General features: G+C 40.2%; 2 protein-coding genes and 1 long non-coding RNA gene across 3 annotated transcripts; 2 read left to right on the forward strand and 1 right to left on the reverse strand.

Moving 5' to 3' along the window:
• Nucleotides 1–236: 236 nt before the first annotated feature.
• Nucleotides 237–3,093, forward strand: has1 (hyaluronan synthase 1). Its single transcript, XM_022209999.2, is given in 5 exon segments — nucleotides 237–1,346; nucleotides 1,349–1,669; nucleotides 1,760–1,985; nucleotides 2,098–2,230; nucleotides 2,331–3,093. Coding segments are annotated over 5 exon segments (1,731 nt in total). The 5' UTR covers nucleotides 237–971; the 3' UTR covers nucleotides 3,007–3,093.
• Nucleotides 3,094–3,187: 94 nt separating this feature from the next.
• spaca6 (sperm acrosome associated 6) lies at nucleotides 3,188–26,464 on the reverse strand. Its single transcript, XM_051957444.1, has 13 exons — nucleotides 26,215–26,464; nucleotides 25,766–25,996; nucleotides 24,652–24,722; nucleotides 21,737–24,547; nucleotides 21,538–21,624; nucleotides 21,280–21,351; nucleotides 21,000–21,023; nucleotides 20,460–20,537; nucleotides 19,814–19,917; nucleotides 19,354–19,510; nucleotides 17,933–18,110; nucleotides 17,438–17,512; nucleotides 3,188–8,646 (listed from the first exon to the last, which is right to left on the reverse strand). The coding sequence occupies exons 4-12, from the start codon at nucleotides 21,948–21,950 to the stop codon at nucleotides 17,449–17,451; spliced, it is 978 nt and encodes a 325-aa protein (XP_051813404.1). The 5' UTR covers nucleotides 21,951–24,547; nucleotides 24,652–24,722; nucleotides 25,766–25,996; nucleotides 26,215–26,464; the 3' UTR covers nucleotides 3,188–8,646; nucleotides 17,438–17,448.
• A 9,822-nt stretch (nucleotides 26,465–36,286) lies between these two features.
• LOC127536608 (uncharacterized) lies at nucleotides 36,287–39,040 on the forward strand. The gene is made up of 4 exons (XR_007945700.1): nucleotides 36,287–36,439; nucleotides 36,861–36,958; nucleotides 37,442–37,571; nucleotides 38,741–39,040. It is a non-coding gene; the product is annotated as an uncharacterized LOC127536608 (long non-coding RNA).
• Nucleotides 39,041–59,978: the final 20,938 nt, after the last annotated feature.

The following is a 59,978-nucleotide window of genomic DNA, read 5'->3' on the forward strand; positions in this document are numbered from 1 at the left end:
ATAACATGACAGCAATGACAATCAATGATGAATTTAGAATATCAGAAAATATTACGTTATTTTATATTTTAAAATTGAATGTAAATAAGATGTAACTGAATACACTAAAATAAGTCAAATGTAATAGAAAGGAATAAGGTTAAGGAAGTTAAAGGCAAGTTATGCAGTTAATGCATTACTGATGGATTTTATAGGATAAAAGTAACTTTATAGTCTTACTTTGACATTAGCGTAACTATGATGGTAATGAATACACTAAAATCAGTATATAAAATGTAATATAAAGTCAATAAGTTAATGAAAGTTAATGCTGAATTTCGTTGCCTAACGAATATCTTATATTCTTACATTTCTTTTGTGATCAGTGTAAATAAGATGCAGCTGTCTTGCATTTCTTTGGTATTTGTGTGTGTAAGATGTAACTAAATTATGTAATAAGTAAAAGTTAATGTGACTGCAGTGATGAATATTGTTGCCCATGAAGTCATAATTAGTCCTTAAAGCTGTTGCTAACTATATTACCAGACCTTTTATATATCTTTTTGTACGTAAGTGAGATCGAGAGCTTTGAATCCGTCCTCATAGTTTCATCTGATATCAGTAAAACAAGAGAGAAACAGTTGTTAGGGAAACCTATTCATGGATTAACACCTTTGAAAAAATAGTATAATAGAGTTTAAAACATTTGTGAGCTGTACTGATTTCCTCATAAAAGATCTTATTCCATTTAAGACCCTTTTCTAGGTGTGATTTGATGCCACGGACTCCCTTATTTATGCTCTTACAACTCATACTTAAAGCAAAAGTCAGAGAAAAGCTCCGATATCTGCCTTCAAATGTAATTTAACAGAGCGACGTGCCAGATCTTCATCAGGCTCTGTCAACATTAAGTTGACTTTCATTTTGTTCATTTGTTTTTTGGCTCAGCATCTGTCAAAGATTTCTGGGTTTTTTCCACAAAGCATCCTAACATGTGTTGTCTCTTAGGTAAAGAAACAATGGAGCTGAAACCTTTATTGAAGAAGCTGCTCTCGGTGCTCCGAGCCATCTTCACCTTCCTCTTCGCTCTGGTGGTGCTGGGTGTCATGGTGTGGGCCTACGTTGCCGGCTTCCAGCTGGTGTCGTCCGCATACGGGATCATCTCCTTCGGCTTCTACGGACTCCTCCTCTCGCTCCACTTGTTGGTCCAGAGTCTCTTCGCCTTCATTGAGCACCGGCGGATGAAAGCCCGCACTGACCCCTGCACCTTCACCAAGACGATCAGTATGACCATATCAGCCTACCAGGAGGACCCCGTCTATCTCAGGGAATGCCTCGACTCCGTCAAGGCCCTCCAGTATCCCCCGAACTGCTGCGCATCATCATGGTGGTGGACGGGAACACGGAGGAAGACCGCTACATGATGGACATGTTCAGAGAGGTGTTTGCGGATCAGAATCCGGGCTGTTACGTGTGGGAGAACAACTACCACTCATGGGAACCCCCCCAGGTCCAGCAGGGCGCAGCAGAGGAGGGTTCTGATGTAATAGTAGAGGACCTACAGCGACGAGAAGTAGAGGAGCTGATCCAGAACAATAGGTGTGTGTGCATCATGCAGAAGTGGGGCGGCAAACGGGAAGTGATGTACACTGCATTTAAAGCACTCGGGTCGTCCGTCGACTATATACAGGTATTTTCTTTAGATTTCTCCCTGTTCATATTCCTAAAGTGTCTTCTTATGTAAGGGAAAAGCAAACTGAAGTGTTTTCTCCTTCCTCAGGTGTGCGACTCGGACACTAAGCTGGACCCTTTAGCCACACTGGAGCTGTGCAAGGTGTTGGAGAGTAACCCCAAGTATGGCGCCGTGGGAGGAGATGTGATGATCCTCAACCTCAAAGACTCTTACATCAGCTTCATGAGCAGCCTCAGGTACTGGATGGCTTTCAACATCGAAAGGGCCTGCCAGTCCTTCTTCAACTGTGTGTCCTGCATAAGTGGCCCTCTGGGTAAGCAAATTTTATACTTTTTTTTGTAGTACAGGTCAAAATTAGCACTAGTCCTGGTTTAAATGCACTCTTACTAACATTTTTTTGCATTTTCTTGAATTTCCCCATCCAGGTCTATACAGGAACGACATCCTTCAGCAGTTTCTGGAGTCTTGGTACAATCAGAAGTTTTTGGGAACTCACTGCACATTTGGCGACGATAGGCATCTCACCAACCGTATGCTGAGCATGGGCTACGCCACAAAGTACGCGCATTCATGATTCATTGATGTTAACATGCCCAGAGTGCAGGAAACCTCAAAGGATGTTGCAATGTCAAAATATTTAATTGCTGTTTTCCTTTAGGTACACAGCTCGCTCCAGATGCTACACGGAAACGCCCGCTCAGTTCCTTCGCTGGCTCAACCAGCAGACGCGCTGGACCAAGTCCTACTTCCGCGAGTGGCTCTACAACGCAATGTGGTGGCACAAACACCACCTGTGGATGACCTACGAGTCCATCGTCTCCGGCATCTTCCCTTTCTTTGTCACCGCCACCATCATCCAGCTCTTCTGGACGGGCACGCTGTGGGACATCCTCTGGGTCCTTTGCTGTATCCAGATCATCGGGCTGTTCAAATCGTTGTACGCCTGCATCCTGCGGAGAAACATAGTGATGGTGTTCATGTCGCTCTACTCGGTTCTGTACATGACCAGCTTGCTGCCTGCCAAGTACTTTGCGATCCTCACAATGACCAAAAGCAGCTGGGGAACGTCGGGCCGGCGTAAGATTGTAGGAAACTACATCCCCCTCCTTCCCTTGTCGGTGTGGGCGGCCCTTTTATTAGGTGGGCTCGCTTACACTAGCTACAGGGAGAGTCAACCGGACTGGTCGACTGATGAGAAGAAGCTGGAGACTCAGTTTCTTATCTTTGGGAGCGCTGCCTACGTGGCCTACTGGCTGTTTATGCTTCTCCTCTACTGGATTTGGTTCCGCAGATTGTGCAGGAAACGCTCCCAAAGCTATTCATTGAATGTGTAGGTCTGAAGAGGGATGATAATTTATTTGGACTCAACTGTTTATTTCATTCAGTTGATTATTTTTATTTATTTCTTTTTCACATTACTGAGGGACGAGGGCGGTTCACACAGCTGCTAAAAAAAGAACAATCAAAAACCAAATGGGAATTGGTGATATATATTTTTTAAATGGACAGCATCCATATTACCCGAGCCCTTTTGAAAATGTGCCAAAACTCATAGAAATATAAAAGAACAAATGTTTTAGTCAGAGAGATGTTGTTGCACATTTAAATGAAACTGTACTGAAGGCTTTTGGGGCCCATGCACTTCTCAGGTTGCTGTAGTTTATCAGATGATGGAGGAGATCCATCAGGTATTTATTCATGTTAGCCAAAGATGGAGAACTACATTGAGAAATTATTTTGTATTAAATGCTGTGGGGTCTGAAATCTGTTCAATTCTTTTAAATACACAAAGAGGAATGTGTGTGTTTTGAATATGAACACGTGTGTCCTTAGATTACTTTCACAATAATTCCAACCTCGGGATGCATAACGGTGTCAGTTTCATCATTACTTCACCATTGTTGTTATTGTTATTGCACTGGATCCTGGGCAGCACCTGCAGCACTGCAGACTTACTTGAAAAAAAAAACAACTGAAAATTGTGGTTTTAGTATGTAACAGTGTGAAACGTGTGCAAAAACAGGAAAGAAATCCTGACCGTCTTTGAGAAACCAAAGCATGGAGTCACTTACTGCAAACAATTTACAGTTTATTTAATTACTGTATATATTACATTGTTTCTGCGTACCTGCTCTTGATATGTGAAGTGTCGGTGTACTTTGTAAGATGCACTTTGTTTAAGTTGTATTACAGAGATTTGTTCATATATATACATTACCAGTCAAAAGTTGGGACTTGAACAAGTTTCTCATTAAATGCTTTTTATTTATTTGTGATATTTTTGACTTTGTAGATGAATACTGAAGATGAACACTTCTTTGTTTACAGCAAAATTTCCATATACTTTCTTTTATGGTTTTGATGTCTTCAGTATTAATCTACAGTGTATAAAATTATTAAATAAAAACCATCGATAGAGAAGGTGTGTCCAAACCTTTGACTGGTAATGTAAATATATATATATGATCTTTTTATGTTTTATTTTTCTAAGCAATACATTTGTAGTAATGTGTGGAAATTTTCTGAAAATGTGAAAAATGAATGATTTAGGGAAATGAAATGAAGAAATAAAAATATTTTTGTAACATGAACAGTTCTTTCAATCCCATTATTTTACAGACAGCAACAGAAAAACTGACTTAGCTGACACACAACCACCTGAAATACAAAGCCAGTTTCAAAATCCTTCTCCTCTGTTAGTATTTTCATAGTTGGTGACACTAGTGCGACAGTTAGTGTCCACACTGGACAAGACCTCTGCTGATAACAAAACACCAGAAGAAAAAACGGTAACTGATAAAGATTACAATAACAGTTTAAGTCAGAGATATTGGTGAAAAGTACATCCAGGGTGATAAATCACCAGAACAGTGCTTACCTTACTTTAGCTTATCTTAAGTAGTTTGTGTCTGACAAGACCACTGCTGTTCCTACGCCTATAAGGGATGTGGTTGGCAACATACGTGTTGGTTTAAATACAAACAGAAGAGAAGTGGAAACAAGGGTGGACCTTTCTTTGCAATTTAAGTTTCTTACTGGATTTGCAAATCATACAATATGCTAAAATATCATTTCTTAACTCCCTTTTTCCTAATAATTTAGCTTGGGTATTGCTATGTTACATCTCTTCTACTCGATGTCCCTGTGAGGACATTTCTCTGATTTCATGAAGACTTCACATTATACAGTACAAATTTTAAAGCACTGAGAATATTCTTTTTGATAGGGATATTGCGTTGTGTCATGATTTTTTTTCTTTGATTTTTATAAAGCACTTTGAAGTGAATTTTATGGTTTCAAGAAAACCTGTAACCTGTTTTACATGGAAATATCTTTTACATAACATACAGGGTGGAGGTGCTGTTTCAAACTTATTAGTGTAAAAGTGCAGAAGGAGCGACTTCCCCCTTTTTTACCGTTAAATGATCATGGACCTGTCATTCATTTGCTAAGAGGAGTGACGCTGCCACATACCTACTGATCATCAATAGTAGGATGCAGGATCAAATAAACAGGCAAATCCTTTGTTTTCATACAAACATAACATCAAAAATAAGGTGGTTCTAGTTGTACAAACATCAAAGTTGATCTTGACTGTACAGCTCAACACCTCAAGAGTTTTACTGCAAGTGTCAAGCACATATTTGTCAATCATCTTTATGTTTCTGAGCTGAAGTATGACGGATGCTCACATTCTGATTGTGGGTGTGGAAGACGAAGATTTTCAATGGAAATATTATTTTCAAACAACTGCATGGAACTAGAACTCAAACTATGTGTGACATAAACATTAAAAGGATCTAAACTGGGTTTTGACTCTTATATTAAATTATAGAGAAATACGTAATGCACACATTATTTATTTTACCTGACCCGGACCCACGGGGTTGTTGTAGCAATAAAGTAAGGAATGAGAAAACATATTTATCTAATATGTTTATGCTCAAAATAAGGTTATAATACTTTTAAATTAACAAAAACAGACAGACAAGCAACCAATAAACACATTTCAAAAGAAAAAGGAACCCAAACACTTAACTGCTAAAAAGATAAAATACATTTAAGGTTAGAGGAGATAAACAGGTTGATCTTGAGCCGTTGATCAGTTGTGTCCACATTTTCTACAGATCTGAAGTCTGAAGGGACAGACTTACAAAATCAAGCCACAAATATTAACTTTTGTTTTGTCACTACTGAGCTCATATTGTGGGCTCATTTTTCATATCAATTTAAAGTCCCACACCTCTATAGAAACGGCACAACCACAGCTAGCAGTAGACATAACTCAAAAAAAAAAAAAAATCAACACATTTCTGAAGAGGAATAATGCCAGAGCCTGGAAGCTGACAGAATTGGCTCCTTACGTTTGCCATGCATGAAACTCCGAAACTCTGTTTTTTTTTTAAAATTGTCATCAGTACACACAAGTGTCAAGGGAAAAATTGTCAGCAGTTGTGATAACTACTGTTTTTACTCATAATGTGTCTTCTAGCACATGATGAAAACAGCATACAGAGATGTTTAACGAGGTAAAACACTTAGAAGAAGTAAAGAAGAAAAAGTCCAATTTACTGGTAGAGATAAAGTCATTTAGGAGAAAGGTTTAGTAGTCAGTGACCTTGTAATTAAGAGGACAGAGATTTGCAGGGTTTACTCTGCCAGCTATAGCACTTGCTTTAGTAGGGAGGGAAGAAGGTGACCAGTTAGGATAATGGTGTCTAATGGTAGTATGGACAGGAACACATGGAGGTTGGACAGCAGTGTGATTATTCCATAATGGGGAGCTGGTGGGGGTAATCCTTACAGGTGTGCTAGGGGCAGGCCATGGGTGTGTCTGTGTTTTAGATCGATAGGCGTAGACACTGTCGGAAACTGAAGCCAGGGAAGGATAGTAAGGGGTGCTGGTGCTTGCAGCAAAACCTGACATGGAGTCAGCAAAGAAGGGGGAGGTCCCAGGTTGTGGAGGTTTAGCCGCTAGCATCTGGATACCCAGGCTGTTGGGGTGAACTCTGTCAGGTTTAAAGAAGAAGGAACGATTCCAAAACAGATTAAAACTGTCAATAAAACCTATGTTGTGGACTCTAGCAGAATGAAGAAATGCTTAGCATTCTGCTGGAGCGCCACAGGCCAGTGTTGAAATGGGGCCAGGAATAAAAACAGACTTTCCACAGTTACTTAAAAAGTTTAAAAGGTCATTGAACTCCTTCTTGGTCAGGTCAGACTGCTGATGAGCTGCGTCATTAGCACCCACATGACTTATCACTCAGTGAACAGAGGGTGGAAGGGAGCGAAGCAGCCCCGGGATCTTATCCAAGATGATTGGGACTCTGGCTCCGGGAAGGCAGTATGTGACTGCGTTGAAGAAGCAGATGTTTCTAGTGATGGAGTCTCCAATTATTAATGTGGTTGGAGAGAAAATGGGACAAGGAGATGACCAAGCAGACTGATGTGGTGTTGTAACTTTAAAAAAATAGTTAGTCTTTCTCCTGGCATTGACTAGCCTAGCCGTGCTAGACAACCCACGGCAACGAATTTAATTCTCTGCCAGGGTGGGTCTAGTTACCCTCCATAAGGCTCGAGGCTGGATGCTCCTAAAACTGGCCGGACGAATCACCATGAAGTGTAGAGTCAGAAGGCGGGCGTAACGAAGTGACGACAGAGGCGCCACGATTCTGACAGAAACAACCGGCGCACAATAAACAGTTATCTTTCGACTCGGCTTTGGCCACAGCCCTTAAAGATTTGAGGCTAAAATTCAACTTGAAAGATAAAGGACGGCACTGAAGTGTTTCATTGAGAAGAAAGACGTATTTGGACTTATGCCGACGGGATATGGCAAATCCTTAATATACCAGTTGGCTCCGCTGGTTGGGAAGCTAATGGGACTTAGCCACAATCCGCCGGTGCTCTCGGAACTACGTCAGCCTATTCGTTGCGTTGATTGGTTGTATACCTACCCAATTGCTGCAGAGGGATTTGATAGACAACCTTTTAGCCCGCCTCCCTCCCTGTTGAGCGTTCCTAGACCCTTGTGCCTTCAGAACATGGGTCTAGCGCGGCTAGGCTAGGCATTGACTAAACCCCTAAAAATCCACCTCTATCAACCAGACTGGACGAGGAGATGACCAAGAAGACTGGTGTGGTACAGCCGTAAGATCTGAACAAAACTACCCAAATTTATGAAACACGATTAAAACTAGCTCCACATAAACAAGCAACAGTGCTACTTTTGAGTGGATGCAGCTTACTTAAAAAGCACTTTATGCTTAATTTAGAATGGAAATACAGGATTTTTGAGTGCGACAGAATATTCTGATGAGACTTTGACGGCTTGTCAAGATTTTCATCCTTATCTGTACTTGTCGTAATGTCTCCATTCGGCTACTGTTCAAAAAGAATAAAAGATTTTAGTGTGCAAATGGAAACTGAGTGACCATGAGCGTAGGAGGCCATCAAGGAAACACTCCTGACACTCTCCAGCATCTTTCTGAATATCTGCCAGTGAGTCAAAACCACTGGTGGAAGTTAAAACAACTGTTTGGCACAACTAGAAGATTTTCACACATGAGTAAATGCGTCTGGATTTGCTCAACTGCGGCATGAGTGTTTCTCACTAGATTTCCCAGAGATACCTGATATGTCGTAGCGACATCCCACCCAAGTGCACTTTAGATCTCAGAGGGGATTTATTAGAGGAAATCAGTTTCTGTACATTGAAAGCACCTAGTGAGTCAGGGAAAGGAGAAACCGACGGTATGACGAAGGCAAACATCACTTCCCTTCGTGTCTGTTTTCAATTAGCTCGTCCTCCCACACCCTGTCTGGGCCTCCTCCACTGACATCAGCTGGCACATGTGTTGGGGAGCACGTTCGGTCTGCTAGCAGAAGTGTTGTGTCACCTCAAAAACACGCTGTGATCCTGATTGCTATTTCCTCCATTGTGGGTGCTGCATTGGCATCATGCAAGATAGAAGCTGCAGAGAAATAACAAGAAAGAAATCAGTAACAACATCCTACAAGTTTGTTTCCCCTTGTTTGTTGGTGTGGCTTGTGGTTGGAGTATTTTCCACATCGAATTTATGGTCTACATTTTTATTTTCCTTCCACTCCTTTCTGCACCGCATACAAAAGAAAGACCTCCAAAAGAGGGTGAGGGTGAGAGAACGGATCGTATAGAACAAGAAATGGACAACTCCGTTAGATCATTTAGTTATTCCTGGCAGCGTTTAGACAAATTAAACTGAGGGTGTTCCCCACAGTCTGCAAGCTTTCATCTGACAACCTTAATGTCAGCGGCAAGCGTGCGCACTCATACCGACGGAGATGCCGTCATTTACTGGAAACTGCGTAAAAACACATAGCATAGCAGCGGAAACCAATCAGTAATTCAAAAAAAAAAAAAAAAAAGCCACTTTGTTCTTGAGCAGAAGTGTAGTTCCGCCTCGAGGGTCACAACAGTGAGAGTCATTTCCCAAAGTTTTGTCATGACTGTGTCACTGTCTAGAGTATTTTATGAAACGTACATGAGGAAGGAATATAAAGTTGGCACCGTTTAGGAAAAATTGTCAAATCATGCTCAAAATTTGTGAATTCAATGGAATGACGAGAAACATTATGAAACACAATCCAGCAAAGGAATGATGTACTCGAATGGAATCAGATCAGGCAGCAGGATAAAGTATACATTGTCGCACATGCTTGTCAAAGGTCAGCGGTGGTAAAAATAAACCTTAGAGGATAAAAGCTTATGTACATATTTTTTAAGTGTTAAATTATGATAAATTGCAAATAAGAGGGTCACTCTTGTGTGTTGGTATTGTTACAGATGTAAACACTGTAAGCATTAGGAAAATCCTCAAGCAGTTCAAAGGTAAAGGTTGTCCATAGGAATAACTCCTTTTATCCGCATCGAATCCTGAAAGAAAAGAAAGATTTCTGGCTCTGTCAGGAGCTTTTTGACGTAATGATGCTGTTAATCTCAGAGCCACTCCTCTCTGTTGCCGGTTTAGATAGGAGAATGAGTCGGGGTCCAAATGAGGGAAACTTGTAGAAGACTCAGCAGAGGCACAAAATGACTAATAGAATCCAGAGTAATGTGCACAAAAATCAAAAAAATCTGATGCTATTTCACAGCCACAGACCTTACAGTTTCTGCTGTTAGTCTTGTTGCAATGCGTTGTCTTAGCAACTGGGCAACCCGGTGGAAAAAACATTCATCCCATTAAATGCAACAAGTGTTGAGTCACGTCTGACTATATTTAGGTACTCCACAAGTGCTTTATAAAGCTCGCACATCCCTCTCTGTCCTCATTTTGTGTTGTCTCCAGCTACAACCATTCATTTAGGGGGAATAACTATGGATGCGGTTTCTTTTGTGTTCTTGCCAGCGTATCAATACACTGTTGAACTGGCATGCTTTTTATCTATTCCAAAAACAGTGCAATAAAACACATTCACTGAGTTACATGGCAGAACAGACAAGATAGTCAAAGGTGAAGAAAAAATGATAAAACTGAACGTTGAAACTTCCTTTCCCACATGTTTTATTTGAAAATTTAGGTAATAGCTGTTAAATTCAACATGTTTTTGTTGTTTGTTGATATTGAACGAGACTATAAAATGAAGGATGAGAACTAATTCTTGCTTCTTGATGCTCATGTACGTCACTCGAGGTATGCCAAACTCATTTGATGATTTTTTTTGGCAGATTCAAGACAAGCAAAAACAATTTCTGGTCTTTTTACTCTACAGTATCTCAGCTGAGCTGTGCCTCTGTGTTTCCATAGGGAGGCTCAAACTTTAAACTCCTGCCAACATCTGATGTCTCAATAGTCACTTTGACTTCTGACTCAATATTTGCAATTAAACTCTGTATGTCTCACACCCAGAGTCTATATTGAGTTAAAAACAATAGTAATCATATATATGATGACCAGACCTTTGGACGCTCTGTAGAGTTATCTTCTTGGCGGGGTTTTAATGGTTCCACAAAAACTGGCAAGAAGATTGTTATTTCTTAAAGACGCCCTTTTGATTAGAAGACTGCAGAATTAAAGCAACACAACCTCAGCAGATAAATTATTTCATATTATGTTGCTTTTTTACAATAAACATGAACATTTTTAGATGGTTCTTAAACGAGTGCTAATGGATGGATATAGTACGTCAGGTAGGGCGCCAAGTTTTGCATTCCATATGGCAGGAAGTGTGTCGTCAGTTTTTTAATTTTTTTTTTCAAAATCATTGTCAGAGACTTAAAAACCTTAAGACACTTCTGTCAAATACCGCAACAGCGATACTTCCATACACTCACAGCTTACTTTACTAGGTACGTGTTCAACTGCTTATTAATGCAAATCTTGAATCGACCAAGATTCACAGATTCAAGAACAGGTGCGAAACAAAGTCAGTGACTTTCATCAGTGTGGAAACGGTTACAAAGCCATTATCTGAGAACCATTATTCACAAGTTGAGAAAACATGGAATGGTGATGAACCTTCCCATGAGTGGACCAACTACCAACATTTCTCCAAGAGCACATTAACATCTCATCCAGGAAGCCACAAAAGAACCCAGACGAACATTAAAAGACCTGCAGACATCACTGGCCTCAGCTAAAGTCCGTCTACATGATTCAAGAATAAGAAAGACTCTGGGAGAAAATGGATGCATGGGAGAGGTGGAACTTTTTGGAAGACACGGGTTCTTTTACATCTGGTGTAAAGCTAATACTGCATTACACAAGAACATCATTGCATGGCAGTGGTAGTGTGATGGTTTGAAGACCTAAACAACTGGTCATAACTGATAAAGCCAAGAATACTGCTCTCTATCAGAAAATCTTCCTGGAGAATATCCAAGAATAAATTCAGGGAGTTAAGCTCAAGCACAAATGGTTTATGCAGCATGACAATGACCCAAAGCTCAAAATCAAGTCCACCTCTGAGCAGCTCAGAAAGAACAAATTATAGTTTTGGAGTGTTTGAGTCAAAGTCTGAATTTCAATCCAATTGAGATGCTGTGGAAAGACTTTAAAAGGGCAGTTTGTGCTCATGAACAGAATTAAAATTATTCTGCAGCAAAGAGTGGGGCAGAATTCCTCCATGGTAATGTAAAAGACTAATAAGAAGCAATCACAAACATTTAGTTGCAATTGTTGCTGCCAAGGGTGGCCCAACTAGTTATTAGGCTCAGAGGGGCAGTTTCTTTCTCACAGGGGTGATATAGGTTTTCAATAAATCTTCAATAAACCATCATTTCATAACTGCATTTTCGGTTCTGTGGATTATCTCTGTCAGAAATTAAATAAATATAAACATTAGTTTGATGATCTGGAACACTTAAGGGTGAGAAATATACAAAAATATTTTAGGGGGGCAAATACTTTTTCAAAGCACTGTAGCTATCGCCCATAATTAAAGGCTCAAATATAAAACCAAATCAAGTCATTCTCATTTCATATTCATGTCATATTCATACAGTATGTTCAAAGATCTTGTTCAAAGATCTTAGAGATAACTCATACTGCTTAACCTGCTTTTACATCACTGGTGCTTCATAGTTACATACAAAAAACACACAAAAGTAATTGACTGTGCAACACAATTACTGGCACTCAGTTCTCAAATAAAAAAAGGCTGTTGGTCAGATACACCATATTGTTAAAGCTGCTGAGTCAAATAACATTTTTCTATCCTGAGGAGTGAGATTGCATGGACAATATTCATTCAGAACCCAAAGACAGAACAGGGAGTTTACAGCCTGTCCAGGTTAACAGACATGCAGTAGCAGGAGGTCATGTTATTGGCATCTACACTGCAATGAAGTAATGGCTGCAGAGTTTCTGGGATTGTCCTGTTATACTCTACTTTTTCACAGCGATGTGTATCTCACAGTTCGTGTGCAGCGTTTGCTTAAAAACTGAGTGAATAAAAAAATAGGAACCGTTTAACGCAATGCAATATCATACAAAAGCATCGCAAGAAGCATCCAATAAAACTTAAATTCTAGCAATTGAAATGATTCTGTATGCATCCACTCAGGCCTTATTCACATTGAACCTCAACAACAACAACAGCAAAGGTAGCAGAAAAACGCATTAAAAACTGTAAAAACTGTAAAAACAATGCCAAACATCTGTACTATAACTATATTTTTAGCTGAATTTAACATGATAAAATTGTGTAATTTTATGGTCAATTGTTGCAAAAATCACAATTTAAATGTTAACACAGTTAAATTATTCATCATTCTACATTTCCTTAGAATATATGTTTCTTTCATATAACGAATGGCAAATATCTGTAAATTCTTAATATTTTTTGCTAATTTGAACATATTTGAACATATTAATAATGACGTAATTTTAAAATACATTACCATAAAGATTTTTGATCTTAACGGTATTTACAGTTTTAATCTGCTTCTTTTACTGGAAACATGTAATGTAACAAATTAGGAAAATCTATAAAATTACAGTAAATTGCTTTGAAAAAAATAGTTTAAAATGTTGAAGATGTTCATCTTTTACAGCATATTTGTGAACAATAAAGTTTGGGGAACATGTAAGGATATGCAGGTATAGCTAAAGAATGGATGGATGGATGGATGGATGGATGGATGGATGGATAGATGGATGGATGGATGATGGGATGAAAGGATGGATGGATGATGGATGGATGGACAGATAGTTGGATGTTTGAATGGATGGATGGATGGATGGGTGGATGGACTGATGTTTGAATGGATGGATGGATGGATAGATGGATAGATGGATGGATGGATGGATGGATGGATAGATGGATAGATGGATGGATGGATGGATGGATGGATGGATGGATAGATGGATGGATGGATGATGGGATGAAAGGATGGATGGATGATGGATGGATGGACAGATAGTTGGATGTTTGAATGGATGGATGGATGGATGGGTGGATGGACTGATGTTTGAATGGATGGATGGATGGATGGATGGATAGATGGATGGATGGATGGATGAAAGGATGGATGGATGGGCGGATGGACTGATGTTTGAATGGATGGATGGATGGATGGATGGATGGATGGATGGATGGATGGATGGATGGTAGCAGTATGGATCAACCTTCACATGGTGACTAACCTGACCGCATGGGTGGAAAAATGGAAAAAATGGAATTACAATTACATTTTCTTGAGCTCATCTGAATTAATAGTAGATTTTAGTGCTTTTTTATGTCAAAAGTTTACATTTTTTCTTTTCCTCTTTATTGTTAACTCAAATCTTTTGAAGCCATAGAGCAAAAAGCTCACTCACTCCTGTTTAATGTCAAGTATAAATGCGCACACACACAAAACACAAACATCACTTAAGAACAGGATCTTTGTCCTTTAATAATGCTAGCAATGCCAAGTGGCTAGGCTTTGTTGTATCAGAAACTTCTGCTGTGCATCAACATTTACTTACTTATTATTTTTATTATTTGTCATAATGCAGAAATGGAAAAATGGCAGCAAAGTAAAGGATTTGTGTGGCATATTCAACACAATCACTCTTTATTTTTTATTAAACTGATGTGCATTTGATGTGTGTTTTCTGCAATCACTCAGTTGGTTTATTTGGAAATCTAGAAAAATGAGAACAGATGACAAATATTAATTCACTCGAAACGACCATTACACACACACACAAACACTATCACACCGCTTTAAAGAGTCATTATCAGAAATATAAGCCACTAAAGTTTCACTGAGCGTCAGGCTGTGTTCCAGTGCACTGTGGGCAGAACTCCTCTTTGAGATATCTAAAACATAATTTTGGGTCAACTCAATCTGATTAACTGAGGGCAATTAAAGCTATCTTTATGACTACAATCAGATCACAACGTCTAAAACTGGAGTTTATACGAGTCGTTCGAGTGCAGATATCTGCAGCTGAGTTGTGGATGTCGGTAATTAGAAACCCCACACACGAACAGAAACAGTGACGTCATTTGTCCTAAAGGCATTTGCGATATGGATATCTGAACTGTAAATAGAAATAATGCCCCGGCGGACATCTCCAATCTTCTTTTTGACAAGGAAGAATTGAATTACGTACGTCTGCAACACATATCCAGTCCAGGTAATTTTTTCTATCCATAATTGTGTATGAGAGGGGATTTCATGTGAATGTACCTGCGTGAAAGCGTGCCTTCGAGTGTACTTTTGTGTTCGTCTGGCAGAGGGATTTGTCTCACTAACCTGAAGCAAACCAGGTGTAACCTGCCACTCCTTTTCTGAAGGGGAGACAAAGTGTACACTCATTAAAAGAAGATATTGTGACTTTTTGGGGGTAAAAAAAATCTTCACAGGTCAAAGGTCTGGACAACGGGACAAGCAGAATCAGTTACATAAGGCCTAATGACTTCTGCTGTACAGTCTTTAGTGGACGACAAAGGCAGACTCTGACATCAGAAGGGTTTGGGTGAGGCTTTCAGCTTTGAGGGCTTTTTCAGAAAACAAATATGACTACAGTCATTTGTTTTTGGCCAACATGCGTTTTGCAATTGATTTACTTCCCTATCCTCGAGTATGAATCAGTTTTGTTTTTGGCAATGTTGTCCTTGGTTTTAGCAACCGCATTTTCTCTGTGCCACAACCCTGATGTGACACACTGTAAATGGAATAACAAAGTTCAATGCAAAGTCAAGTTAAAGACTGTGTTCTGATCTGGTTTGTATGACTTCTTGTTGTTGTGGTTTCTGAGGAAACTCGCTGTGATCTACTGTCCCCTTGTGGTTACCAAGCTGTACTGTTCCAGTTGGCTGTGCGCAATATTTTAAATCACTATGGTAATGTATTGTAAAATTACATCATTATTAATATGTTCAAAATGAAATTTGTGTTCTTACCATATAAAAGGAAATATGCTAATATTTATAATATAAAGTAAAAACTAGGCCATATTTTTAATTATTTAATGGTATATCTATAGTACAAAATCAGCAAAAATAATAAATATATCCACAAAATAACAGGAAATATGTATGTAAAATGTAATAATTGTAATTAAAAAACAGAACATTTATATTAATTTATGGTTCAGCTAAATACCAAACAACAAACAATGTAACTAACTAACTAACTAACTAACCAACCAACCAACCTATGTCAACAAAAATATTTTCTACAGTGATAACAGCTCTTGTCAAAAAATTTTTTAAAATTTAAAAAAAAAAAATCAGTTGATGCATTCTCTTGTCCTGTCTTTGTTTGTTTGTAGAATTGTGATATTTATTTTTCTTTCTTTATTTAGTATAAATAACAGAAATACAACATATTTAATTTTTTACGATAAATATTTTGTTTGCAAAATTTTCTGTAAAAATGGAGACTAAATTTGAAAAATTGAAAATTTTCTGTATAAAAACTGAATTAGAATAACTTGAAAACCTTTACATTTCTATAAAAAAGTAAAAAATAAATCTAATAAAATAAAAAAAACATTACCAATGCATGACAACAATTACATACTAATATTAAAGCAACTCCAAAATGTAAATAAACCGAAAAAAAACCCTCTGAATCATAACAGTTTCAGCTGAATATACAGTCACACAACTATTAATAGGCAGGTGTTTCCTACATTGTAAAATATATATGTTTTTCAGCTTTTTTATAACATCTATATGGAGTTCATCTCCAGGCACTTTTCATCCAGCTCTTTTCCAGACACTAAAAGTACAGGCCACAATGTTACAGTCAGTCAGTTTTAACTTATCCTCCCTTTTAATTAAAGCTCTACCTTCTGTCCTGACTGGTACTGACAATAAAGTCCGTTCATGGTACTTCCACTCTCCCTCCTTCCAAAATGTTCTTTAACTTCCTCCCTGTCTGCAGCCAAAGGCGCCTTAGTGATCCTTCATTACTTTTGGCTGCACCGTAGATAAGACCTCATTATTATTATTAACAACAAGCCCTGTTCTGAGCAACTCTTGATTTTACAGAAACCATCCAGTACCAGACAAAAGCTGCCAAACATTTTATATTTGACTCTAAAGTAAGTCATTAAGGCATTTAATTAAATATTTCTTTGAATTTTTTTTTAAAAAAAGCCTAATTTTTGCTTTTATTGTGACAAAACTAAACAAGGAATTGCCCTGTGACGTATTTTGTTAGATCTGAAATGAGAAATAGCAACAATAAAAACAATCTATATCAAAATAGTAACATTCACTTTTCAGATTAGTCATTTTTTAAATTTTCTTCTCTTTTTTTGTCTATTTATTTTATCACGTCACTGAATTATTATTTTCGATGCTTCAATATGGATGCAGCTTTTCTATAAGGCAACCTTTGCCGCTGCTATTTGACACGGAGCCGCTTTTACCTTCATATTATTCAGTGTGCATAGTTCACTGTGCAACTTTGATTCAGATTTTATCATTTTTATGATGGAAAATGTAAACATGCACATGAACAGGTAACTGTAGCTGTTTGGTGACTGTAGCAGAGTGAAAAGTACAATATTTCTCTCTGTAATGTGGTGAAGTAGGAAGTATAAAGTCACTCAAACATGTTTTAACAGTACCCACAGTATCAGAGTACATTCAGATGTTTCTACTGCTGTGGGTCTTGCATACAGTACAGCGCTGACTGGCTGCTGCTCATAAAGATGTGCATCCTGTCCTCTAGTGGTGGAAGGAGTCACACACAGGTTTTCTACAAACTATGACGTAACGCTCTGTAGAAGACCAGAGGCTTGAAGCAATGCCTTTATTGCTCTTTTCTCCAGCTCTCACCTTTCTTCGTCTTAACTTTCATCTGTTTCATCAGCATCACCTCTTTGCTGCGATACTGACGACCAGTACAGAGCCCTGAAACAGCCGAAGAAAAAGTGTGAGATCTACACCCTCTAATGTACACTACCGCACAAAAAGTTCGGTGTCACCCAGACAATTTCGTGTTTTCCGTGAAAACTCACACTTTCATTCATGTGCTAACATAACTGCACAAGTTTTCCAATCATCAATTAGCCTTTCAACACCATTAGCTAACACAATGTAGCATTAGAACACAGGAGTTGGAAATGCTCCTCTGTACCCCTATGGAGATATTCCTTTAAAAATCAGCCATTTCCAGCTAGAATAGTCATTTACCACATTAATAATGTCTAGACTGTATGTACAATAGTGTATGTGCAAGAGGCATTTAGCATTCATGACACAGGTGTGCATTTCCTGACCGTTAATGTCTTATACTGTGCAAATTAAAGCCGCTTTTTTCCTTCTTTTTACCCCAGGGAGAGGCACAGCAGCAGCAGTGAGGCGGTTAAACAGGCGGTGAGAAGCGATGGCAACCGGAGGACGGAGTTGGGAGGGCCACCCGGCGAAGAGAGTAACTGCCCTCCTGGGAGCAGAGAGAGGTCAAATATCTCCTGCAGCTCTGTGTGGCCTGCCACAACCTGGGGGGTCACTTAAAGAGAGGAGACGGAGAGTAATTAATATGGAGGACAAGTTGAACTCGCATAAAGGAGAAGATGATTTGTGAGTCTGCCATTAAGCTAAAAGAAAATTTGTTGGAGACTTTGGTTTGTCTTTGTCACATCTGTTCGGTCATTTGTAATTCTTAATTCAACAGATGCAGATATAATGCTCTCATTAATGATAGATAAAAACATAGACAAGAACTAAAAGAAAACAACTATGCACTATATAAGTCCATGTGTTCCAGCACGTATATATTTTGTACTAATACATGTATTTGTTCTTACACATGCAAAGCTGCATGAATATGCATAAATACACACACAACAGTAGTGAGTGAGCAATACCGTATAAACATAAAATGATTCCAAATAGTGTCAACTTAAATTTATTGCATTATTTCCAAGTTGAATAGTAGTGTTTCACGGTTACGCAGAATCAAAAATAATTACTTTAGAAAAACTATAATTATAGATAACGGCCCCAAAAGCAAAACTGAATGCAACAAAAATGAATATGCCTGTGATCACTGAAGCAAAACTGAGGACATGTGTGCTTTCCAGTTAGTCTAACTGCATGAACGTGGTGATAAAAATGAGCTGTGAACACCAGAACTTTCTCACTTTTGGACTTATGGACTGTGTCTCTCTGCACGTCTGCATCATGGCTCCAGGGATAAATGAATTGTCAGGTCAAACGAAATATATATGATTGTGAGACTTCACAACTAAGATCAGTCTAACCAGTCTCTCAGATGTGACCAAGACACATTTATTGGGCTCAGATGGAGTCCAGCATGTTCGGGCTACCACAATGAATGCATAATCCTGACAGTGAAGCACGCTGAAGAGAGTTTCTGAAGAAGCAAAAACTGAAAACTGCAACCTGGACATGCATGTTGCCTGATTTGAATCCAATAGATCTACTCTATCACAAAGCAGCTGAAAAAAGGTTGTCCCTGAAGAATAGCAGAACATCTCTCTGGAAATTTAGAAACACTGGTCATGTCCTGTCGTCAGTATAAATCATAATAAAAAGAATTGAAAAAAATAAAGTAATGAGCTGACTTTTGTAGCCTTTGGTTTTTACTGTACAGCCTGTTGCAAAACTCTGAAATACTAACGTTCAACTTCGAAGTAATGCAGCTGCTTTATTTTCTCTCCAAGTACAAATGACCTCCCATTGATCAATATCAGTCACAATCTTTAGTGTTTTTTTAGTGTCCTTGTTACCTGTGATGTAGTAGTATAGCCTGACAATGGAGTTTTGCCCCGAGTAAATCTCACACTGGTATGTGCCCTGATGGTGCAGGCGGGTTGAAGGGATGGAATAGAGCCTGTCCACCCCCACAGTCACTTCTTTAAACTGATCCAATTGCTGAGTTTTCACCTGAAGGAATAAATACACACACATTTCATGCACTGTAAACACAAATTATTTATGCTAATCTGCACAAATCTGAAAGGCTAAAGTGGCATTTCTACAGATTTGCTTTAAATTTATATCTTTTTAGTCTTTGGTTGCAGCTTCTTGGTTGCAGCCTCATGTAAAAACCTGCTAGCATGAGGCTGACGCCAATCATATCATCTACCTCTCTGCAAGAAAGCCAGTATGTGCATCTCAGAAAATGTTGGAGTGTCAGTTGAAAGGCACAGCAGTGACCCTGAATGATTCACCATATGCTGAGCCTACCTCCTCTGCGAACCTCCAGATCACTTCAATATCATTTGGCAAGCCAAATGGCACATCACACCGCATTCGACTCCTGCTGTTCTCCATTACTTTAATTTCTTCAACTGAAATAAACATATAGCCACCCACATGCACACAGGGAAACACACACACACACACACACACACACACACGGATAACATTCACAGGGGGGCAGCTCTTGCAGTCTGAGCCCTCCTTAATGATAATACTTAAGCCCAGTCTCTGAGGAGTGGAGTAAAAGTGATGATATGCTAAACAGTGGCTGTGCTGTACAGGGTTGATAGGAATACCATCGTGTGTGGGAGTCAACTGTCACCTTGCATAAAGAAGCCACGGACTTAAAGAGTACCTTGGGGGCTCTGTGCAAAAGATATAATGTGTGGAAATAAAACCTTTCCTCTGTCTCTTTTTCAAATCCTGACTTTATGCTAAGAGCATTTCAAGGATCAAAAGTGGAGCATTTTCAAGGATCAGGAGTGGATGCTTATGAAGTAGAAATATAGTTATTTAAGGATGTGTCAAGTCTGGATTAGTACATCTCTTTTTTTTTCTTTTTGATGCTTGAAAACTGTGATGTAACAGGATCCCTAATCCAACGTGTTATCATATAATTATTAATACTCACCTGGACAGTCGAGAGGGAATTCACAGGAGTCGTACTTGCAGGTGATGCAGTTGTAAACTGCGCCTGCACTCTGAAAACCTGATCGGTACATAAAACCGTGGGTTTAAAAAAAAAAAACAGCAATATTTTAACAGCAGGGTAGAATACTGTGCTTTTCTATTGTGAAGGACGTGTTTGATGTATTTATTTTGGCTGTTTAATGCTTAATTTACAGATTTAAGATGAACAATATACACATAATGATGATGATGAAGTGTATTTTGACAGATTATAAATTCCTATAAATATCATACATGTGTGAAAATACATTCATTTACCACTGTTGTTGCAAAAACCTTCGAATTTATGCAAAATATTTCCCTTAAATAAATCTAGATTACAGAGCCAATCTAATTTTTTGGGAATATATTTACTGTATTAAAATGGAATAAATAATAAGGAAATATCTGTAAAATTATGGCACATTTGCATTTTGACCGTCCTCTACAATTGCAGCTTTTCTGACATTATTACATACAAGAGTCCAATAAAAGTACTAACCGCATGGAGGAAAACATCCAGTCACTGTGAAAAGAATGACACTTAGATTACTAAATTTTACTTCACTCAGATAGCTTGATTTAATGCCAGCATCAACACATAAGAGTCGGTTCAACCTGACAGCTTCCTTTATTCTCCACAGGATTTGAAAGGCTGTAATAACATAACTAGCTTATTATAGAGAGAGGAGGCTACAGAGATCAGAGGGAGCTGTAATGACCCAATATAGGCCTCACTATAGATGAAAAGATGAAGGAAGGGGGAAGAAACCACGTCTCACCTCTAGGCAGTTTGGAGGCAGCAGCGATGAAATTGTCTGCTGCTGTCTGCAGCCTTTCCTCGTACACGGTGTCTGATAGATAGAAAGGAGGAGGGAGGCGAGGAAGACAGAAATATTTGGCTCAACACATCCTGGTGAATTGTATGCTTTAGGGCATCATTTCTTAAAAACCTCTCATTCCTGTTTCTGACCTTACTTAGCACTAAAGGCTCATTTAGTTGTGCAGTAAAATGTCTACTTGAGCAGGTGTTCAGTTACCGGGATTCAGCTTATTGTCAAACTCCACCACTAAAGGCGTGATCTCTGCATCCAGAATCGCCTTCAGCTGGGTGTCATAGCCTTGACCTAAAAGACAGATGCAAATCACACTAGACAACTTTCTCACGGTTGACACTTTCGCATGTAGAATTCCTTCTGTGTGTGGAAAAATAATACCAAAAAAGAACATTTTCCTCACCCACTCTACCAGCCTCAATCACTGTCTCGTTGTTGTTGAATATGCGGTCCAGCTTCCTGAAGCATCCGTCAACGTTTCTAACATTGTGTTCAGTCAAAACGTGACCCCAGCACAGGCGAAGGCTGTCTTGCACATCAACAAAGCACTGATAGCAGCTCAGAGAGGGGCTGAGCAGCAAGCTAACGCACAAAATCCTCAAAACAGATGTGCACATTATTCTGCAAGAGCTTCAAAACTCAGCAAATGCTTCCCTACAAAACTGTTTTTATTCAAATCCCAGTCTCATGGTGACTACAAATGTGGAAATTCCAAGGTTTCATTTTGCAAAAATGCTAGCCCTGAATATGAATTTTTATGTGCATGTGCCACAGGAGATGAAAAAGATTTTGAAAGTATCCGGCTCATGTTTTCTCAACCTGCTTGGGTTTGGGAGGAGAGCATCACAGACTCCCCTCTGTACTTCCCTCCATTCTATTGTCTCTAGTCCCCATTTCCTGCTGCCTCAATGCACCAGTTTTACTGCAGAGCACAGAGATGGAGCGAGCCAAGGAGGGAGGCGGCGTTGAGGAGGTGGGGGGAGAAGGGGCAGATGAAGAGGGAGTTAAATGCTTATGTACGTGGAGGGATGAAGTGGGAAGGGTGCCGGCGAGAAAAAAACCCAGGAGAAATATAAAATACACAGTGAATGAAAGTGGCGGTGTGGGGATGGGGGGGGAAAACGTCGAGACGGGGAATGAAACAGAAAAATAAGGGGGACAAAATCGATAGAAATAGTGAGCGGGGAGGCAGAGAAAGTGCAGCATTGGTGCCGACGAAGTTTAGAAAACCTGGAAAGTAGCAGCGAGAGAAAAGAAACCGAGGCCAGGAGAGACAAAGAGAAGAGGGAAGGTGCGAGAGAGGACACACAAGTGACAGACGGAGGCAGAGAACGAGGAAGAGGGAGCGGGACTACAAATCAAGTCGACTGCCTCATCACATCCTGTATCCCCCACTCGTCTCCCGTCCCTCCGACCCTCCCCTCCTTCTCCCCCGGTCCCTCACTCCTGGTGTATCTCCATGGCAACCAGACAGGGTGCCTAATACATGAACTTAATATATTTCCAGTGGCAGGGTGAGCTGGGTACTAATGCATTCATCTGTCTCCACACAGACAGGCCAATCAATATTAGGCAAGAGTGTGCTCCAGGACTGCCAAAGTCAGATAGCTAGTCAGATGGTTGGAAATCCCAAATAAGAGTGTGTGTGTGTGTGTGTGTGTGTGTGTGTGTGTGTTTGAGGGCATTTAATTGTGTCTGGTTGGTACTGCGTGCATTCACGCTTGGATAAAAAAAATTTCCAGCACATGAAGCGTCTTTTTCAGCTCATTCACAGCTTAATAAAACACCTATTTGTAATAAAAGACAGTCTTTTATTTATGTCTACAACACACTGCAAATTTCCTTTTTTTTTGGCTGTCACACATATAGAATAAATTTGAACAGAGTACCATTTATTGGCATTGCAAATTTTGCAATTGTGTAGGAATTGCTAGTAGGCACTCGGGTCCGGACAGTGAGTATGAGTGTTCGGTAGTATTTTTATGGCTCTGGGGTAGAAACAATTTTTCAATCTGTTCATCTGTGATTTGATGGACCCGAAACATATATTCACACACACACTACTTTTTTGTCATATTTTATTAACATATAGGAGTTTAAGCAACATTTCCAGTACAAGATAAAACAAACAAAATAAGGCCACAGACTTTGGAAGGTGACTTATAAGTCGGGGTCACAACCCTCGGCTGTCTTCCTACTGGCCCCCACTGGGAGCACCAACACAAAGCCAGCCAGTAGGGTCAGCTCCCTGAGAGTTTCTGTGCTGCAGCAGAAGCCCTCTTCTCGTCCAGCCGGAAAAGTCTCGTATCGTGACACGAAATAGTCTGAGGAGCCACTGAGATGAGAGAAACTGTGACTTTTCTTGCTATGAGAGTGCTGCAAGAAACATTAAAACGGATGCCTATGTGGGGAGAAAAGTCTTTCTGCATTTCCACAAAATGCTCCCCTCTTTCGTAGGACGTTGAAACTGAATGCAGCCCTGTTCCCGAGGACCTCACCTGTGACCTGCTTTGACCTCACAGGTTAAGGGTCTCAGGGACAGAGGGGCATACTGTGAAATTAAACTACAGCGGGAGGCTTTCATGCACACGTAAAAACCAGAGAGGAAATGCAATAAAAGGAAGACCCAGAGCGTCGCAGCACCGAGACAAAGACATGACCTCATCTGACATTTGGATTCTGCGGCACCGACCGGTCTCCTGGTTTCGCTGCAGATCACAGGCGAAGCTGATCAGTTCAATTAAAGCGCAATCGCCGCACGATCACGGCACGTTTGTCCGCATTTCAGTGATTTATTTTTTTTGCTTTGCAGTGCAGCAATCAGACGCAAAGTAACATTTTTCACAGCAGGAAACAAATAATCGCAGCAATGCAGCCGCTGAGCTTGTCGTGGAGGAGACACAAATTCATTAAGGAGGAACAATTAATTCTAAACTGTTGATAAACATCCTGGGCATTCTGAACGTGGTTTATTGAGCTAGCACTGTCAAATTAGTGCCCGATAGCTTTCTGAGAAAATCACATTCATAGAAGAAACATGTCAAAAAGGGTCATTTCACTTAAATCTCTATAATTGTCATTAATGTGGATGCAAGACACGCACATTGTAGGATCTTTGCCTAAATCATAACATATGGCATGGAGGGAGACTTTTACCTTTAGTTCTTGGTAACTGCGAAGGTGTTTCATTCTCAACAGCTTCCTAAGGAGAAAACTGAAATGTAGACACAGTCAAGGTGAGACTTTTTAGACAATATCTTTATTCAGTACTTTATTTACATGTTATGCTTGCAAGACAGGATCTATCCTCAGACTTACCAGTTAAGATGGAGCAAATTTTTGAGGATTATGGAAAAGAAGAAGCGCAGGACAAGAAGGGCTTCATCCACCTGTAAATGAAGTAACATAAAAGGCATTTTATACTCGTATAAATAGATACATATATATTATTATGAATCTTTTGGTGATTAAAAATGAAAATTCATTAGAATGCAATGCCACCCACTGGCAGACAGACAGCATGACACACACTGACTGGGGAAGACTGAATATGCCCGTACGTTAAGGGAAAAGGGAAATCTGCCTCATTTATCAGGAAAGCATGTTTTTCTTTTATTTTTCAATCAACGCCTCGGCGTGAATGTGAATGAAGGTGTAATGTGTCTGCGTCACGCGCTGCATCAAACTGAACTGCGTTAATTCACATTAAGCATTTACCTACAGGTTGACTTCATAAGCCAACAGGCCTCGAGATTTCCGAACACAGAGGTGTAATTTTAAGCTCGTCGTAGTTAATGTCGCATGTGACAGATGTGGCAGCTGGAGCAGACCGGCGGGGGGTGGGTGAGGAGAGAATAAGGAGACATTTGTCATAACTGAAATGAATAATGGATTTGTCTGCAGTATAGGCGGCATTTAAGGTGTTTAGAATACTGTCAGAAATTAACTGAGCCCAATCACACAGCAGGGCAGGGAGAGAAATTTTGTGTTGATCGCAATCAGTTCCGTGACAGTGTAAAAGCACACTTATCGCCAGTCATAACAGTTAAATTCCTGGACAGCTGCTAGTTTTAAAATGATAATTATGAGAGAAATTTTACAGAAGAAGTTGCTTAAGGATAAGGCAAAGTACAGCAAACCACGAGACATGACCTCGACAGCATCCAGCCTTGATACTAATTGAAAGGCTTATGCAAACACAGACAGTACGGCACGTAAATACTACAAATATATACACTAGAGCGCTCGCATGCGTGCACGTACAGCATGACATGACTGGTTGAACTGCTGTGAAAGGATGTGATGAATTAGTGGTGAGAAAAAGTTTCAGATTAAAAAAAAAAAATGCATGCAACCCCTGCATTAAAAACACATTTCTTGATCTACACCCACCTTGATATTGAAAATATACAAGAAAGAAAAAGACAATCACCTTCCGCTCTTCTTTTCTTTCCCTCTCGCAGCCAGAGTGATTCTCCCAGCTCTCTCTCTCTCTCTCTCTGATGGTCTCTGCCGGGGCCAGACAGGGAGCCCAGCGGCAGGTAGGTTACAGACAATAGTATTGATTCCATTATTCTGCTCTCTACCTACCTGCCCGACGAACATCTATCCAGCGCTCCACCTTTTTGTCTCCGCAGGGCTGCTGTCACAGACGCACGGGGGGCTGCAAATAGGAGGAAAAAATAAAGAAGGGAGAAAGACAGAGAGAGATAGAGAGAGAGAGAGAGAGAGAGAGAGAAAAGCTTGCTTACTTGTGCGTTCACATGCTCGCGTACACACTGTACCGCCTGGCACACACATGCTGTCCAACACTACGAGACGACACACACACACACACACATTTACCCTCCATGCTGCGCTCTTTTTTGCTTTTCATTGTACCTCAAAGTCTCCCTCTCTCTTTCCTTTCTCCCTCTTTTGCACTCTCCCAGTCGTCATCCTAGCATCTCCCTCCTTTTTCCCCTCACACGTTTTTCCAAAGCCTCACGTCTCTGCTCGCCCAGTAACCCCCCCTTTACCTCAACACACACACACACACACACACACACACACACACACACACAGAGACCTACACACACTCCAGTCTGCGAGCTACGTGGATGTGTGTGAAAGTGTGAGAGCTGGAAAGAGAGAGTGAATAAGAGTGCAGCGAGTGCATGCGTGTGTGTGTGTGTTTGTATGTGTGTGAAAGAGAGGAAGTGTGTGAGTGGGGGGGAGGTGGAGGGGAGGGGGTGAGGAGGAGAAAGAGAGAGAGAGAGAGAGGGAGAAAGAGAGAGAGGCTAGCAGAAAGTGAGGATGGAGGGGGAGGGTCAGAATCTCTAATAGGACGAGAATAGAGAGAAAATTTGAAGCCCAGGAGTGTCATGAACGTGAGAGCCTGACATTACTGCCTCCTCCTATGTGTACAAGCAATCATACCATCATCAAATTGATTACACGATTTATGGTGTTGCTCCAACACCACTGTAAATTGCAGCTGGAGTGACATCAAACGCGCTAAATAAACCCATCGCAGAGAGCTCTGCCAATTATGAAATGTGTCTCGATTATACAGCTTGACATCAGAGGTGAACAATGTGCAGTTAGTCTGCTCAGCACAACCCGATTCCAAATGGAAACGCATCGAAAACACCCGCCGCCCTTTGTGTTGCAGCCACAAACAAAGAAATTGCAACAGTTTTTTGTGGGTTTTTTCCCCCCCGCATACTTAATGTGCAATATTTTTTAATAGGTTTAATATTCCTGCTCAATCAGTTCACATGTCTCACGGCGGTTTTCATTCTAATATTTGTGCTCGTCTCTCAGTGTGAGAGGACAGAGAGTTGTGTTTGTCGGATAACAGAATCATACAGCCCCGAGGGAAATTCAGAAATGAAAGTAAATCTAATTTGGACCCGCTGATTGGCTGTCTGTTCAGCGAGATGGAGCATAAACACTGCACTTGATGTGTAAGCATCATTAATGGCCCTAAAGTGTTCTGACCATGTCGTACAACAGAGCACATCGCCGATGCCTCACACATTTAGAGCAAATGAGGGTAACCTGCCAAAGAAAATGCATCGCTTTTGGCCTCAAGGAGCGAGCAGTGACTGAGGCCTGTGATAATATGATAGAGAACACAATGGCCAACATGGAAAATGCTGTGAAACTAAGAAAAGCACAACACAGACTGACCTCATGCAACATTTCAAGAACAACTCATGAGGCTCCTTTCTTCATAAATATGAGATGAAGCTCCAACCTTTCAGAAATGTAGGTTAGAACAAAAATGCTATACATTCGTAATACCTCGTGAATAATCATGATGTATCTATATCGCCTCTTTTAGCAGCAGACGCATGCTCTGCACAGCCGAATTTATTTCCTGCTTTGATCCTATTCTGTGTAACTGTCTTATTCACAGCTCGGATGCACTACACCACTCTTAACATCCTCCTCCGTAGCTGCAATCACACAGTAGTGCCATGACACCTACATTTGCATAGAAACAACATGCTGAATGTGTTTACACTATCTGCTGCGATGCACCGCTTCTTTTGCACCCAATGTGAGGTTCCTGCGCAATATGTGCTGGTGCAGCAGAACATATATACTACCCGATCCCGCATTATTGTCACAAAGACAAACTCCAAACAGATTGTGAATAGATTATAGAGTGCAGGAGTGTGTGTGTTTGCCCTCCTCTTGCCCTCCTCTTGCCCACGTTAGAGCAGCTCTTTCCAGAACCGAGTCTACCTGGGCGCCATTTTGGCTCAAGAACCAGAAGAAAGCAGCTCTCCTTGACGTGAGCAACGTCCGAACCTGAGTGACAAATGCAGAATGTCACAGACAGGTGTGTGTGTGTGTGTGTGTGTGTGTGTGTGTGTGTGTGTGTGTGTGTGTGTGTGTGTGTGTGTGTGTCTGTGTGTCTGTGTGTGTGCGTGTGTGTGCCTGTGGCTGCACTCTGCAGTGCCACTGAGAGACAAAGCACTGGGAGTGCTCCACAGGGATGACATCATCAGTCTGGGATGGTGTCTGCCTTGTCTGTCTCTGGATCGGGATGCTCTAGTTCGCCGTTACATCCCAAGAGATCGCACACCGCATTGTTTATGGCAACACTCCTACTCATCACACCTGTTTTTATAAAGTGCGTAAAGGCACCAAAAAAAGGGTGCGATGTAGGAATTTTTGCACAAGCAGATGCTTCATGGAACTCCGTGAAGCTGCGGCATTTTCCTCATGATTCCAAGTCTGCAAAGACATCTTTAAAGCAGCATATGTGCATGTGGACGTATGAGAGCATGTTCGTATAACAATCTGCTTGCACATATGCGCCATGTGCAGCATCTGCTAGGCTGGAAAATGAGCCGGTCACTGGTGTAAAAAAAAATTAAAATCTTTGCTATATCAATCCCTGGCATAGATAGAGGAATATGCAACGGTGCTCCCCTCCCGTGTACATTATCCTTGCTCCTCACACCTTGCAGTATGTCTGGCATTCGAGTGTCTGTCCTGGCAGGAGAACAGCGTTGTGTGGTGGATGATAAAGAACGACTGACAGTGCAGAATCAGCACAATTCTGATATATGCTCTCCCCCCCCGCTCTTTTTTTTCCCCTCTCTCCCCCCTCTTCCAGTAGGGGAGGAGAGCCGGCTATAACGCACTGCAGATGGCTGCTGTCTCAACCAACAGTCTGACATACTGAGGGGGGGGAGCAGGGGGGAGGAAGCAGGTAGGTTGTGGGGTAATGAAAAGGGGGAAAACGATGCATGTGTGCGTGAGTTATAGCTTTAAAGCAGCACATGTGTAAAAGCATAACGTCCTCTACCTGTTGTATTACAGATATCACAAATTACTGCAAGACACATGGTTTCCACAGTGAGTCTGTATATAATGAACGTGGCTCATGCAATTTTTATGTATGTGGTGCATTGTGTTGCTGCTCATTGGGGATGTATGGAAATTATATGGAGGGTGTTGAAAGAAGGGGAAGGCGGGTGGCTTTTTTCTTTATTCTTGGAAAAGCATCTCAGACTTGCTTCGCATTTCATCTTCTCTAAATTCAGTAATAGTGTTACTTGGGTAGGCTTTTAAGATTTGGAAATTTAATAATAGCTTATTTAGCAGCTGTTTTCTATAAAATAGGAAGCAGCTGGATTGTATTCTGTGCTGATTTCTACAAATATTGTCTTTATTATTAGGGGGAAGACTACTGGAGCTTAGTAAAAAAGAAAAAAAGACATCCTAGTGATGAAATCAGGAATTAAGCCTCCCTCATATCTAGTAAAATGCTTTGCACAGTCTCTCCTCCTAGTTGAAAGTCAGTCGTAGGATAAAAACAGTTATTTCTGCTGCATTAAGAGCGACAAGCAGCAGGTAGTCGTCCTAACAAACGTGCCCAAATATTAACCCACAAAATAACTTATCAGGGGAAGACACTTCATGAGGACTTTGCCCCAAAAGAGAGAGCACCATGATTATACCTTGAGCGAATAAAAGACGTTTTGCAGCTGACAACGGACGAGTCGATTCATTAAACACCAGGAGGTCCTCTGGCTGAGTAACAAAACATACTTACCTCTCTGCTGGTGGTGCACTAGACGTGGCAAGGAGTGACTCCGCAGGGAAAGCTAGAAGGTTGTACAGTTATCTCCGTGCTGTTTATTATGCGAAACCATACAACCAACTACCTCACACTGCAGAGCACAGAGTGTAGAGCTGCTCTCCAGACAAGATCTTCAACAGCAGGTGTCTGTGTACTTTACACCTGTCTGCCTCCCGTCCTCCAGTCGACCAATTACCTCATGCCCCACTTTACTCCTGTAGCAGCACGTTCGTAGAACTAACGCCCTCCTCGCTGAATCATTCAGCAAGTTTTGATCCCGAGTCGTACAGAAGGGATTTGTCCTCTTTGATTTCAAGGTGTGCATGTTGTGTTGTGCTATAGAATAAGTTGGAAATTGATTCACAAGTGTCGAGGTGTGTGTTTGTGCATGCATGTGGTTGTAGTATAGAACTTTGTTTTAATTAATAGCGGGAAAAGAATGGAAAGCGATGCATGTTGTGGTTCTACAACAATAAACGGAGATTACGATCAAACTGGGGGAACTATTCAAAGTTGCACCCCAAGAAACGCTGCAGTGACACCACAGGACAAAGGAAGGTTATTTTAAGTACACACAAGCACAGAGACTCTCAGTTGCGCACACGTAGCTCAAGGATGAAGGTAATTAAATATAATGGAGCAAGGTGAGACAAAAGTCAGAACTTTGACAACTTTGGCACACAACTACGAAAATCCTTTGACACCAAAGCCTCTCATGCAGGTGAAACTACTACAAAAGCTTCATTTCCGATGTTCATTCACAGCATTTCCATTCATTTCTTAGGAGTTGTTGCCCTCTACTGGTGACTGTGCAAACTCCAGCTCACTTCACTTCCCCACTTCTCTCAGCTCTGGTCTTTCAGTACCAGCCGACTCTGCAACAGAGCAGATCTAAATCTATTTCTCGGTGCAAATCACAAAATCAACGGCCGAAATTCTTGTCTCCTCTTTTATAAATCATCACCATTAGAGAATCGTATTGTGCTTTTTCTTTTTGCGCTCATACATCCACACACGCAGGCTGCAGCACTTCATCCAAATCAGCTGTCCGATTGGACTTACTAGCTGACAGGTTTTCATGGGAGTTAAATGCCATCTGCCATAACTCTGTCATCGCCATCGAGCCTGCCGTCAGCTGTGATGTCTAAATCTGGGGGAACTTCTGCTTCACAGTAAAAAAATAAATAAAATACAGGAATTTCCTTCATGTCACACGCTGAGTAAGACACAAAAAAAGAGACTTCTAAATTAAAACTTTCGAGATCTGTCGGTGCTCTCTGAGGGAATCATAATCGCTGTGCGCTACACGTTTGCTGGCACAATGATACATTCCAACAGCAACAAGCCAGGAGTGTTATGTTACTCGGATTCAGACAGAACTGGGGCAAGATGATATGCTGTGTAAATGCCATTTGAAGACTTTCAAGAGACCCTCATCAGAACTGAAATGCAATAAGAAATGCCGTCAAAATAAAGATGGTGAACTGTGAATATTTATTCTGCGTTGCCGACAAAAGGGAGCAGCATGTAGGAGCTCTGCATTCTCTGCATGAAATCGGTGCTTGGCATGTGGGATTTAAGGAATCCATCTCCCAACAAAGAGGCATTAGAGAGAAACTAGATAGCCCATCTTAAAACCTTTAACTGTTAAAGTGTTGCCAGGTGAATTTGTGTAATTATGAATTTACTTCTCCTCCTCCTGCTTTCTTTTCATTTTTTGGTACAGTTCTTACCCACCTCTTTCGATCCCTATGTCCCAAAATGCACCTCTTTCCCTTCCCCTCCCTTCCCCTCCCCTCCCTTCCCCTCTTCTCCTCCCTCCCTCAGTCGCTTTTTTCTCTCCTTCAGCCCTCATGGGTCCCCCATTTCCCGCCTCTTACCCTTTTAACCACCCTCTGTCCTCATACCCGCCTCCTGCCCTCTTCTCATCCACACATGCCGGCTGCTGGTCTTTTTCTTTCTTATTTTTTTTTAAACATACCCACAACCTCCTCCACTTTACCCCGTGTCGGCAATATTTTCACAGTCAAATCACGCAGAAATGCAGTGTAATAGTGTCAATGTCAGCTATCCTTCACACCCTCTCGCTCCCTCTTCCCTTGTCTCGCTCACTCCACCCTTAAACATCGAAGCTGAGAAAAACTCCTCCATTATGAAAATTTTTTAAAAAAACAAAAAAAAAGCATCTGAAGCGATTCCTAAATGGGGTGGTGTCACTTCAAGTTCAAAATTCCTCACATACTTGATCATCATCCACATACAGTGACACAGAATGTGATAATCCTTAAAGGCATGTCAGAGATTTCACAGATTCGACAGCCGACACAAGACTATTTCGCTTTCAGTGATTTTCATACTGTAGGTGATGAAACGAGCATGATGCAACTCTGGGAAAGATGGGAAACACTCAGCGGCCTGAATGCGCAGCAGCACCTGATTCTGGTGCACCAAAAAAAATTCCAGTTGTTATAGCTAATATTAATGTAACCTCTGCTGCTCTTTTGCATCTGAATATTGCATGCAGCCTCTCTGAGGGTAACTTCATGTTTCAGTGTTTGTGATGTTAAAGAGCGACTGCCTGATCTGCAAAAACATGAATGCGTTTTGTTTTTGTTTTTTTCCCCAGGTGAAAGCAATTCTCTATCCTACACTAATCTGCTTTTGGTTGACGCCAACCTCATATACCAAGATGGCAAAATGAATGTTGCCATGGGAACCTTTTGCCTGGCAACCCCAACAGCCTGGCAACTAGCCAAACTGTTGCTATGGCACAGCTGTCAATTTGCGTATGCTGGAGATTGGTGTGTGACTGGCCTTTAGAAACGCCGCCCCTCACGAAGTTTCCAATCACGTTCACGATGGAAGAATGTGTCTGAAATTGAAGACTTAAAATTTTACAGTGTGATGGTGGATGTGTCTAATTAGAGGAAGGAAAAAAAAAAACAGCTTGTCCGTTATTTTGCCCCCCGATGAAGCACCACAGAAGCATCCTACTGTAGAAATGTGGATGATTTTATTTTGCATTTCGTACTATATCTAATTTTAGACAAGTCATGAATTATTTTGATCTCTCTACAGCGTCTGGTGAGCTGCATCACACTGGCTTGATAATTATTTCATATTTTGCTGACAGTGTGCGAGCATTATTGAATTTTTGAGATTTCTTGCCAAACAATTCAAGGACAAACGCTGTATTTTAGATACAAGGCCCAAAGCTCCTCAGAGCTATCACAATCTGCTATGCTTGTGGGTTTAAATTAAACACATATGTTTGTGCGTGTTTATATTTTTTATAGGGCCAGCATTTTGGCTTGCAGCGTGCCAAAGCATCATTTGAGAAACGGAGAAAATGAATGAATTTTGTGAGTAAGGACACTCTGGCTGAGCTATATTTAATTTATGTCCATTTGAAGTAAATCTGGAACAAGAAATAAATGTAATCACCATGGGGGACCTTCACTGATATGTGGACAAAGACAGCAAAATTAATATGAGCTCAGTTTCTAAATACATTTACCCAAGTGCTGTGATTACATATAAATTAAATCTCTTTTATTTTACTCCAGTATTACTATATTGTGCAACTTTATACTTCTCATTTCTCAGGCAAATATTCTCATCTTCATTCCAGTCTGACAGCTTTAGGTCTTTTCCAGATTACTATTTCATACCCTTTCTGTACAGCAAAAACTGCATGTCTTCAAATGTAGTGAATCTAAAAGTTAAACTGAAGGATGTTTCTTTATGGGTTGAGTAAATTCTCCTATTTTCTAAGCTCCACAAACTTTTCAAACTGCCCCTTGGGTTTGCTGAAAAATGCATAGTGAAGATAAAAACCGGAATATTTTTCGTGAAAAGTTTCCTTTTCACAGCAGCGATTCTACAAACATAGAAAATTAAGCACTGCTGTATAGGAAGCAACAATATTAAAAACATGATGTATTATAGTAACACTAATACTGACCATTGAACGAGGATTTTTATTTTTGATTCTTTGAGTAGGAAGTTTTTGAATGTAGGACTTTTACTTGTAGTGGCGTATATTAGGAAAGAAAGAAAAGGAGAAGGATATATATTTCATTACTGAATTACGGTGAGAGTTAGACGATAAAAAAAGTGCAAAGACTCAAAGTGCACATGACTGAAACTCCGAGGAATAGAACTTTATAACGAGGGTTGGACAAAAATCCAGGCTGCAAATGATGAATATGGTTTTGAGTGTAAATATGGGCACTTTTAAAAAGGGGCCTGCAAAAATCATGGAGATGCACTAGTTGAGGTTTATTATATTTTACAGATTAAAAGCATAGTTTGACATTTTGGTCACGAATCCTGCAGAATGTCTATTCCTTTGCTTTTTAAGCGATATATAACCGGGCATACATGCAAAAAGAAATGCCCCATCTTAGTGTGACTAATATCCTGATTAATCCAAGTCCTGGATGGATTTTTCTCCATTATTGGCTGCCAGAGGTATTCCTGCATCATCTGCTGATATTACATTTGGCTGTATGTTGAACAAGGACGGTGCAGATAAACACGACTGCCAAAGAGGAAGAATAAATGCAGCACATGTAATGCAAAGCAGACTCAGTGCAGGTGTTTATGGCTGCGTACGCCAACACATAATATGTGTGTGAATCATCTATTCAGGTTTTTAAGATAGATGGGATGGGTTAAATGTATAGAAATATTACCTTGAGATCACTCCTTTGTCAGCGTGCGCCAGGTGTGCCTCGTATTTGAACCGGAGGCCGACTGAAAAACAGACACACACACATCATGGTTAGAGGGAGTGAAGAGGGCCTCGTGAATAGAAAGACTGTTTAACCAAGAGGTCACAGGTTCAATCTCTGCAACAGCTGAAGTGTCAGAGGACAAGCTGCCGACTTACTCCTGAGCCGCTGGAGGGAACAGCATCAGCTCCAAAAAAGCAACGCACACGATCGCCTCCGAATTTAATTTAAAATGTGCAATCACAAAGAAAACAGAAGTGAAACGGTGTAAAGAGTGCAAACATGCAGAGTGTAAGGCTCCAGCTCTTTTGTTATGTACGTGTTTTAATATCACAATTAAGATATGAGGGAAATAAAGGATACAAGTATCCAGAGCAGGGGTCATGGTTGAGCACATAGAGGCAACAATAAACCAGATGACACAATTAGAAAATAAATTATCATCACGTAAAATGAAACGAGAGAATAATCAGAGGTTGTTTTTGTAATAAACATAGAACAGAGCGATTAATGCACACCGCAGAGTTAATTACATTCTAATTGGCCTCATTTTGAAAGCTGCACTTAAAGCTGAAATGTTTTGTGTTGTTTCATAAGTGCTGCAATTAATACATGTTTGGATATTTACAAAATGATCCCAACACGATCGGCGCTCGGCTTAACCGTGGCCACTTGCAGTTTGCTATGAGGGAATTAGTGAGGGTAATTCTATTTGACACAATCAGCGCTCAGAGGTATCAAATGCGGACTTTACTGGAGGCAACACTGTTACATAAATCCATTTTTATGCTCGCTATTCTGTCTAAGATTGCTTAGGTAAACATTTAAAGGGAGTTCAGATCTTGATATTTGAAAGCCATCTCATTGCACACATGCGTTCTGCAGTGTGGACAAAGCATTGCACCAGCTTGGAGTGCTAAGCCTCCTGCTCCGGTTTGATAAATATAACTTCAAAAGAAGCAGCCAAACAGCTTTAGCTGGCCGACTGCACAATGAGCATAATAACTCCCCACCTCCTGGGAGCTCCAGCCTAGTTCATTTACCCTTGCAGAGCGCTGCCATGTCTGTATGTGCACATGTGTCTTTGTTTCACCGGCTCTCGGAGGCTCCCCACCTTTTGCTGTGTACAAAGCGGATGTATGGAGGAACCTTTTGGGCCTAATTTTTACAGAGGAAATGCAGCCTCCCCTCCCTCCTCGCTGCCTCTCCTCCCTTCTATTTGCCCCTCACATGTAATGCCTGATTGACCACAGAGCCCCTTAAAGAGGTCAAAGGGCAGACAAAACAGTCTGGTGTCATGGCAACCTGTGTGCCACCAAACAGAATGGCAGGGAGGGAGGGAAGAAAGCAAAGGAGAGGAGAGGGGGGGGGTTCAAATGCGCTGTCAGTTAAACCTTTAAGAATGCTGCTTTGTGCTCAGGCTAATGCGAGCGAAACATACAAACATGTAATGCACCTGCGCTATGAAATGGACCCTCCTAATTTGCACTCCGCAGCCCAGAATAATCAGGCGCAGTCCCCCCGGTGCAATGCAGTTAAGTGTATCGGAGTGTCGGGTGAGGCGCGCACGCTCACAGGGGATGTGTGTGGCGTCGTGCGCGACGCTGAGCGCGTGCACGGCGAGACACTTCGGTGTAAAAGGTTCTTTGTGACCGCTCAATGCAGTGGCAGCAGCAGCAGCGCGATGGGGGGAGGGATGCTAACAGATAAATGGGAAGCAAATGCATTCAGATCAATACTGAGCCGAGAGAGGGCGAGTGGGGTTGAGAAGAGAGAGTGGAAGGTGGTGAGTAGAGAGGGAGGGGCCACGGAGGGACTGATTAATCATTCCTGTATTGTTATTGACTTTCTGTTAAAGGGAGTGAGTCAGACTCTGAATTATGTGCCTGTGTGTGTGCGTGTGTATATATATATACACACACACACACACACACACACACACACACAGACACACACACACACACACACACGTATATATGTGTGTGTGTGTATGTGTGTGCGTTGTACTGTATTCGTTGAGAACACAAAGTCATCAGTTACAGGTCCGGACTTCCCAAAGGTTTGTTGCCGGCGTCTCGCTTTTTGCATTCCCCGTGTGTAGTTACAACTTTTAGGCCGTTGGTTCACGTAGTCAGCACAATAACTGCCAAGCGTTAAATTATTCATGTTTTGTAAAAAGAGCTAATACGCCGTTCCATTTTGAACAGGAACAGGGAAGCGAAGGAGGCGAACAGGAAATCCCCCGTGAGGAGTTAACGAGGAGCTGACGACTGAACAGACACAACAGAGGAGCGAGGGAGGGAGGGTGAGGAAGGGTGAGGGAGGGAGGGGAGTAGACCTGACATCTGACCCTCTGACTGTGACCTTGTCCATTGTTTGAAAGGGCAAAGACTGGGCACACCTGAGGCCACGTGTGAGCACATGATTTAATACTACAGCAGATAATTCTCTCAAACCTGCCAACATTTGTTCCCCTCCTGCACCAAAAAAAAAAATCAAACCCTAATTAAATAAATAAAACCGGCATAATTAGTTTACAATTATAACAGCATGACACCAGTGTTGAACGACGCCAAAGGCGGCGTTTTCCTCTAATAGCAGTGCTTTTTTTTTTTAAAAAAAAGAACAACTTGTCAAAGGACGGAGGGCCGGCCTAAGTGAATGAAAACCCCTTTCAGTGTTACCTTGAACTTGAACAATGAGTCTGGTGTTTGCACTGGGGCCACTTCCTGACCTTTCCATCCCTCTGTGGAAGCAACCAACCGCAGCCTCTCCTTTCATCTTACAGATGTGACCCCGCCGACCCCCACTGACCAAAGAACAGCCGGCAACGGCAGGTTTTACTTCCACTATATGGACTCCTCAACCCTTGTGAAAGTTTTGCTGCGAGCAAAAGTTTGCGTGTTCTCTTCAAACAGGTGATGCTGACACATTTTTTTACTGTTACACTAAACTGCTAAGTGGAACTAAAAATGGGTTTTGACAGTTGATAGCACACTGTAATAAAAAAAAAATCTGAGAAACTGGCAGCGAGGGTGCCAGAAATAATACTTCAATGAAACGGTGGCATACTGTAACATTCAAAAACTGTGAAACAAAAGCAAAATATGAGTCAAATAATAATCTTTTGTAGTAGATTTACAAACCGTAAACAGAGTAATTTTACTGTCAAACAAGTAAAATTATTAATAGTAAAAATAGAGCTTTTTGATGTGGACATTATGTAAAGTTTTGGCCTGCTTATTTTACAGTTAACATGTAAATGAATAAAATTTTGTGCGATTTTACTACATGTTATGCATAAATTTGTAAAATGGGGAAAGTCTCTTACATAACAATAGATTGTTCAAAAACATCGCAGTTGAAATTGGTAAAGAACCATTCTTAGCTCCACAAAAAAAAAAAAAAATGTAGCAGGATCCTCTTTAAAAACCCTTGACTGTGAGCATTTCTTTGAAGAATCCCCAAAGATATCTCAAAGAGCCACAAAAAATGCTACTTTAATCATTTTTTGCTCTAAAGAACTGAAATACATTTGTAAAGAAAGTATTTTCAGGGTTTTCTGGTTCTATTTTTTATTTATTTCTTTATATGGTTTTCAAGCAAAAATGTAAGAAGCTGCAACAGTTCTGGATCTTTTCTGGTGAAATAATACATTTAATATTTTGGACTTGAGAAACTGATGGTTCATACATGAATTATTATTCTATGAATCAAGAAAGCAATTGATGATGAAAAGAATAGCTCGTTTCGCATGATTACCAGCTTCCAAATACCTCAATAAAAAAGGACCTCAAAGAGCTACATAAAGTACATGAACAACCATCTCCGAAATAAAGATGCTTTTCAGTTTGTCGTGGTGCTTTGAGGAACCAGAGGACCTTCTGGAGAACCTTTGTTTTTCTGAGACTGAGGTGTCGCAGTGACAGTCAACCTCCTGAACCACGAGGTTCATTTCTGAATGATTCACAGAGCAACTCACAAAGAATCCCTCCTCTTCTTCACCTCCTCCCCTCCTCCATCATCAAACCCTTTCTTCCTCCCGCTCCCAGTCTCGCCTTTTCACCCACTTGTCTCTGCCTCTCAGACAGCCTGCTTCTTTACACCTTCATCTTTATTTTCCGTTCCTTCTTCACACCACCCATCCTCCTCCTCCTCCTCCTCCTCCTCTTCCTCTTCCTCCTCCCTGTCTGGCACCACAGAGCTGGCACACTCGGGGGAGTCGCAGTGTGACGTGGGCACCGGTGACACCTCCGACACCATTGCAGAGCTTGTGTATCACCGGAGAGTGTAATGGAGAGCCTCGTGAACGCCATCAATATGGTGCCAGAGGAGATGTAGTGACACTTTAAACCGCTGTCAATAAACCTTTTACGCTTCCCGCACATATTTGGCATTTTTTTTGCTTGATAAATGATTTAAAGCATCGATTATCCGTGCCGTTAGTAACTTAACCCCTCGGAAACCCCAAAGGTGTGAAAGTCTTCAAAAGCTGTCAAAATTACACTGTCGATCTGATCCAGAAGCTGTAAAAACGGAAAGAATAGTTTGATTTTCAACGTTCTGACAGTTCTTGAATTAATAATGCGCCTTTCCATTGTCATTCACATTCTGAGTGAAGTGATTCTGAGCTTGAAATTGTGATATTTCAAAAAAAAAATCCTTTATTGCACATGTCTAATCTGAAAAAGTCACCAAGATTAACATGTTTGCACTAAACAGGTTCCAAAAAAAATTAAAATTCTGCGTTCCTTGCCTTAACTGTAAAGCCATTCGGAATGTAGCTGGGACTAACAGCCACGCGACAAAAATTTTGAGACTTTTTGCTGAACTGCAGGCAGTGTTTACACAATGCAGGCAAGGGGGCAAATATGGGAACAAATTTTAAAAATATAAGTAGTAAAATATCAACAGTATTAGAGTTATTAATTATTTCCAGTAGTGGTAACAACTGTTGGCACTTGCAAAAAAAATATTCTAGATGCTGATTCAATTTTTTTTCTTAATTCTTTTTTTTTTTTTGCCTTATGACTTTGTCATCCTGCACAGTAAACTTTTTAGAGTTGTTGCTAATTCTAGCCATGGTTGTACTGTTGCTGTAGAGATTCAGGACTTCATATTAGAGAGAAAAATTTTCTTACCATAAGTAAAAATGTGACCGGAGCAAAAAAATACCTAAAAAACTTCTTAGGCTGCAGAGGGTTAATGAGGTAAAGCAAATATACCTAGGAATTCAATTTCTTCAAAAGAAAAGAGGGTTGACATTTAGCAGTTTGTTAAATTTAGCAGCTAATCTAGTTTTTTAAGGTAACAAATTCTGCCTAGCAGCACATTTAATGCCATTAATTTACATGTTTTTGTTAAATGCATTAAATAAAATGGCTGACTGACTTCCAGCTGTAGCATAATATTTAATACACAGATATGAGAGTGGTATCAAACTTCACCAGGGAAAAAATTAAAATATGTTATCAAGGATGGAGTTTCTGTGATGGTGACTTCGGTCCTGATTTTACCTGAGCAACGGTGCCAACCCTAACATCTGACTCCCTGGTTCACTGTTGAAGCAACTGATGAGAAAATATGAATAGACAATGCCTGACGACATCAACGAAACCCGCTCCTCAGGAATCTACTCCATAAATCATACATGACTGATGTACTGAGGAGGACACGAGGCCAGGAGGAGAGAAGAGAACCCTGCGCTAACATTATCACACTCGCTCACAGTTTCACTATCTCCTGCCTTTTATTTTTTTTACCCAACCCCCAACTCCTGAGGCTCCTAAGATGTCTGTGAGACATCTAAGGAGCTGGAGAGGAGAGGGGAAATGGTGAGGATCAAAAGTTGAGCGAGAGAGAGAGAGAGAGAGAGAGAACGTAGAAGAGAAAGATGTGCATCAGGAATGAGACGGCGGTGGGAACGTGGCGATGAAGACGAGACAGAAGAAAGAGGAGACGGATGAGGGGGATGAATAAAAAGGGGGGGATTGAGATAGTTAGACGAGGTAAGAGGCAACGCTGTGACCTACTAATGCAGAACTGAGGAATTCTCACTGCTGACTCCAAACACATTCCTACAGCCTGCAAAAATTAACCCCCACCTCACCACCTCTGCCTGCTTCTGAACACACAAGGCAGCCACCTGGCCCCTCCACGAGGAAACCACTCACTGATATCAACTCACGTACTGGAAAAGACTATCACTGTAGTGGAAGGGAGGTAAAAATGTCGTCCTGGACACAGTACAATGCAACTACTCTGTACATATGGCAAGAGGTAATTCTGTTCTCCAATATGCAGAAATAACACAGAACCATCATGACAAACTGGTCAATCTGTGGTTTCTTTAAGTGTCAGGATACAAGCAGTTAAAGAAAAGCAAAACATGCCAACAAATGTGAGGTGAATGCAGTTTTCTCAAACTGAAGAGTGATTGATTTTATTTGGTCACAAGGTGGACGGAATGCAGTTTATGGTACGTCTGTCCTAGCACCATGAACAACATGCTATTTCACTTTGGACACCAATACTGATACTAAAAGTCAAGTCACAAGATGTGTGCCAAGTAAGACATTCAACAATTGGAAATAAACCTGTCACTTCTCTGTCGGACAAGTTATGTGATGGCGACACTGTTTCTAAAGTACTTCGGGCTACTTTTTAGCTGACAACACTGAATTTCTATACACTAATATTGCATCAGTATTTTGGCCCCGTCAATTTATCAGTGCAGCTCTAATTGAGAATTTTTCGGTCATCTGTTGCCTGAATACTCACATTTTTGAGAGGAATATCAAATTTAGGTGTGCAAAAATAATGAAAAAACAGGACACATTGGGAGGTGACATGTAGTAAAGGTCAAGGTCAGCCAGGATGATTTGAACTGAGGGCTCACTTCTGATGGTGCACCATTTGGTTATTGACAGTACAGAAGTCATGCATTCAAAAATACCCTTGTATGAACATAGCAGCAACAGCAGAAAAGCAAAAATTGTAATTGCTTTATCTCAAATTTACAAGCTCATTTCTCTAATTTCTAAGCTCAAAAAAGCATTTCCATCTTTAGAATCAACGGGTTCACCTCTGACAAACTCAACTATGTGAGAAACACTCGAGAGACAGGTATCTCTGATTTGACAGCGCTTTTCCTGTGCCCCAATATGTCACATAGTTACAGGAATACAGTTAAAGTAAGAATAGACTTAGTACCTGCTCATGAACACTGTTTGGAAGCCATTAATTGTTACAGAAGTCTCCGTCATGGTGGCCTTTTAAGTGAAAAGATAAACCCTCAAAAAGGAAATCATACATTTTGTCTCAATTACAGATTGTCAATGTTATTTTACATTAGACATGTAAATTCATGGTTTATTTTTGTAATTTCATTATTTTCCTGCTTTTCAAAATACAGAAAAAAGCAGTTAAATAAGACTGAAAAATAAAGTTAAATTACAGTTTGTATTTTACACTGATGTAAATATATATTAAAAAAACATCAAAATGCAGTACTTTTTATGCAAAATGGGTCTGTTTAAAGTTCATTATTCATTTTATAATGTTGGATTGAGAATAATATTTATGTTAACGGCCATATTAATGTATTAATGTACATGGAACTATCATATCCATCTACACTGACACTATCACTGTCATATTTTACAAGAGAATCATATGGGGTTTTTTTTGGTAATTAATTGATACTGCTGTCAGATAAATGTAATGGAGTAAAAAATACAGCTGCAAAATTTGTAGACAAAAGCTTGTGCAGTCAACATCGCTGAACAGCTCAAGGTAATATCAAGAAATGCAACTTTTCACACTGAAACAAAATACAACGACAGTTTGAGACTGAAACTGCTGCAGAACTTTGCATCCTGTGCAACAGCGAGAAACACTATCAGTGCCGTGCTAATAAAGTAGGAAAGCCCTATGGGTATCCAGATGGAGCTCTCTCAGCTCTAGCCCCATTTCAGCCCCATGTCCTAGAGAAGGCAGACAAACACTGATGCAACTGGAGCACCGAGTCCAGGGGGAATAGCTCTCACTCAGACCGTGAGAGAGCGTAAGCACATCTACAGCAGTCACGTGGTGAGGCGCTTTTCTCTCTATGCTGGACCCGGCTGCCTGTTGTGTGTGGCCCTTTTTCCCATCTCTTTCACACCAGAGCTGCATAATTGATAGCGAAGGCCGAGTTATGGTTTATGAAGTGAGACACATGAATGGCTTCCTCTCCACTCTGAAGTTCAGATGCGCAAGGGTCAGTAAGTGGCGGCCTCGAACTGAAAAGGTTTTAAATAACTGATAGATTCTTTGTCAGTACAACAAGCCATGGCAATCCATTATTTCTGCCAAACGTATTTAGCATTGTTGGAGCAAAGTGGTTCAAAGGAGGCATACTGAGTGTATGATGATGATGATATGATAGCCTGTCTTAGTGCTACAGCAGAAACTAATAAGCTCCATTCATTACAACCATCTCACTCTCCATTTGCTTTTAAGTTTGTGAAACATTTAATCCGCAAAATGTGCACAAACCACATATTTACTTGCTTTTGTGGAGCAAAAAATTTAAAGTGCATTCCAAATGATTTATCATTTGATTGAATAAACGCCTAAATAAACATAAAAGCACCTGGAATGAAATAAAAATAGCGAGCGAGAAGGTTAGGATGCTACCATTAAACTACCATTTTAATAGAAAAATTGAACAACTGAGGTATAAATTGATATTAAAGTAGAAACAAAAACACAATAACAATATAAAAACCCTCAGCTGTCAGGTGTATCAGGGTCACTGGAGGCTAACAGAAAGCTCCCAAACAGCTGTACAGGATGAAACACCACAAATAGAAAACTCTACACTTGTATTTGTGCAAGTTGAAGCTCCACATCGAGCTGAAACTTCTAGATAACACCAGACCACTCGCTAATTCAAGCATTAAGGTCACTCTACTGTATAATTACCCAAATTATTTGCGTGGTTTGCTGCAGTGTAGTAGAGCTGAAATTATTAGCTAATTAACAGAAAATAAAACAGCAACTAAGATAATAGCTGATTCGCTGGCAGTTCACTGGCCCTGACTTCTCAAATGTGAACATTTCTTGGTTTACCATAACAGTGAATACAGCATGTTTGGGTTTTGAACTGCTGGTGGATCAAAATAAGCAATTTGAAGCCAGTAATCTGTGCTCTGTTTCAACACTATGCTTTGATATTTTATCCAATTAAATGCAGAAATAACTAAGATTGTTCAACAGTGAAAAAAGTACATGCATCATCTGCATATTGGCACATCAACAGTCTATTTGTTTCTCTGGCACAAAAACACTTTTAAAACACAACTGTTTCAAATTTGCACTTCAAACGCTGGCACCTTCACTTGTCATTCTATCATGAGAACATCCCATATCCAAGGAAAATTATGGAAATGGAGTATGATTTTTTTTTGCCACCAAATTTCGTGAACATACCAAAGACTCCAGACTTTTCATAAACCACTGATCAATACCTGAAATGTGGTGATATTATTGCTGTATACAGGAAGTCAAACACTGTAAAATCAAGCATCAAACAGCGAGTTCTTGCAGCCACCAGCCCATCCCCTGTATTGACGTTCCCATGTAGGTACATCTCCCTACTGCGAATGCAAAGGAGTTGCCAAATTAAATAAGAGGTAAATGTAACTCGTCAAGTTGAGTTCATTTCCTCTGTGCATATTCCAATTTTAAGATATGATCACATTTGTGCACATGATCGAACAACTGAGTGTCTGACCATGGACACTGACATAACACCTGGAATAAAAGTCATTTTTTCAGTTCATTTTTCAATGTAACATCTTACATCTCTGTATTCGTTTCACTCCTCTTCTTTGCGATCCAGCCTGTGCAAACCAGCCACGAGTCAAACCACCAGCCACAACTACTGAGGTAAACCTGCATGCTGACATATTTCTATCAGTGCTCACCACCATCCACAGCCACTCTCTGATCCACCGATCAACACTATTTCTACCCTCTGGCAAATGGCGCTCCCTGGCAGAGAGGGAGAGACAACTGGGGGTATCTTTGTGAGTTTGATATAAGGACAGAGAGCTTGTATGAGGTCTCCATGGAGATGCACAGGCTTGTTAAGAACATATACAAAGACAAGGACGCATCGCAGATCCTCAAACCCGCGGCGGACGGCAGTAACTTGTCGATATTAAACAATGGAGGCAAAGCTCGGAGCAAACAGGACAGCGAGGATGAGGATCTTGAAGGTTTAAGGCATCCAGAGCAGTAAGTTAGGTGTTGGTGGACCCTCAAAGATGTCCAGATGAAGGTTTGATCACAAGAGCATAACAGGGATGCATACTGCGACCACAAACAAACAGTAAGGGGAAGTAGAGGGTGGGACGTGCCGATTTCAAACTAGGGAGGATGGTGGCCAAATAATTCAAATACTTTGTGTCATCTTTTCGAAGAGTTTCATATCAGCTGAAACTGAAAACCAATACTAGAACAAAACCCACTCACTCGGAAACGGCACAGTTGATGTTAGAATTTGCAAAGACACTGACAGACGCGATAATGGTACAGAAGTGAGCGCACCAACCCTGTTCTTCCTTCCCCTTCATCCTCCCAGCTGGGCCCCCAAACCAGCCTTTAGCTAAAAGACTGAACTTGATTTCAGGCAAGCGCTCAAGCAAACATATTCTGTCAAGCAGATGAAAAGGCATGGCCGGATCACGGGGAGAAGCGTGGAGACCGGGGAGGGAGGGGGAATGTTCCCGTGGGGAGTGGGAGGAAGGAAAATGACTTTAGGTCACAGAAACTAGCAGAAACCAGAGCCGAAGAGAGAAACGAAGGCGAGATATACAGCAAAAACAAGAAAAGATAGAAATAATGTATGCACAGAGTGGAAATAAGAAAATATCTGTGATATGCATGTTATTTTTTTTACCTTTTCCTGCGTTTCTCTCTCGATTCCAACTTGATTCTTCCTCTCCGTCCCCTCATCCTCCTCAATCTTGAGTTCCCTCTTGACTTGAAGCCTCGCATCTCTATGTCACTCCAGCCTCGTCACATTTTTATCCACCGCTGCCTCAGCTCCTCTTCCTCAGACACCATTTCTCTCATTTTTCCTCACCCCCTTCCACGCTCGGACACTTTGCGAAAGGGGAAACGTGTCTCTCGGACAAAGGAAAACAACACTGTTAGGGAAAGTACAGGAGGGAAAGAAGAGGCAGCCGTTAAAGTCACAGGCAGCAAAGTGAGAGGCAGGCTGATCCAGTGTCGCCGCTGCCGCTACAGTCGCCACTACTGCTGCTGCTGCTTCTGCTGCTCAGTTTGTGGCTGGGACAGCATGTGCTGGAGCTGTGCAGAACCGGTTCCACCATACGCTACACCCAGAGGACAAACAATCAAAAGTCTCAGTGGTGCGGGGAAAGAGATCGAGAAAGAAGCTGGGGAAAACGGCAAAGAGAAGGCATCAGTCATCGTGTGTGTGTGTGTCTATATATGAGTGTGTATGCATGCAGGATAGGAATGAAGAAGGAGAGGAGAGAGAGGGAGGGACAGAGATTGAAAGAAAGAAGGTGGGAGGGAGTATACGTGGAGAGAGGAAAAGGGGAGGAGACATTTTTTCTCAGTTTTACAGTTTTTTCTTCCCCCAATTTCTCCTTTTTGTGTGTGTATGTGTGTGTGTGTGTGTGTGAGAGAGAGAGATGATCCCTATACTGTCCCCATGTAACACAACTGCCTTGTCAATGGGTTATTATGCTGCCTTTTCCACGACTGTTTTCTCCTTGTCATACAGCCCCTTTGTCGAGGCCAGCTGTGTCTTTAAGCCCGTGCACTTGAACTCGGAGAGAGTGCTTTTCTTTCTCTGTGTACTTCCCCTCCGCCGGCCCCCCAGCACACAGGAAAGAGACACAGCTTGCAGGAGAGAGAGCAGGACAGAGGGGCAAAAAGGGGCAGAAAGAGAAATGCAGATGGGGGAGGGTAGAGGTTTGTAAATGCTGCTTGAAGGCTGTGGAAATCACCTCAAGAAATCTCGAAGATGCACGGCGTACAAACATCCAATCGGAGCTGTCTTATTGTTCTTCAGGGCCGCGTTAAAAGGAATTAACACGTGTGAAGAAGAGGTTCTGAAATATTGATTTACAGTATAAAGCCTGCGTGTGTCATGAAAGCATACAGTCAGGGAGAAGTGCAAGGTTAAGGTCAGGCCATTAAGCAGAGCCTCACATCTCTACGCAAGATCTCCATGGCAACCGCTGACACATAGGTGAAATGTTTCATAATAAGACGACTCATTTGTGTAGCAGGTCATGAAGTGGACTATTATACCAGCTCGTGGCTTTTTTATCTGTTTCGCTCATTTTTTAATTATTTTTTTTCTTTTTGAGAGAGCGCGAGAGAGAGAGAGTGGGCAGTCCACTCACCTTGACTGATTTAATTGTTGAGACAGCAGGAGGGGAGGAGGGTGGGGGAGGATGGAGGCCGGGGGAGTCAGGAGCTCTGCTGGGATTTCAATTGTAGGTCAGCGGATGCACACGGTAAACTAAAAACCCCGCGACGCCTCTCACGGCGCGCAGGCTCGCATACGTTTAATTGTTCCATGCCGTACAAGTAGTTCCCTGCAGGATTGTGCAGCGTTGGAGTTTTGCACAATAGACTGAAGGTTCATCTCGCATTAAAGTTTCATGCAACCGGAGGGCGTTGTATAATGTAAGCAAACACCCGGAAAAAATAACTGCACTCATAAAGATAATGCTTGGACTGGAAATGTACCAATAAGTATGAAAAAGTTTGAAAAAGTGCCCTAAAAACACCAACATATTTTAATACTAATTGTTACATAGACAATGGCATGCAAGCACACAATTCAAGTCAACTCCTATTTAAAGCAGCAGCTATTGAGCCAGAGCGTTTTCCAGTAGATTGGCATTCTAAATTTTCCAAACAAGTTTAAATATTGAGGTGAAGATGCTATAGTTTTATTTATGGGATAAATTTACCTGAGGAATTAAATTATTAAGAATTAAAACCCTACAAAATGATATAAAATACTTTTCCTGATGAAATCAGATAATAAAACTAAGACAAGGTATCATTAAGAATAGAGGAACATAATGAATTTAAATATTAAGTCTAACGCCTTACAGTGAGCTACTTACAAGCACTTTGTAAATTACAAATCTGGCAGTTAAGTTTTATATAAAGAGTTTATATACCTAATTCAGTGCTGGAAAATTCCAGAGTTTAAATATCAGAAACTCGACACTGGCCAGGGAGTTTCACATTTTAGTTTCAGATCAGCAGCACGTCAGCAGCGAGCTGAGGGGATTCAAAGGACTGCCTTTTGAAATTATTTTTAAAAAAAAGGAAATTGAATTTGCAAGCTTTTTGACTCAAAGGCAGAAGTTTTGTACAAGCAGAAAATCATGTGAAGTTGTTGAACAATTAATGATTTATTCATTGCTTAGGCCATCCTTCGTCCCTTTTCTGCATAATGCTGTTTATTCGTAATGCACTTAGAAGGCGGTTAGAGCCGTAATGTATGCCGTGTTTAGACTGCAGCCATGTGAACCAAGGAGAGGCACTGAAATATAGGTAATTAAAAAGTCACCGACCAAATTAAATCGAGTGAGAAATGAGTTTCTTGCTGATTTAACCCTATTTAAAGCTTAGATCAACAAGATATAAGGGTTGATGTGAGGCATTCTTATCTGCAGAGAAAACATGAGCGGAGGGAAAATGTCAACATGAATCACACAGCGCTTGAACCTGAACAGTGAAGGGCCGAGTGCAGAAGTGAGGAAAGGTTCGTAGACTTTTTCCTCCAGAATTGTGGTAACTACTCTTATTTTTGAATTACTTACAGGTTGAAATGCTGTTTACTTCAAATTCATAAACTATAAATATCAACCAGGGGATTTCATTCAGTTTAGGGTTTGTCATTTCCACCATATTGGTTCACAATCATCTCCAACCATCTTCTAAAGATGCCATGTTGCGTATCCGAGACGTTCATTTGAGGACTCATGTTCCCATCTTGGATTTGTTTATCTGAGTCTAGAAAAGGTAATACCTGTGTAATATTACCTCAAGGAGTTCAAATAATGGTTATTAAATTGCAGGGGTTCTAATTAATCGATTTTGGATGTGAGCAGCCCATTAAATGGACGTTATCATTGCAGATCATTCCGCTACACATGAGCCAGAAGGGATGTCCTCCACCTTCTAACAGGCTCAGTAGGTGCATTATCATCCTATTTAATGGATCTCTGTTATTACCTCATTTTAATGGTTGCAGAACTGCTATTTCACAAGAGAAACAAAAATCTGCATTTGGAGGTTGGAAGGATTGGAGGAAGGGTCAGAGGACTCCCACTTAAGAGAGTTGGGTCAGAGTTTACTTGGATTTTCAGTCGGTGGTTGGTTGAGTTCAGGCACCAAAACCAATTGGCTAGATTTACAAAAAATTGGTATGGATTAAAAAAAAAAACAAAAAAAAAAAAACACCTTCACACTTGGTTTGCTACATATGTAAAGTTCAACTTTTTTTACTTTGTGTTCTGAGTCAACTAGAAGGTGAAGGAGGTCTCAACTGGCCATTATGTTTGGGAATGATATTCACCAATAACTGCCATTTAATGAGCTGATAACGTCCAAATTTTGTGTCACATTTATTGTTAGCATGAACAATAAATATTACCTATGCCACTAATATTCAAATGACTACTTTTATGTGAAAGATGTCACTTGGAGACTGCAAAGATAACCTAATGCTGTAACTCCTCTCAGCTGTAGGAAGCTTTTTAGCATCTTTCAGTGCTCTGGTTTGATTTCATGCCATTTTAATCTCACTGAGCCATCAGAGCTGGCAAGACATGCACTACCGTTTAAAAGTTTGGGGTCACTTATAGTGCTGGACCAGAATATCCCGAATATCCGAATATTCGTTCGCTACGGTGGTATCCGGATATTAATTTTGGTATCCGAATCTCCCCTCCCTCGTCGGACGTTAGCGGGCGGAAAGAATATGCGGCGTTACTGTCTTCCCTGAGCCTTCGGCCCACATCGGCTCATCTCGTCGTGTGATCACATAAACATCTACATATATGTCTATGACATATACACATAAATCTATGTGATCATCCCTTCCTCCCCCCAGACGAAAATATTCGGAGCTTGTCTCTTCCCTTCGCCTTCGGCCCAATTCGGCTCATCCCGTCGTGTTCGGCTCATCCACCCGAATGGCCGGGTGGCTGCCGACTCTGACATCATGCTTCACTTCGTTGCATAAACACAAGACAAGATGCTGAAGACCTTCACCGTTTAAGAATTCTTCAGTTTAACTGAAGGCAAAATTTGGACCCGGGAGACCAGACGAACGGATCCGAATATTCGGGCTGTCTCTGCCACAAGCCGCTGCTTCCACTGCGCCACCGCCGCACCCCCCCGTCGGACGTTATGGGGCGGAACGAATATTCGGATATTCGCCTTTAATAGGTCCCGAATATTCCGAGGCCAGAAACCACTATTCGGGCCAGTCCTAGTCACTTAGTCAATTTCATGTTTTCCATGAAAACTAACACTTAGCACAATGGGGTTTTTTCTAATCACCAATTAGCCTTTCAGCATGATCAGCTAACACAATGTAGCATTAGAACACAGGAGTGATGGTTTGATGAAAATGGGCCTCTGTGCCATCCATCCATTCTCGATACACCCGTTTTCAGCTAGAATAGTCCTTTACCACATTAACAATGTCCAGACTGTATTTTTGATTAATTTAATATTATCTTCATAGAAAAAAATGCTTTAAAAAAAATAAGGACATTTCGAAGTGACCCCAAACTTTTGAACAGTAGCGTATACTTTGAAAAAAAAAAAAAAACACACCAAAAACTACTAGCTCAGCACCCAACAGCATCCAAAGTCAGTAACAGTCAGTAGTCAGTATAGTGGGAACATTTGTTGATAGATGAAAAGTTAGATAATTCCTGCAAAAGTTGCAAAAGAACAAAACCAGAGCAACTAAAGAGTGAATCATGGACTTACATTTGTCGGGTAATTGCTCTGAACAAATGACCATTCTGCAGTCTACGCATGTGTTTGTAAACAAGTCTGCTAATAAATTTAAAGGTTTCATGGCAGTGTTTCAATTAACCCTTAAAAAGCCGGGACCGAGTACACTCGTTCCCGTTTACTCGTACACATAGCCGAAAGCGAACATTCTCGGCTCAACACGTGTGACTTCTTTATGATTGCTAATTAACATAAAATATGCACACACCCGTATGTTTAAGTCGACCAATGGTAAGATATAAACATTGGTCCCAAATTTGTTTATTTGAAACGATAAAGCCGTATGAGCCGTTATAACGAAGCCGAAATTACGAAGCTCTTATCGGGGCGGCGTACCGGCCGAAATTCAATATGGCGAACGTCTACGACAATGCGACCTCGCAAGACTTGATCGATATTTTTATGGATTAGGTGGTTTTAGTATATGTACTTCTCCAGAAACATGGCTTGTAAGGGTTAAAGCTCTTTGCATTGCCTACATGTGACTGAAAAGAGGATGGTTTAAACACTTCTTGTCCATACTAGTCTAAAAACTGACTCATTTCGTAACTACTAACTGTACAGTGAAGCGTTACATTTTAAAAATAAGTTTGTAGAGTAGACTTTTTTCTTCCATCTTATTTACCTTATTAATCATCTAGTGCCCTCTCAGATATTTCAAGAAACCCTTACACAGGTTGGCAGCAGCTGTTGAAGGGCTGTATTTGTGGTTCTACAAATAAACATGTAAAGTATTTATGGTGGACTGGGAACATAATTTCTTACCTTCGTTTGGTATCTTAATTCTTCTGAACTCCAAAACCAGCTGGTGGGTTATAAAGGCATATTATCCTTTTAAAAGTCACCAAAATTCTATCACTGATCAGGACCGGAATCTGCAAAAAGAGAACAGATTGTAGGATTTTTATTTTTCATAAGATCTTCGAAAACTCAACTGCAACGTATTGTTCCATTAGGAAAATTAATCAAATCTTAGCTTTAAATCTTGTTGTTTTTTATCCTACATGTCTGATCCTAAAAATGCCAAAAAAAATAAACAGTTTGCACCAGATACTGTAGAAATAATAATAATAATCTGTGCTCCTCTGAGGAACCGAGAAGCCATGACTGACTGAGCTGAGACTATCAGTCAAAAAATTCTTTTCAGAGAGATTTCAGCTGAACTACAGGCAATGTTTGAACAGAACAGAGAGACAAGAGAGACTGAGGGCAAAATAAAACATACTTGATCAATAAAATAAATGAAGCACGGCCTAAAAACTGTATACAGTGGAGCAGGGTGGTGGAAAATACATTCGGCAACGCAAAATATTTTTCGAGGGAAGTGAAAAACATCTAATCCACAGAGGCTGTAAAAATGTAAATAGTGAAATATCTCTAGCCCATGTAGCCCCCACATATATTCCAGTGTCGACAACACCTGTAGGAAAGAATGTAAATACAGATACCAGCTTTGTTCATTTCTTTTCGAAAATAAATAATCAAAGCAATTCAGCTTAAACTTTTTTTTTTTAATTAATGCACTATAACATAGTGCACAGAAGACATTTCTGCCTTCTCTGTACTTCTAGCTGTGGTTGTTCTTTTTCCATTCAGGTACAGGACTTTATATTGCAGTAAAAAATTAGCCCACAGAGATGAAAAATGTGACAGAAAAAGAAAAAAAACACCTCCCAGAAACCACAGGGTTAACACTTTGTGTCTTTTAAGACCTAAGCTGACAGATGACTGTGATTACACCGATTTTATAACGTAGAAAATGTGGAATATTTTTACTTAAAAGTCCCATCTTGTTGGCTTAATTTCTCTGCAAGGTGCCAAACTGAGAAAGGCCAGCATTTTTAATCTAAGAGGAGGGCACTGATGTAATGCATTGCAAATACAAAGAGGTATCGACCACTGGCAGGTGGAGAGGAGGGTGGGGGGTTGGTGCGATAAAGGTCAAAGACGTGTGCGCTGCATTCACCATACCTTTTGTTAAAGAGGGAAACGGCGTTCCATACGTAACCACATTAGTGGGGACTCGGAGAGCAGGGAGAAGGACTGGATGCCAGGAGAAACACTTGTGTCTGTTAATGCAGACAAACTATTCCCTCCAGCCCAAGGACAATCATTACCTGAGGGGAAAGAGGCAGCATGTGTGTTAGGGGAAGAGATGCTTATACTGGCGCTGATCTTGAAAGGGCCTGGGCGATCGATCGCATTAAGCTCCCTGCGAAAGAGAGAAATCAATATGTTTTTAAAGGCGAAGCAGGCTGCATGTGGTGTATGCGTGTGGGCTTCATTGATACCAGCCAGACGTGCTCAGAGAGAAGCTGTTCCTGAAAAAGAACGATCACATTTCGAGGTCAAGTGGTTTCATTTCCAATACTTATCTGCAAAAATCACGACGCTTGCGAGGAATATGTACACGGAAAGAAAAAAGAAAAAAGAAAAAAAAACACGCACGTGTCCCAGTTTAGGTTGCCATTATGGCAGCAGAATATCGGCTAGTTCTTTGAGGAGCACGAATGACACACAGAGAGGAGAAAATCGATAGGTTTAAGATGGAGAAAGTTATGCGGAAGATTAGCAAGGAAGAAAGAGAACAAATGAGCTTTGAGAAAAGTAACTGTGCAAAGACACTGTAAAGCAATCAGTTGCAATCGCCTGCTCAGGAATATGGAGTGGGAAGGAGGTCAACACGAGCAAAGAGGAAGAAAGAGAGACAGAAGGGCAACAAAGACAGAGAAGGCAATTTAATTTCCATCAGTTGTCAAAACAACGCTAATCAATAGAAAAGACACCCACTCCTCAATGTCTTCTACCGCTCCCGTCCCCTCATCTTGCCTCTCCTTCCATTTATCTATTTCTATCTCTCAGGCACACTCACAGCAATAATTCACTCTTGAGTTGGCATCTGGGGCAGGGAGACTGATCCAGTGGAGAAAAATCCACACAGGTCCACAAAAAACCAAGTGGACAAACAGAGAAACCGAGTGATTAATGGGTAAATTAGCGCAGGAAAGAAAGGAATGAGGGCAAACAAGTGTGCACAGCAGAGAGCAGGAACTTCAAATAAATACAGAGATGTGCTCATGTGACATAGAAATAATGAAGTGAACACTGAAAAATGATAATCAACCATCATTTATCTTTAAATGTTTTTTTCCCAACAAAAACACATTATTTTAAACAAACCAGAGCAGTTTTTTGACCGGATACTGTACAGGTAATGGAATGATGGTCTGTTAAAACACAAACAGTTTACAATAAATGATGAATACCAGGATGAGAGTTGAGGAGTTGAGTGTTTAGAGATTACAGAGCAATGAAGACAGACAAACAAAAGCAGTGGAGTTTCTTTTGTGTCTGACTTTTAGAAACATGCGGTAACTCAAGTGACTGGAGGAAATTTAAGAAAAGACACAAGCCTGCCCTCCAGTGGTCACAAATATATTTTTTAATAATATAAGAAGTGAAATGCAACACACAGGCAACCCAAAAAAATCCAAAAAGGAAGTGATGACAGCAAAGTAATACATTTAATTAAGAATACAGAAACCTAACCTTGTAACTGTTTTCTCTCTTTAAGTTCTAATTTTACATAAATACCTGATTTTATAAGCGCATAATATACTATTTAATGCAAAATTATCAAACTTGCTGTCAAACTACTCAACAATTAATATTTAACCATAACTTACGAAGCCTATCAGCTGTTAAAACATGAAATTGTAAAAAAAATATAAAACATATATGAAGATAAGGCTCTAAAGGCATCATTATTTTTAGCCAAGTCACCATTAAATACTTATCATATATAAAATAAGAGACAGAGGTGTTATAAATTTATGTACCAAGTTTAAATGGCAAGATTGAGACACTACAGCACTAGTTTTTAGACTCTACAAAATTCTAGAAAATACATACAATACTTTTCATACTTTATATGCAATTTAGCTTTTAATAACGTTTAATTCACTATACTTTAAATCCTGGTTTTCTACATTTACTTAACTAAATAAATTATTTTACATTCTCTGAAATGGTGTGCTGTCTTGGCCAGGTCTCCCTTGGAAAAGACATTTTTAATCTCAAGGGACTTCCTGGTAAAATAAAGGTTAAATTAAAAAAAAATTCAAAAGTATCTGAAATTTAGCTTAAAAATTAGGGCTAAGACCAATATCAGTTGATACAAAATACAATGTTTTACTTTCGATACTTTCAGTACATTTATAGTACTCTGAACCATTTACTTTAGTAAAATGCTGAATTTAAGATTGTTACATGTAATTTTGTTATACTTCAAATCCTAGTTTCCTATATTTATTTTATTACGTCAGTATTAGTTCAACAAGTAACTCTAAAATTATGGTTAAAACCCACAGATAGATAATTGTACAAAATACAATCTTTTACTTTTGACACTTTAAATATATGTAACATATACACACGTGGACAAAATTGTTGGTACCCCTCAGTTAAAGAAGGAAAAACCCACAATTCTCACTGAAATCACTTGAAACTCACAAAAGTAACAATAAATAAAAATTTATTGAAAATTAAATAATCAAAATCAGCCATCACTTTTGAATTGTTGATTAACATAATTATTTAAAAAAACAAACTAATGAAATAGGGCTGGACAAAAATGATGGTACCCATAACTTAATATTTTGTTGCACAACCTTTTGAGGCAATCACTGCAATTAAACGATTTCTGTATTTGTCAATGAGCGTTCTGCAGCTGTCAACAGGTATTTTGGCCCACTCCTCATGAGCAAACAGCTCCAGTTGTCTCAGGTTTGATGGGTGTCTTCTCCAAATGGCATGTTTCAGCTCCTTCCACATATGTTCAATGGGATTCAGATCTGGGCTCATAGAAGGCCACTTTAGAATAGTCCAACGCTTTTCTCTCAGCCATTCTTGGGTGTTTTTGGCTGTGTGTTTTGGATCGTTGTCCTGTTGGAAGACCCATGACCTGCGACTGAGACCAAGCTTTCTGACACTAGGCAGCACATTTCTCTCCAGAATGCCTTGATAGTCTTCAGATTTCATCGTACCTTGCACACTTTCAAGACACCCTGTGCCAGATGCAGCAAAGCAGCCCCAAAACATTACTGAGCCTCCTCCATGTTTCACCGTAGGGACAGTGTTCTTTTCTTCGTATGCTTGGTTTTTGAGTCTATGAACATAGAGTTGATGTGCCTTACCAAAAAGCTCCAGTTTGGTCTCATCTGTCCAAAGGACATTCTCCCAGAAGCTTTGTGGCTTGTCAACATGCATTTTTGCAAATTCCAGTCTGGCTTTTTTATGAGTTTTTTTCAGCAGTGGTGTCCTCCTTGGTCGTCTCCCATGAAGTCCACTTTGGCTCAAACAACGACGAATGGTGCGATCTGACACTGATGTACCTTGGCCTTGGAGTTCACCTTTAATTTCTTTGGAGGTTGCTCTGGGCTCTTTGGATACAATTCGAACGATCCGTCTCTTCAATTTGTCATCAGTTTTCCTCTTGCGGCCACGTCCAGGGAGGTTGGCTACTGTCCCGTGGGTCTTGAACTTCTGAATAATATGAGCCACTGTTGTCACAGGAACTTCAAGCTGTTTAGAGATGGTCTTATAGCCTTTACCTTTAAGATGTTTGTCTATAATTTTTTTTCGGATGTCCTGGGACAATTCTCTCCTTCGCTTTCTGTTGTCCATGTTCAGTGTGGTACACACCTTTTCACCAAACAGCAGGGTGACTACTTGTCTCCCTTTAAATAGGCAGACTGACTGATTATGAGTTTGGAAACACCTGTGATGTCAATTAAATGACACACCTGAGTTAATCATGTCACTCTGGTCAAATAGTTTTCAATCTTTTATAGAGGTACCATCATTTTTGTCCAGGCCTGTTTCATTAGTTTGTTTTTTAAAATAATTATGTTAATCAACAATTCAAAAGTAATGGCTGTTTTTGATTATTTAATTTTCAATAAATTTTTATTTATTGTTACTTTTGTGAGTTTCAAGTGATTTCAGTGAGAATTGTGGGTTTTTCCTTCTTTAACTGAGGGGTACCAACAATTTTGTCCACGTGTGTAATCCTGCAAATGTTTTTACCTTTTACTTGTAATTTATTATACTTTAAATCCTGGTTTTCTACATTTATGTAAGTAAATGATCTCAGTACATACTCAATAAGTGACCACCAAACTGGAGTTAGAACCAATACAAAATTATTTTTAAATAAAATATTTTACTTTTGATATTTTAGGTACATTTAACACAATCATCTAAACTTTCTACTTAAATCAAATGCTGAATTCAGGATTTTTACATCTAATGTAACTTTAAAATTACAGCTAAAACCAGTACAAAATTATATAAAATACAATCTTTTACTGTGATAATTTAAGTACATATAACATGTAATCCTTTGCTCAAGTAAAATGTGTATCACAAGAGTTTCACTTGCAATTTTTTATACTTTAAATCCCTGTTTTCTATATTTATTTAATATCTCAGCACTCAATATATAACTTAATAATTACTAATTAAACCATTTAAAATTATATAAATACAATATTTTACTGTAAAAGCTAAAGTAAAAAGGTAAATGCAGGATTTTTGTGAGTAATTTATTGTACTTTAAAGCCCTATTTTCTACACTTAAGCGTTATTATTACACATTATATTACATATTAACAATTTATAATATTGATATTACTTAAAAGTGGAACACAGGGTTTTAAGTATTATTATGCATTCTGTTAATATATAATAATATGTAAATGGGGAATATTAAACATTTAATTACTGTACATTACATTATATATTAAGAATATTATATATAATTCTTTGAATACAGTGTTTAACTTTTTGCATTCTAAGCACATTTATCTTATAATCCTTTAACTTTTTAGTTAAGTAAAATGTTGAATATAGTATTTTTATTTGCATTTTAGTGTACTTTAAATTCCACTTCTCTACATTTGTTCGTGTAAATGATCTATAAACTGTAAATAGCTGCTACATCATAATAAAAATAGAAGTTGCAAGATTCACTTTCATAAAGAAGAGATGAAGTTCAAGCTTAGCCATTAAAGAAGTAGTGAAGATGTGATGCATATATTATAAATACACATGTACATACATCCACACACACAGTCACTAATTCTGCAGAAAGACAGCAATATGGAAGTAGAGGTGAACAAACACTGTCCAGTAGATTCTTGTTAATATGATATGAGTCTGTATCGTGTGATTTACAGCTGCAGCCTCTCCGTCTGTGTTGCTGTGAACTGCTGGTATTTATGGACGCTTTATTGATCTTAAACGTACTGACTCACAGCTTGTTATGTCTGCAGCTCCGTGGTCAGAGGAGTGCTGGGTGTACGTGACACAAGTCCAGCTCACACCTTGTTGAAAATAACCCCAGAAAAATCCACAAAGGAAAAAATGAAAAGACGCTGTCAATTCTTTATGAAACAAAAGAACTGAATCGATCCTACAACACATTTAGGAGAACTATTAAACCAGCCGTGTAATGCGATTATAATGCTCACTTAGCTCCTTTTTTAAAACCGCAAAAGCCACGCGGAAGTCGACTTAACAGCAAACCTACAGGAGAACAAAGAAAACCAGAGAGCAATTACTCACACACTATAAGTACAATTTATGAGTACTTTCCCTTTACTTACTCATGCCAGCATTACTTTTTTTTACTGCATTCTAGCACTACTATAGCTTACTGACGTTATTTCAGTATTTTATCGTACTTGCATCGTCTTGCTTTTCAACTTTATAGGCACTGAATTTCTTATGTTACGTAATCTTGTTTTTTGTCTGGGTAATACCTGGCACAGGAATTTCCTTTGGCGATAAAGTTTTATCTTATCTTATTCCATAATTCCACTCAGTCCTAGAGCCAACATGGAACTCTTAACTCCACTGCATTTAAAGGGTAATTATAAACTAATAAAGTTTAGGTCAAGTCAACAAAAGACATGGTTATCTTCATAAATATGGTAGAAACAATTTACAGTAGATTTACTAGCTCCAATTTAACTAGGTACACTGATGTAGATTGTGACTCCTGACATGTAAAATTGATTTGCTTGCAGTTTCATGAAGATATCTTATGAGAGGGCTCAAAAATACTGTTTAAAAATCTCATTGTAGTCTGAAATGAAAGCATAGAACAAATAAACTAATTTAACTTAAAAAAAAAATCGATTTAGAAACCAAAATGTATTCTAAACTTTTGACTCGTCAAAGCAGCCACTTTTGGCAGATGTAACAGCTGAACACACTCGTGGCATTCTTTCCACAGTGGAAATCAAATGTTCGTCAGAAAGTTCTTCCCAACTCACTGCAGAAGTTCCCAGAAATGTGTGCCACTTGTAGGTTGCTTTGCTTTCACTCTTCTGCCCAGTTCATCCCAAACCAGCTCCATGAGGTTTAAGTCTAGAGACTGTGCTGCCACTCCAGGTTTTTAAGATGAACATGTTTTTCTTTTTTCCTAAGGTAGTTCTGGCATAGATTGGACTGATGTTTTGGGTCATTATCTCGCTGTAGGAACCCCTGACCAACTAGGAACATGCCAGAGGGTCCTGCATGGTGCTGCAGAATGCTGTGGTAGCCGTTTAGGTTCAGGGTTCCTCTCACTCTGTACAAGTCATCAAACCTGGATCCAGAAAACGGCTCCAGACTATCACGTTTCCTCCTTCATGTTTGACAGTTGATATCACACACTGAGGAACCATCCTTTCTCCTACTCGATGCTGTACAAAAATTCTGCTTGATGAACCAAACATTTCAAATTTTGATTCATCAGTCCACAATGCCTTCTTCCAGTCTTCAGCAGTCCATTGGTGGCGTTTCATGGCCCACGCAAGCCTCTTTTCTTATTCTGATGTCTTAGCAATGGCTTTTTTGCTGCAGCTCAACCTATCAAACCTGCAACTCCAAGTCTTCTCTTCACAGTTGAAACTCAGACTTCTTACTACGACTGCTATTGAGCTGTGCTTGAAGCTGTTGTCCTGTGAGCACCTATCACCAAGCTGTTGACTCTCAGAAACTTGCCTTCTGATTCTGTTGTGGCTTTAGGTCTTCCAGACCTCTTCCTGTCAGAGTTTCCACCAGTCTCCGAGTGCCTTTTAATGCTGAAGAAAACTGTACTCACTGACTCCTTGATTTTCTTTGCAGCTTCTCTGTAGGAAACACCTATATTTTTAAGTGTTATGATGGTCTGTCTCTCTTCTATGTCAATTGCC

This window comes from Acanthochromis polyacanthus, chromosome 12 (assembly GCF_021347895.1).
Source record: "Acanthochromis polyacanthus isolate Apoly-LR-REF ecotype Palm Island chromosome 12, KAUST_Apoly_ChrSc, whole genome shotgun sequence".
NCBI classification, from domain to species: Eukaryota; Metazoa; Chordata; class Actinopteri; family Pomacentridae; genus Acanthochromis; species Acanthochromis polyacanthus.

Bases quoted from the DNA above. Each gene is read 5' to 3' on its own strand.
- spaca6 (XM_051957444.1), bottom strand. From the start codon at position 21,950: ATGTGCACATCTGTTTTGAGGATTTTGTGCGTTAGCTTGCTGCTCAGC. The intron at 21,625-21,736 runs GTGAGGAAAATG...TCTGTCTTTTAG, and splicing joins GATTGAGGCTGGTAGAGTGG to GTCAAGGCTATGACACCCAG. The intron at 21,024-21,279 runs GTGAGACGTGGT...TTCTTTTCACAG, and splicing joins TGCCTCCAAACTGCCTAGAG to TGACTGGATGTTTTCCTCCA.